The sequence below is a fragment of the Haemaphysalis longicornis genome, unplaced genomic scaffold (assembly GCF_048455015.1).
Source record: "Haemaphysalis longicornis isolate Haplotype H1 unplaced genomic scaffold, Haemaphysalis longicornis Haplotype H1 scaffold_1, whole genome shotgun sequence".
Lineage (NCBI taxonomy): Eukaryota > Metazoa > Arthropoda > Arachnida > Ixodida > Ixodidae > Haemaphysalis > Haemaphysalis longicornis.
In genome coordinates, this window is record NW_027526203.1 from 482,467,579 (window position 1) to 482,539,667 (window position 72,089).

A 72,089-nucleotide genomic window follows, 5' to 3' on the forward strand; every position below is an offset into this window, starting at 1 on the left:
CGACACGTTATTTTTTTTAACTAAATGAGGCTTATCGGATCTTGGTGAATGCCATACAATACAATATAGAAAAAGAGGTCCCGAAGTAAACACTGTACTGGGACCTCTTGTTAGTAAAAGCGAAAACATATAAAAAAGTACAGATAATGCAGTCGCACGTACAGTTGTAAATGGGAAAAATACGACAAACAAGGCTAATAAAATAACAGAGGTTTGTGTGACAAATATTTTCAAACAAAAAATGGGAAATTATACAGTGCAACAAACTTCTCAATTGATCATGAAGAACATTGGTGTAATAATAACTTTCTTAGGAAATCACAGAAAACAATAGAGCACAAGAATTAGCCGGATAAAAATGACCTCAGTAAGTATTTAAACGAGGAAAGAGGTAACAGTTCAACGGAGAGACTGTTCCAGTTCTTTATAGCAGCGAATTCTACTGATTATTTTCCATAGTTTGTGCGCAATCTCGGAAGCACATTGTTGTGTTGAAGTGAGAACCGTGTGTTGTTAGGATCGTTAAGTTGCTTTCTATTGATTATGTGCAAGTATTCCGGGTTTTTGGTGAAACGATAAGCAAGTATTCCTAGGTTATACAGTACGAGTTTGTAAACTGTGAGAAGGTTTAGGTTCCGTACTGGCTGCATGTTATCAGTCGTACCGCTTGGTTGTGAATGTGCTAAAGGGGAGTCAGGTGCAAATGATAAGTAAGGCCCCAAGACACGATACAGTAGTTGATGTGAGGGTGAACGAATGCATAGTAAAGGGAAATCAGCGTTGATGAGTTGAAATATTGTCGAGCTTTTAACAAAACTCTGATGCCATAGGCAGTCTTCTTTCTTAAATATTAAAAGTTAGCGGTAAATGTAAGGGAGCAGTCCAGTTGTACACCGAAAAGCAAGCATTGATCACTTGGAAATATTCGGTGGGAGTTACGAGTATAGTCAGATTATTGTGCCTGAGCTTACGGGAACTAAATATCATAAATTGCGTTTTAGAGGAATTAATTACTAGCTTATTCCTGTCGCACCGCACGCTAAGGTTCCTGAGGTTATTTTTTAGTTTCTCTGTTATCTCATTGATATTTTCGTGGGAGGTGTAAATGGTTGTGTCGCCCGCGTAAATTAGGCAGTTGGTTGAGGAATTTAGGCAGTTTGGGAGGTAATTCATATGAATTAAGAATAAGATTGGGCCAAGAACAGACCCGTGTGGTACGCCTATATTTACTACTTTTATATCCGACATTGCACCTGAAACGTTAACGGTTTGTTCTTGATCGAGCAAGTAATTCATGATGACGTCTAAAAGGGCACCAGTTATTCCATATCAAGTTCAATTGGGATAAAGAATGTCATGATTTATGGAATCAACTGACTTACTAAAATCTATGAAGAAGGATTCAACAACTGTACCTTCATCAATTGCCTTCTTAAATTGATCAGTCAGAGATACTAGGGCAAGATTAGTAAAGTAAGCGGGCCGAAAACCGAACTGTCGAGGCGATAGAATGTCAAACTTTCTGACGTTGTTTAAAACAGGTTTTTCAAATAATTTTTAAATCATTTTACTAAAAAATGTAAGTATATAAATTTGTCTATAGTTATTCAAGGAAGTCTTATCCAGGTTTTTGAAGACAGGAATTAATTTACTTTTTTTCTTCTTTACTTCTCACTTCAGCTCTTGCGGAAAAACACGAGTTTTAAAGATTAAATTCACAATGTAAAATAGTGTATCATATACAGACTAGTCCACTTATAACAATATCCAAGTGCCAAGGAAGTCTAATCGTTATAACCGATAATTGTTATAAGCGGGTTGTGAAATAAAAAGACGGAACAGAGCTCAAAACATTTTATTCGCATGCCAGCAAGTACGTGGTACTACAACTAATTTGTGGAAAAGAAGCCACAGTCGGTGACCTTTGTTTGCCGCGTGTGAAGCTAGCGCAAATCTTTTCCAAGAGCATCTACAGGTGCTTCATCTAGCTGAGGTAAATGTCCTTGGCGGAAACAAAGTCCCCGAGAGACTGTGTCACGCATTGAGCCTCCTTTGAAGACACTACCTGAGTAGGCTGTGCAACCACGTCATTAGAGTCGTCACTGTTGCACTTTTGGTGCACAATATCACCGGATTCAATCGTTATATCCGATATCGTGGCACTGAAGCATTGTAATAAGCGGTTTATTTTACCATACAAAGAATATAGAAGTTGACGGTGACATAGCTGTTCATCGTTATACCCGATATATTGTTATAAACGGTATCGTTATAAGTAGACTCGACTGTACAATATCAACAGTATCCTTGATGAAGCGCTGATGATTGTGATCAAGGCCGGCACTGGTTGTTGTAAGATTGATGATAGTAGAACAAACTTCAGTGGGGGAACTGGGGAAAAAAAGAATCATTGTGAAACCTGCCGTTGTGCAGAAATAAAGGATTAATTCATTATATTCGATGTTGCTGAAAAAAAAATGAGCTAAAGGCGTTGGCAATTTCTTTATGCTGAACGAATGACAGTTGTGTTTTATTTCTGAGATGAGATTCGTAGGAGCGTTATTATTCGGAAATTCGTTAGTGATACGCCACTGCTTTCCGCTGTTACTACCGCTATCAATTATTCGTCACTCATAATAATTCTTTTGGGCGGTTTTGAGCAATTGTGTCAAGATATTACAGTATTTTTTATACCGCCTGAAAAGCGGGGCGTTAAAAGGTTGCCGCTTTTTTTGTGCACATTTTTTTCATGTAAGGTTTTGAGCGATCCGGGAGTTAACCAGGGGTTATCAGGGAAGGAGTAGTTCTTGCGACATTTTACTGTGGATGTAGATGCCGTTATGCAGTTGTCTATAATCGCCGTAAATTCACTGTAGGATGACTGATCCTTTACGACTGATCGTTTGAATGGTTTTTTTTGCGCAGTTAAAACGAAAGGCTATTAGGTAGTGATGAGTAATGCTTGCTCGAATGATAAAGGTGGAGTGAGGACATTCATTAGAGCATGATTAATAAGTGTCCCTGAGTTGGTGCTCGAAGAATGCATCGGGGCGTGAATTAATGACTCATACCTTTAGCCATTAAAACAATTAGGGTAGTCATTAACGTGCGCGGCCGAGTACGGCAGCAGGTTTATGTTTGTGTCACCTAAGATTGCGACGTTTTTGTTTTCATGTGACAGTGAATACAAGAGATCATCAAAAGCGGAGCACAAGTTTGAGATAGGAGAGCTCGGGGAACGGTAGATGCAGCCAAAAATGGTTTTGTCGTTATCGTTGAAAAAAGCAAGACTTTAAACTTCAATCCATACAGATTCTCAATCCGGTACATTAAGATGAAGGTCAAGTCTACGTTTATATATTATACTACCTAGTGCAAAGATTGCTGATCCGTTATGGCTCGATTTTTCTCGGTGGCAGTATTCTACGGTATCAGACGGGAAGCCATACAGGTTCCTATCACTTCCTGATAATCATGTTTCCGACACAAATCACAGAAATTGTGGAGTTCGTTGACGAAAATAAAGCGTGAACTTCATTGTAATGTTTTCGAAGGCTACGGGCAATAACGTGGACAGCAGAGTATCACGATTGGTTACAGATAAATTGAAATTCTTTCAGTCCAATGTACGACATTTTTGGTGCTAGTTACGTATGCGGGTGCCGTATTAACGGAAGATAGAAAGGTCAGCCTCGTTGCGAATACGGTAAACTTTGCTATCTTCGGTTTTCCTGGCCTTAATTTGGCAATCTTCGGTCCAGAGAAACCGCAACTTGTTTTCTTTTTTTCAGGTTTAGAGCCTTCCCAAACAATCATTTGTTGGTAGGGTCGAGGTCGTCATTGACGTAGATCGTTTTTGGGTCAGTACCGTGGAAGTTGTGTTCATTTGTTTGTAGTCGTGCCTTCCGCGCCTTCGTGAAAAAAAATTCACTTTTTTTAGCGCGAGAGCAAAAGCAAACGATTAGGTTTTTGACGTTTCTCTTCGCTGGTACTCGGTGTACGATATCAAGATCAGCTTCGAAACCAGGACTTTCTATCTTTTCTGCAATTGTTTTGACTATTGCCACTACATCTCCCCCTTGCGTTTCCGGAACTCCCCTGATCTCGATTTTATTTTTCCTTGAGTGTCGTTCAAGTTGAGCATGTCTGCTCTCCAGCTCTTCGTTGCATGTGGTTAGGCTTTTATTGGTCGCCTTCAGCGCCTGCAGTTCAGCCTTCATTTGCAGTTCAGTCTTCATTAAAAGCCCCTTTAAGGTCGAGCGCTGGTGTTGCTCGCACGGAGTGTCGAGTGGCGGGGGAGATGATTTCTTCTTATAGCTGAATCAGCACGTCCTCGGTTCCGAGATGCTTTCGAAATCCAAACATGGTGGCTCGCATTTGCTGTGTTTCACCCACGTATTGCTGCATACGGTTGAGCCCCACCCACTCCATCACACGATGAGAAGAATATGGCCGCAAATTATCAACGTGCGGGATATGGCCCCAAATTATCAGCCTGCGGGAATTTACCTGGTTCTGAAAAAAATTCTTATATCTGCTGTTTTCCACTGCTGTGGGATCTTGCCTTTAGTCCAAAAGTCAATAAAATAATCCAGCAGGGTCTTGAGAGCCTCGTCGTCAAGGCTGGCTAATAATTTGTAGAAGATGTGGTGGGTGCTGGAGCGCTGTTTCACTTGCTTGCGATGATTACAGCACGGAGTTCGTACAGTTGAAACGGTTTGTCGAGGCTTTCATTCTGCTTTCCCGTGTGAGGTAGTGGGTGGTAGCTTTTTTTCGGTTTGGAGGAAACTTGGTTTTGAGTCCTTGATATGAATTGATTTTGCGGATGATATTGCAATTGGTCTCCCCCTTTCGAGACGGCCAGACCTCCGTGCTACATTTCACAATCCCTGTCAATAAACTCCATTATAAAATACGTAGTAATGCTAACTTCCTTTATAACAAAAAATGCTACTTGGCCGTCATATTCATTATACGGGGATCGGTTTCAAATTTAAAAGGCAACTTCTGTAATTTTGCGGTGTCCATAAAATCTAAGAAAAGTTTTTGTCTCATTTCTTATAGTTTGGGCACTCATTGTCTGTCTCAAAAAAGAAGAAGCATGTTCTACTTTGCCGTCTAAACTAATTGCCGGCATTTCAGATGCACCTTAGGCCAGGTGTGCTTCGCGCCCACCTCGCGCTTTCGCACTGTATATCACCCGGTCGTGGTGAGCGGAGGGTGAACTAGCGAACCCGTAGAACCAGCGAACCATCGCGGTAGAACTTTAAATTGTGAGCAATAAGGGCAGTGGATGCGGATGGTTTTTATCTCTCTAACCTCCCGTGCGTGTCGTGCACAACGGTATACTTCGAAAACGACCGACGGCAACACAGAAGCGGGTGTTCTAGAGATGGTGGCGCCATCTATCCGATGTCGAATTATGTAGGTGAAGAAAAGGGGCCTGGAATACTTTTTGAATCTTTTGAACTTCGGCAATAGTGAGGTTGCGCTCTCGAATATATTTCAGCCGAATGTATCCCTTTCGCTAACAGCAAAATACTCACAAAAGAGAGTTTTTTCTACTCTACTTCCACACCTACAAAGTTCTCAGCAGAAGAGTGTTCGTTTCTCGGTATTCAAATTGACCCATTCTTGAAATTCAATGTACATATTAATTCCCTCAAGAAAAAAACGGCATTTTGAATTAGAGTGCTAAAATAATCACCGCGATATTTTCGCGGTGAGTTACTACCGCGTAGTAACTCGTTACTACCGTTATGAGTTACTACCGCGGGAGACGTAGAACGTCTTCTTTCCCAGCGGCCGCCACGTAGAACGTGGTCGGAGGTCGGGGTAGTCGAGGGGCGGCGCTAGTTGACCGGCCTCAGAGCTCTTGTAAATATAAACCCCCGCTTTAAAGTCGAGAGAGAAGCCGCTGTGGGGATAGCGTAATGGCGAACGCACCGCACCGGTTATGCGGAGATGTGGGTTCGAGTCCCGCTCCCGGAAAAACGGCGGATTTTTTCTCGACTTATATTTTCGCTTATTTATCACTTAATCAAAGAAACGTGACAAGCACACGTCATTCGGCCCTATTAAATATTTCGAAAAAAGCCGAATAGCACTGGCAATGACGACTGCAACCTTGATATGTATATATATATATATATATATATATATATATATATATATATATATATATATATATATATATATATATATATATATATATATATACAAGACAAGAAAACTTTCACCAAGGTAAAAGCACGATTGTTGCCAACGTTTTAGCAAAGAGACTTGCTTTCGTCAGGGCAAGTACATGTATATATATATATATATATATATATATATATATATATATATATATATATATATATATGTGTGTGTGTGTGTGTGTGTGTGTGTGTGTGTGTGTATTTTTACACGCTGTATTTTCAATATGTGAATAAAGTGAAACTGAAACTGAAAGTTTGCCACGTCATTACTGCGCATATTTCGAGTCCTTACTATCTTTGCCGCAATCACTCGTCATCATAATCGCAGCAACGCGTCACGAAGCAGAGTTCCTTGTTATTCGCAAGGGACGTAAGTGGTGGCGCTGCACGGTGGCAAGAGAGAGAAAAACACTCTATGGATGATCGACGAGCAACCGAAAACGTTGGAGCCCGTACGTTGGCCGGCGCCGTTCGCCCGTAGCATTATACATTTTGATGCCCTCTTTCCCGCGTGGACAAGAAGTGCAACAGATTCCGGATGTGTTACGTTGTAAAGGCTCTCTTGCTTGATGCATCGCGTGCAAATATTTAAAAGTGCTGAACAAGAAAGAGGGCCTCAAACGCGAACAGAACACAGTGCGCACGGGATGTCTTTTTATGATTTAGTCACTAGTCTTTGTGCAATGTTTTTGAATCCTTGCACGTGTGTTCCAACTAGTCGAAACAACAAATACGCTGATACATGGCGGCCACTTTCACCTCACTCCCACCAGACAGAAGTTCCACGCTGCTGGTGTCCGTCGTCTTGATCGGGCATGAACCATAACAACGTTGCTATTCGCACTTTCCAGCAACGGGGGCGCCGCCGCGCGCTTTTTTCCGAAGCTGTTTGTAGATGATCTGCGACCCGGGGGAAGGCAGCCGGAGCGTTCGGAAACGTAGGGATTGAGAACGTAAAACCAAAAAGCAATCCAATGTGCTGTGTACCGTGCACCACAGTATAGAAATCGCTCAGTGCCGGGAAAAGCCAGCGCTCATACATTTCCTAGAGATGAAAAAGCCGGCAAGGTTTGGATAACTATGCTCCGCATTGGAAAAGGTGTCAGCAACACAATGGGGTTTGCAGTAGTCACTTCACGAAAGCTGGCTTCTTCTGGAGTCAGCTTTCGTGAAGTCACTACTGCAACCGTAAGTTTAGTTCGCTCTCTCGTTATTGATGGTGTGTTTTTCGTGCAAGTTGAGTGTGTCGTTTATTAATAGATGGTCTGCAGCCACTGAAACCGCGGGTAAGAGAGGCGCCGTGCCGCCACATAACATCCCTATGCGCACGCACGAGAAGAAAGTGAAGCCAATAACCAACAGCAAACGTCATTGTTTTTATTAACGTGCTGGGGGGGGGGGCGCCCCCTGCGCTCAAACAAGGTAGACATGTGTTCCATATGCTCCGTCTTCGACCTCTGGTAGTGCCGGAGTTCTTGGAGTTATTGCCTTGAGTGTGCACTCTTCAGCTTCGCGAAGTGGCCAGCTTCCCGTTCGTGCTCGTCTCCAGCAGATCTGACCGCGCGGCGAGGCATTACTGGCGACTTGAACTGTGCGCGCCAGCTAAGCCTCTTGCCCGGCAGTGAGGCGGCCGGCTGCGGTGGCACTCCCTCGCACGTTCTCGGACAACTCGTGCTCCCTCCTCCTGCCTGCATGCTCGCGCACAATGTCGGTGGCAACACCGTCTTCTTCAACACTCCCACAACTTCCAAGGTCAGCGCTTCATGCTCCCAGTAGTTCCCTGCTGGCCCCCGCTCAACTGGTCCTGGCTTCTCCACCGATAACACTCTCACAAGCTACAGCCTCCACCCCTGCAACCCAGTCCCCTGATGACCCGGAGGGTCAAGTTATGGATCACGACGGCAGCAACCAGGACAACGACGGCCCCTGGAAGATCTGGACTCGAGTCAAGCCCAATCGGAAGACTGCAATCACTCGCCTAGATCGGGTAAGTAGGCCCCGAGCACTCTTCTTGATGAGACCACTCACAAAAATCAATGTGCGCGCTATACCCAAAAACGCCCTCGCACATCTGTTAGGCACTGTTGCTCCTACTCCCGAAATGGCCGAACTCGCAACGCACCGCTACGACGTCGCGGGAAACTGCATACAGGTTTCCTTATACGACCAGGAGCACGCTAACCGCCTCCTTGCAACTACAAGTCTCTGCTTTCAGCACGACAACCGTGTGGTCACTATTCCTATCGAGGTCAAACACTCTCCCAACCGTGCGAATACTTCACGTGGAGTCATCACAGTGGAAGAACCTGCAGATTCAAATGATACAATTTTGAATTGGATTCGGTGTGAGCAAGCTGAGGTCTTGGTGGCGCAACGGATGGGTAAAACGAATCGAGCTGTTCTAACCTTTGCCTCTCCAACGATTCCGCACGTCGTCAAATACTATATGGCTATAGTTAAAGTATCTCTTTATGAGCCCAAGCGAATGGTTTGCTTCGCATGCCACAACATCGGGCACATGGGGAAGTACTGCCCGCATCAATCTGTGTGTCGTAAATGTGTGCGCGTACTTGCCGAAGTTGAACCTTGCGAGTGCACACTTTATTGCGTGGCATGTAAAAAGGATGGGAATCTGGCAGTGGACCCCACGTGTCCGGCCCGCACTGCCTTCTCCTCTCGCACCAATTCAAAAGTGCAAGACGGCGTGTCCTGGGCTGATCGTGTTCGTACTCATGCCAACCCAAGTACCAATGCCGTCGGCGCAGTGTCGTCACCTGCTGTAGCTACAGTTGACCCTCCACCTCCACGTCCTGAGACAAGCGACCCCATTCTGCAGACAGTATTGTCCGAACTTGCCAGCCTCCGAACCGAACTCCACCAGCTTCTTGAGGAAAACGCGCAGCTCAAGGCTGAACTTGCAGCATCCAAGCTGGGGTCTCATACCACGCCCACCCATGCAGCTTCTTCGACCTCAATCACGCCCCCAAAAAAGGCTGATTCCCCCTCTACTTCCATTATTGCACCTGCAAAGTCGGCCCTCCGCAATCCCCTTCACTCCACGCCCAAGCAACGAAAAAGTCGCAGTACTAGCGTCAAGCGTACCCCCACCTCGCAAAAAGCGGCCAACACGAACGATATTATGGAGATTATAAAATTTATTCGCGCTGACATCCAGCAAGAACGGCGCGCTCGAATGGCTGACATGGACAAGCTTCGGACCTTCACAGAAAAATATGCTGAACAAACTACGGCCATGATGAATTACCTCCAAACCCTACCCGGTCGACCAAATGAAGGCGATGAACCGCCTAGAAAGATAACCCTCTGTGCTACCCTTCGACAATGAAGCGGTTCCTTTGCGTTTTACAGTGGAACTGCCGTAGTTTCAATCAATCGTCTTCTATTCTGTCCAGTCGAGTATCACAAATTCTTCCTGTTATTATTCTCCTTCAAGAAACCAGATCCATGCCCAAACTTAGAGGATACACCAGTTATTCAGAGCCATCGATAACTCACCGTGGCAAGACCACACCACTCGCCCAGCCTCTAGTGGTCGAACAAGCAGCTGTTTTGGTACGATCGGTCCTAGGTTGCTGCAAGCTGTCCGTCCCAGGCCAATGCTCTAAGGATCACGAGGTGGTTATCGTGCAGGTTCGCCTACCTGACGGGAAACCAATAATTGCAGCATCCGTGTACTACCGTCCAGTCACCGGCTCGCAAAAATCCATCAACTATAATTGGCTACACCACCTCATTTCGCAGTACCCCCGCACTCCCATTATCATCGGCGGCGACTTTAATGCGAAAAGTACCACATGGGGATATGCCTCTACCGATAGCCGAGGCTCCTGCCTTGAGGCGGCCATTGACGACTGTGGCCTCTCCCTTCTCAATGACCCTACGTTACCCACGAGGGTGGGTCTTCATCCCAAGCAAAATAACAGTTCACCTGACCTCACCATTTCTACTACTGGGGTGATTCGTGAGTGGAGCACCTATACCACCACTTGGGGAAGCGATCATTACCCGATCCTCCTTACTCTTCGAGGAAAACGCTTTCGCGCTCGTCAATGCCTTTCGCACATCAACTGGACAGCCTTTCGAAGCAACGTTGATATCCCTGAAAATGCCACCCTGTCGCAATTCACTGCAGCTATACAGTGTGCGAAATTGCAGGCTACAGAGAAAATCATTTGCGACTCTTCGACATCTTCCCTGGACGCACACCTCACTACCTTTGGAAGCGCGTGCAATTTCTCACCACTCGTTACCTCACCAACGGAAAACGTCAGCAAGACCTGATCCGGATTCGTCGCCAATATCAAATCATCCAGGAATACCAACGATCCCTTTCCAACGATCATTCGCATAGCCTTTGTGAGAAGCTTGATAAAGAACGAGGGCTTTCCAAACTATGGAGCACATTTCGGAGCTTGTCGGGCAAGCGCAAGCAAAAACCCACGTTGTTTGCTTCGCTCACTCTCCGAGACACGCCAGAGGACGTTGAGCGTCGCCTTATTACGGCGTTTTTTCCCTCACGCCTATCTCAGTCCCCACCCCCCGTTGCCGACCATAATGGTTCCAGACGTGGATAGCGATCTCGACGCCCCATTCACCATGGGGGAGTTTAAAGCGGCTCTTCACCAGGGCAAACCACATTCTGCACCTGGTCATGATGGTGTGACATGGCAGCACCTGGGTAACTTGGATGAGTCGGCACACTTAATACTGCTTGATATAATTAATACTTACTGGGCCTCGGGCGACGTTCCCAGTGGCCTCAAACTGACGCAAGTTTATCCAATACCCAAGCCAAACAAAGACTCCTCTGTCCTGACCAACCTTCGGCCAATTTCACTCACGCCCACCATTTGCAAACTTATTGAGCGCCTAATCAATAACCGCCTTCAGTATTCTTTGGAATACGTACGTCCGTGGTTTCACCCATCTCAAACTGGATTCCGCCCTCACCTAAGTACGCACGACTGCCTTTGGCTGCTCCGACGTGTTCTCAATCGCACATCACGGGCTGGCAATCCGGATTACGTCCTCACTTTTGACGTGCGAAAAGCATTCGACAACGTTAGCCAATCGGCGATCTTCGAAGAGCTCGCTATGGCCTTCCCCAGCCAAAGGGCCCAAAACTGGATACGGAATTTTCTTGAAAATTGTCCAATTCGGCTCAACAGCACGCTTCCAGGATGGAACCCAAGAACATTTTATCTAGACAGGGGTGTTCCCCAGGGTTCTGTCCTTGGACCCGTTCTTCTTAATTTGGCCATGGCACGCGTAGCCCGCAACCTGGAACGGGACACTGCGGCTCGTTTTGCTATCTACGCTGACGATCTAACAGTGTGGGTTGAAGCCGCCGACTACAAATGCACTGAATACATGGCTACAGAATTGCAGGCGGCGCTAAACAGCTTCTCAACTCCCACCCACTCTCCCAACCCTCGGCCTTGAGCAGGCACCAGAGAAGACAGAATTTCTCCTAGTCCACGGTCAGCACCGACCGCCCGCCAACATGCATCATACAATCTACATCGGCGACACACCCATTGCCTCACACTGTGGCCATATCCGTCTACTAGGTGTTTTCCTCTCTAGCCACAACAGTGCTCGGCAATGGATAACGCAGCTGCGAAAAAATTTGAAACCGATGCTGCGCCTAATCTCTCGCCTTTCCAACAAATTTGGTGGCGCCAACCAAGTGGCGTGTCTCACACTCTCAAGGGCCGTACCCGTCGGTCGTCTGACTTATGGCGCCCCGGCTGATGACCTCTCTTCGGCTCACAAGAAGCACTTAGCGGTGCTTTACCGGGCCATGCTTCGTACGATCACCGGACTTCCGAGGCATACTCGCATTGACGCTCTTGAACGAGCTGCCCCTGTCCCTCCGATGGAAGAGCTCCTTGCGGAAGCCGAGCAACAACATCGGTTTCGGCGGACACTAACACAACAGGGGACTGCACTCTGTGCGTGGGACGAACGTGTACCTCCAGTACTTCCATCGGCCTCACCACCCCCTCCCCCTTGGGTAACCCCGCCGGTTACAGTTGCCCACCAACGAACCCGAATTCCGCGCTCCCGTCGTACTGCTCGTGAAAGGGCCCTTCAGCGCGTCCTCGCAGCGAAATTGCCGGACGAGGTCGATATTTTCACGGATGCTAGCCTCTCCCCTTCCCATATGGGTCTGGCCTGGCGCTGCCCAGCTCGACCGGACCTGGACGGCTCCCTCACACGTCACGCTTGTCACTCGTCCCCCCTGGAAGCGGAACTCCAGAGCATCCTTAGCGCACTGGATCATTTGGCCTTCACCATTGCAAACCCGCCACCTCCACGCATTCGCATTCTGACAGACTCTCACCAAGCCCTCCAAGAGCTGCGCAAACCCTTCACCGATCATCCAACAGTGCACCGAATCCAACATATGACCGCCATTCTGGCGCGTAATGGGATCACTACCCGTTTGGCATGAGTTCCGGGTCACACAGATCCGGATGGGGGCAACCAGGCTGCACATGATGTAGCACGGGAGCGCCTTGATAGTACACCTCCCCTGATTGACAACGCGTCGCCCTCCTCCCCCTGCCCTCGCCTTCAACTTGATCACGCACGCCAGGCACGGAAGTGCCGTCTTTCTTCCGTTACCCCTCCTGGCTACCTGGCTCTGCCTCCCCCGATGCCTCGCTCTGCGGAAGTATTCGTCAACAAAGCTAGGGCCAACGCAGCTCTCACACCCCGCATCACAAGAAAATGGATTTACCCAACGGGGTCTCCACCTCCTTACTGTCCCTACTGCCGAATGACCGTATTCGCCACCCTTGACCACCTAATCTGGCGCTGCTCCGCATTTTTGCTGTACCGGCCTATCCTCACCAATGCTATGCCTCCCGATGCCTCAGAAGATGATCCTCCATTTGAAGATCCGAATTTTATCAGAGCCCTTGGGCTGTTCGGCGTAAAGACTGGTCTTTCAAGATTAGTGTAGAATTGGGCCTACTCCGGTCGTGAAAATCCCCTAGTGGTAGATCTACACCTTAGCCTGACCTCCGCGGTCTGAAGGGAACCCCTGTGCTGTCTTCATGGACGCATCGTCTTTTTAACTGGGCTACTCCTCCCTTCCCCTCCTTCCCCTACCCCTATTTTGGCCGCATGGCCTTCCCTCGCCTAATAAAGGACTACAACAACAACAACAATTAACGTGCTGGTTTCTTTTAATAAATGTTACATTCCAGTTGCATTTTGTGCTTTGTTGTGTTGTTTGTGCTTCGTTCTCTTTTTAGCATTATGTGTGATTACTGTTTTGAACTTGAAGCTTTTTTTTTCTTTCTCAAACCCCCCACAGGAATGGGCAGTGTAGGTGTTCGTAATAAATAAACAAACTTGCTACTGCGGCATCGTCGTTTCCGACAGCGCGCTGAAAGCACAGCACAGCTGATGTAACAGGCCCTGCCGCAGAGGTGTGAGCGTTTGATATTTATTTTAAGTATTTTTATTATTACCTGTAATCTGTATAAACACCGTTGGATCTTTCCTTGTAAAAACAGCCCACAAAATTATAATTTACTCGCATTATTCAGACTTAACCCGACACAATTGCGCAGGTAGCAGTAACAAAACGCTGTGCTCGGTTGCGTCTACCGAGCTCTGCTTGGCGCCTAATAAATATTCGTAAAGTGTGCTTGAACAATTTTATGAGCATGAATGGAAGTGGAGAACCTGCAGTGCCAACAAACGTTCACGCAGTGTGGTTGGCTGGTGACGCCATTCGGTTGCAGGCACAGTCCATCGATGTTCAGCATGTCATCGTTGGCCTCCCTGATGCCGCAAAACACTGTGTGACTGGCGTTATAAACTGCTTCGCCTTCGACAAAGCACCTTCGTGTCTCATCGGCAAGGGAAAAGATGGTCTGAAGAGACACTAATGGCCCCGAATTGGCTTTTTCCTCCAGACGCGCGCGCTTACGCGACGTCCCGATCATCGTCCCGTCCTCCATTTTGTATACCCCGTCGCGCCACCTATATTCGCTGGAAAGTGCGAATATATTTTTTCCTCATGTTCATGTACTTACATAAAAAACAGAGTTGTGAGGGTGCAGGCATAAAATATTTCATTGGTAAGACTCTACGCTCAACCGGGTCTATTCTGTTTTCAAAACTATACACCGCTATAGTCGGTGACAGCTTAAACGCTGCAGCGGCTTTTTCAACATCAAAGGGATTTTGTGTTCATCCGCAACCAATGGCGTCTTGCCGTTTGCGTGACGCCCACGACGTACGTTCGAGAGAACTACTTCCAATATGGCCGCGCTCGCTTGCCGACCGCCGTTGCGTCGACCAGCGTCAACGAGGTTGCGAGAACAAAGAGCTGTGTATGCGATTTATCTTACGAATTGGCTGTAGTGCATCAAGAACCCGCTTATCGTGGTCTGTCCCGTGTGCATCTTGGCGAGTCGTGGGTTGTACGTGAGGAAATCGTGGTAGGCTGTTTTTTGCCCAACGTTGTCACGTATATAGTCACCGATCTCGATCTAAAAACGTCGAAGTGTCGCAACTGCATCTGTTGCTGGTGTGATTGCGAAAATTGTGCTGGTGTAACGCAACCTTTGTGAGGAAATAATATGATTGACTTTCTTCTACGGCCATCGTGGTGACAAGTTGCAAGCGTTCTCGTTTCTTGCTGTGAACGCAGGCTGCGCCCGATGTTCAGCGCTAGGCCTCACGTGGTGTCCGTCTGGCCCGACGCGGATGGTGCAAATGTGTGTGGCGTGTTTTTTTTTTCTTTTTTTGTTTTTGCCGCATACGGCCGATCGTACAGCTTTACGGGTTATTAGCAGGTTGTCAAATCTTACAACAACGTAAGGTATCGCTCCTTACTTGTCGAGGTTCGGACGGAGCAGCGATGTGGTGTGTTTGTTTTTTCTTGCGTAAACAGGCATGATTACACCGTTATAGCAGAGGCGCGCAAAGGATTAAACGTCGGTGCACAATAATCCGAGACTGGGTAGCTTTAAGAAAATCAGTATGAATTTACCTTCCAGCGAGAAATGGGTGCCTATGTGTATCCGCAGATATTTATTTTTATGCCAATGGGCACATGATCGCGAATAAAAAAAGTGTTAGGGAGTGCGGATATTGTCCAGGTAATCAATGTGTGGCGTTTTGTTTCTTGACTGTTATGAACTCTGCTTAGTCGTAATCATCAATAACATTTTTAAGAGGTATAAGAGGGGTGAATACAGTTCAAAAGTGTCGCGAACTGGGCCAGTTGGTACAGGTTCATAGTGGTGAAACAGCGCGCAAAAAACAAGGACAGAAGGAAGAAGACAGAAGAAGTCAGCGCTCGTGTTGTTGTCTTCTTCCTTCTGTCCTTGTTTTTTGCGCGCTGTTTCACCACTATGGGTAAATAAACATTGGAACTGTAACATGCTGGATTTTGATCCCCGTCATTGCAGAAAGTCGGAAGTGTGCGGTCCCACGACATGACCACGTATTTTTTATACATTGCGAGAAATATACATGCGCGCAGGCCTGCTAAGTTTGTGTTACGTATACGGGCCCATCGCTAAACAACGTGGTATCAGGGAAACTGACTATGCGTGGATAGAGGCCGTGTATTTTGTCTGCAGTCCGGAATTTCCCCGAAGTGTCGTCAGCTGCTAAACTTGTTCTGGAATAGCTGAATGTATTTCGAAGGAATGAACCAACAGGTTATCTTCCCTTTATCTTTCTGCAGAGTTTGTGTGATGGCCTTTATGAGTTACAAATATTTGTCTATTGCAGCTGTGTTGCATAGTTATGGCTGAAGCTTAAATGATTGCATTCTGGTGCTTGTGCAGTGAAGAATGTATGGAGTTGTACGTTTAAGTTTCAACAAAGGGGTTTGCCATGTGTATTGGCAGACACTGGTTTCCAGCGTCTCTGTCATGATAGACCGTTGTTATTTCAGAGTGGGGCACGTTTGGGCGTCTTCCCATGCATCGTACGTTTATTTAGACAACACCGCTTCTCGCTTTTGGATGTCTTTATTGTTACAGCAACTGCGACTAGGGTTGGAGAAGCTTCAAACAGTGACTGAAAGTGGTTCAGGTTGAAGAGCTGAAGCAATAATTGCAAACACTTGTGTAGCATGTAGAAATGGGTTTCGTACTTTTCAAGCAAGCACTGTTGCTTCTGGTTATACAGCTGCAAAAAGAATATAAAACAACGATGCGGCATATCAAAATGGTTCTACTTCAGGCCTTCAGAGTGTTCTGTCGCCGCTTTTCAAACACACACTGTTGCTTCTGGCTATAGACGCAGTAAAAATTGGAAACATTTGCTCAACAGGTCGCAATGGTTTTACGTCACTTCTTCAGGGTGCTATGAGACTCCTTCGCAAAGTTGAACTGTTGCTTTTTGGCTAGAAAGCTATGGTAAGAAGTCGAAGTACATGACAGTCGCTAACAAAGCTGGCCGCAAGAAGCTCGCCGTCCACCTTCCATCTATACGCATAGGCGCTCATCAGCTTGCTGAAGCAACAGAGCTCCGTATTCTGGACCTGCATATTCACCAGATTGGTACCGCTACAGCATGGCTGAAAGCAGTGAGGCAAACGCCGGCAAATACCATTCGCCTTATCCGCCGCATTGCTCCAAAAGCGGGTGGTGCAAGAACTGAGGTCGCTCGTAGGCTGGCGTGCGCTGTGCTCCAACCACGATTGGTTTATGAAGCCCAGTTTCAGCGTCTAAACGTACCCCAACATGCTAAGCTGGAAGCTATTAATAGAGAAGCCATGCGAGCCATCACCGGTCTCCCTCGCATCACCCCGATACCGGTCCTTCAGGAACAAGCTCAGCTCAACATAATTGACGAGCTCATAAATCAACGCCGAGCTGTGCGACTGTCAAAGTATGCATGTCTGCAGAACGGCCATGCACTGTACGACCACTTCAACCCGGGCAACTTGGCACCTCCGGAAAGTCAGGATGAGCTTCCACCCTGGGGTTATACCATTATAACCTCCAACAAAACAAGCCATCTGCAGAGAAGACGGACCAAGGAGGGTAAAGCGCAGCTCTCTCCCCTCCCAAATCACCCGGGACCAGACGATCAATGCCTCCTCTACACCGACGCTTCATGCACAGGAACGCATGGAGTCACTCTGTGGACCAGCACCACTCATCCCAGCATCGAAGGCCGTATTCCCTACGCCTCTGCCACATGCACCCCAATCCTGCTGGAATTGCAGGCTATACACGACGCCCTACTATGTGCAGCCGCTTCCAATGAAGACTTGAATACCATCAATCTTCGTACCGACTCTACGCAAGTGATCCACTATTTGAAACAGGTTGCGCAGACCCCCATCATCTGCCAACGCATCCACTAGCTCCACAGCAAAATGCCATCCAAAGTGGTTGTGTCATGGGTTCCCGGTCACAACTGTATAGCAGGAAATGAACGGGCTAACTTCCTGTCACACAACTGCCCGGCCCCATCATCCCCCGCCCAGCTCCCAAGTGACCCATGGGCCACAAGAATGGCTGCAAATGAGGATCTTCGACGCCGAACGCGTGCTCTCATACCTCCGTGTTCGGTTCTCCTCCCCCTCAATCTTTGTACTACGAAGGATCCGACTGGGCGTGGCTCTTACTCCTGCCCGCACGAGTGGATGGAAAGGGGACTACCGAGGACATGTGAAATGTCCAACCTGCTGTGAGGAAACGGTTCCGGCAGACCTTCACCACCTACTAAGGACATTCGAAGAAAATGTTTGATGGCAGCAGGCCTAAATTTGCAGCAAGACACGCATTACCATCGGTGGCTCCATGGTCCTGCCTACCGTTCCCTACTGGACTATACCGGGAGGCCGACCTAGTTTCCTGGATATAGATCGGACCCGCTTGGTGTCTACTAAGCCTTGAGGCTATTAAATAAACGAACAAACAACAACAACAGAAATGAAACCTCTCATAAAATACGTTGGATTGGGTTTTTGCCAGGCCTTCAGGCTGTGAAGTCGCTGCTCCTCATACACAAACGGCTGCTTGTGGCTTTAAAGCTGCATTAGGAATTGAAAACACTGGTGCAGCAAATCGAAATGGATTCAACGTCGGGCTTTCAGGGTGCCACTTTGTTGCTGCTGGCTGGAAATTGTGGTGAGAATATAAAATGTTGTGCAGCAGCCCATGACACCTTGACAAGAGGCAGTAAGAATTAAATATTTCTTCCCCCTGTTCCAGTTCGGTTCTTTGATTGGTTGCAGAAGTGGACTAAAGAACGAAAATGCTTGCATGGAGATGTCGGCGCGTTGAATAAGTCGCTTAGATCTCACCTTCGTGTATTATTGGGCCTGCTGAGTGGTTAGTTGTTGAAATAGGTGCAGTAAGAACTGAATGCACTTATATAGCCGTTCGTTGGAGTTTCGTATGAGGCGGTCAGTGTTCGACGTCACTGTTTGGTGTACATAGGGGAAGATTTTTGGCTTCGGGAGGATTATCAGAAATGAAAATGCTTCCACAAAAGCTTGACATGGCTTCAAAGGATCTACATGTTCAACCGAATATTTTCTTTGTGTAGGCTATTTCAAAAGCCTCATCAGCAATAAAAATATCTTCATGGTAGGCTGCTGCATATCAGCGTAAAGCCAATGAAAGTTTAATGTAGCACAACTTGGAAAGTAGAACTTCGGAAGGATGCATTTGTAGGTCACTATTCATTTTTTCGATAAAAGCTCGCAATACTCATTTTTTAGGCGGCTGCTAATGATTAAGGGTGTTTTTCTATCAATTTTCACGACCATTCGGGGTGATGCCAGCCTTATCATTTCACTGTAAACTGCGGGGCGCAGATTTTAAACTAAAGAAGCGGGGGCGGTTGTTTCGTTACATCGCCGGTAAACATCTCAGAAATCGTCGCCCCGATTTAAAGCATGACGCCGCAGTGCCAATCAAACCAATTGACGAAGCGCGTCTTGCCACTCGCGTGCCTCGTGAAGTACCTGCAACGTTTGATGTCCCGCAATTTTCCGCTTGCGCCGTGCGGTGACGCCGTCTTGTTTACGTGGAATAAAATAAGGCTTGTTTCTTCGCACTTGCAGCTGATTTTGCAAGACAGGACACCCCATGCGGCATCGCGATCTCCACCGTTAGCGTGCGTCGCGGCGATAAGTGTTTGCAGGGCGTCACAACGTTCGAAACGGTCGCACAGAACCCTACGTTGCCCTTAATAAGCGTCCTGGGCACGTTGGTACTCCATTGTTAAATAAAATGATTGCGCTAAAAAGGGGGACACGGACGGAGTGAGGACAGACCGAAGCCTGTATCAGCCGAAGGCGCTCTGCCTCTTTGAGCCCCTGACTTCGGGTAGCTATACGACGTATGAGATTGATAGTTTGATTGACCTGAGAAGTGAGGTGTGCTATGAACGTGGTGTAAGCACGGTTGCTCTGTATGTATAGGCCTAAGATCTCCAGGCGTTGCACCTGGAGAACGGGTTGTTCGTGAACTCGGATTCTAATGTCCGGAGGAGAAGTGTCTCTGCTGGTACGTTTAGCAGGAAGGATTAGTAGCTCCGTTTTTTCCGGTGACAATTCAAGTCTAATGCCACGAGCGTAGGCAGCGACGACATCTGCTCCCTGTTGAAGGGTATCCTGAATGTGCCCATCACTGCCCCCGGTCGTCCACAAGGTGATGTCGTCGGCATAAAGACTGTGATGAAGGGATGGTATGTTATTCAACTGCTGGGGGAGATTAATCATCGGTATATTGAATAGCAGTTGAATAAAATGATTGCGCTAAAAAGGGACACGGACGGAGTGAGGACAGACACACACGGCGCAAACTTCCAACTACTTTTTATTGCCACTGTGTCAAATTTATACACTTTGCAAATGACGATCGCGCATGCGCAAGCAAAAAGAGAGATTAAACGTTCCGTGATGCGGCGGCCAAGAAAACCAATTCCTTTTCGGTAAGAGCCAGCGAGGGCTTGCTAACACACTTATCACCGAGTCTTGCTATCGCAGCCTCAGTGATTTCTCGCAAAAGTTGCGTACGACCATGAGATAAAATTGCACACTTCTCAAAGATAGGCTTACAGCCGCATCTCAAACAATGTGCCGCCAAGAAACCACCAGTGCCAGATTTTATATTATTGCAGTGCTCGCGTAACCGATCATTCAGGCAACTTCTCTGGGGTGGGGCGATTGGGGTTTGTGAGTCTGCTCAGCTTCCCAAGCTTGTTGGGCGCCGAAAAAACCACCTTAATATTCGCCTTCTTCCCAATCTTCTTGAGGTTGTGGGAAATCTGGTGCATATAGGGCACAACACCAACTTTCGGGTGATTGCCGGATGCGACATCTTCACCTGTATGTTGAGCACTGGGTCTCGCCTCTCTCAAAATTCTTTCCGCTACCGACACCAGCACAGGCTTAGGATATCCTGCTGAAAACAGACGATCGCTTTGTTGCTCAAAGCTTGCGCCCATTGAGTGGTAGCAAGACTTTCTTAGACCCGCCGCGGTGGCTCAGTGGCTAAGGCGTTGCGCTGCTGAGCACGAGGTCGCGGGTTCGATTCCCGGCCGCGGCGACCGCTTTTCTGGTGGAGGCGAAAAGCAAAAACGCTCGTGTGTACGAGATTTCGGCGCACGTTAAAGATTCCCAGGCGGTCCAAATTAATCCGGAGCCCTCCACTGCGGCGCGCCACATCGCCTTAGTTGCGTCGGCGCGTTAAACCCTACAATCAATGAAGACTTTCTTAGGGCATTCCTAAAGCACAGACTGACGACGGTGCACTTTACGAGCTTAGAATGGGCTGACGTATATGGCAAAAGCGGCGTATTGGCTCGCGGCTCATAGGACCAGCATGTATGGCTATTACTGAAGGTGAGGCGAAGATCAAGAAACCGGATTGACCCTTCCACCGGCAACTCGTGGGTAACATGAAGCGGAGTTAAGCACTGTTGAAACGTTGATAGGGCTTTGGTCGCCTCCAAAGCAAACGGGTAGGAAGGGCAGTCAATAAAAATTAAAAAATCATTGACATATCTAAAAGCTTTACACACAGAGCTACCCTGCGTCTGGTTTAAACTGTCGTGGTTTCAATAGGCTAAAAACAGGTCACTAAGAATGGGAGCTATGCAAGAACCGATACAAACACCAGTGTTTTGCAAGAAGCATTCACCGTCCCATGTAATGAAAGGGGACTTCAGGTAAAACTGTAAAAGCTCTAAAAAGTGACTGCTGGACATACCGACCTCGTTCTGAAAGGACACAGCACCGAACTTGTCAATATTTTGCTCTATACAGGAGAGTACGCTGTCATGGGGTAGGGAATAATACAAATCCTTAATGTCAATTGAAAACGCTTGGAGACGCCGGTCCAGGTCATATTTCAAAAAGTCAATTACGGAGTCCGAGTTTCTAACAAGAAAGGGATCCCTAACAGATAAAAGGCCGAGTTTGGCCTGTAAAGACAAGGCCAAGGGCTTTTGCCAAACATCATTTTCTGATACAATCACGCGGAACGGGATATCGGGTTTGTGCGTTTTTTGCACTAAAAAAACTTGAAGGTGATCCCGCCTACTCATTCCGATGTCTTTGACCAGTTTTTTTTAGGATAAGCTTATTGCACAATTGCTTCGCTTTCGCTTTCACTTTAGCTAGGGACACACCTTTATGGCAGCTGAAAACAGCACTGATTGCTTCGTGAGCTTTGGAGTTAAAATCTCCTACAGGGAACGCAGCAAAACCCCCTTCCTTATCGGCAGGAAGAACACAAAGCGAATTGTCCTCGAGAACGGAGGCCACCCCTTTGACGGAGGCCACCCCTCTGTCCTCACTCCGTCCGTGTCCCCCTTTTTAGCGCAATCATTTTATTTAACTACGTTGCCCGTTGATATCGCGGCCAATAACTGAAAGGCACCGATGAATTTTCGCCGTTGGTTTTCTTTTCAACACGGGCTTACACAGTCCGTGCACTGTATCGCAGCCATTGCGGCGACGAACAGCCCCTTTCTTCCACCCTGCGTTTACGATGCATTTGATTCGGGGGTGATGATGGCTGTGGAATATATTTCACCGCCTAAATTTCTTAACAATGAGTGCACCCGCTAAGATAAGAAATAATCGCACTACGACGAGCCCGGTCAAATATAGAGACGGCCATTATCTTTCCCCAAGCAAATGACGCGCAGCGAGCGTACGCGCAGCGAGCGGATTTTGTGCTATTCAGACCCAAAAATGGTATGCGCGTTGTTTATACGTTTATTTTTGTTGTCACCACGTTGGGATCCACCACGGGAGAAAAGCCACGCATACGCATCCGAGAGCCGATGAAAGCAGAAAGGGCGCGTGGTGCAAGTGGCGATCGTGGAACACTACACATACTCGAATGCGGCTGACTGACCGATTGTGCACCATGCGGTTTAGCGTGCCGACGCTACACAGGCAACGAGGCGTGCCGTAGTGGAGGGCTCCGGATTAGTTCTGACCACCTGGGTATCTTTAAAATGCGCTGAATCTCGAACACACGGGCGTTGTTTGCTGTTCACCTCCATCAGAAAAGCGGCCGCCGCGGCCGGGAATCGAACCCGCGTCCTTGGGTTCAGCAGCACAACGCCTTAGCCACTGAGCCACCATGGCGGGTGAATGAACCAAAACCTGACGGGAGAAACTAATCAGCGTATAAGTTACCTGGCACGTTTTTAAAGGAGCCATGAAGAGAAAATGCAAGTTGGTTTTATTCGAAAGATTTCGTGTTTTATAGTGCCCCCAGCGCTTGTCCGGATACAAACGGTGCTTTATTCACTGAGAAATTAAACAATTTAGGTTAAAATTTTGATTTTCCCGCTCAATCGTGCGTTTTCGTGGTCTCAAATGACATCACAGGAACCGACCGCTCTGCAGCCTAGAGTACCGACATTCACGCATCCGCCGTACAGGGTAGAGACACGTATACGCTGGCGCCGCCATTTTCGGTTGCTCGCTCGCCGCCGAAGCAAGTCATTGTGTCAAAACCGCGCTAAAATTATCGCCGCAACGCGGTTTACTGAAGAAGTTTGAATCATTGTGTCTGTTTCGCGTTGCTAGGTCTCGTGGGAAACGAAAATAATAACGCGTTGAGCCCGTTGGCCCAATTGCGGCGGCACGGGACCGTTCAAAGGTTGTCTCCACCCTGTACAGCGGTGTTGGTTTGTTCCCGCGTTTCTTTACGTTCCGTAACCTAGATGGCGCCACCATACCGTGGCAAGCGTTTGGTTTGTTTTTGCCCGCATTTAAACCTGGCTTGTTTTTGTTCTGGGAGAAAATATTCGTTCCCTGAAACAGTGCTCGCTCGACAAATGGGGTCACGTAAGACACCGTTGCTTGCGTCAATCGGCCAGTGTCGTCTGAGACAACCCCAAGCCCCGTAGTGCTGTGCAGCTAAACCAAGCATGCTGTGCGCAGTAGGAACAGCAGAACGCATCAGTACTTCTATGTGTACATGTGCTTTCGTAACGTCCACTGTTTGTCCCATCATTCTTTTTGCTTTGTAAAGAATGTGCCCTAAATTTAAGCGCAAATCGCTCGTTCGTCTAGTTTGTAAGCTCTACCTAATTTGCGTCTGCTTCTGCCAGCCTCCGCCAATCGCAGAGCTTAGCTCATGTGACATCATAGGTTCTGTTGCGGAAAATGAGCTGGTGGGTCGCATGAACATTCCCGTTTTTCCTAATTATGTAGCTTCTTTGAGCGAAGTTTACGTTAAAAGTGGTGTCAGTATGATTCTAACGAGACAATCTTTTGAATGAACCAAACTTGTGCTTTCTCTTCATGGCTCCTTTAAGTAAAAAATGGTTTAAAAAACATGGCTTTTTGCAGCAGTATCAACTAAAAATAATAGCAGTTATATACTCCCAAAAGCTAAAGCTTTTTTAGCAGGTTTGCATTTTTTTGGGCCGCATGCCCTGTTCAATAAAATTATTTTTCTTTTAGTTCCCCACGCATACCTTTTATAAACGAGTTCTTCCCAGCTTAAAAAGAAATTAGTATTGTTACACAAACTGTCAGGACTGCTTCACTGTACGGGCCAATCCTCCCCGCCAGCTGCACGGCCGATGAAGAAGGGAACGGAGCGCTTCTTTTGGGCGGTATCTCTGCTCATCAGTAAGGACAACCTGAACACCATCTCTGGCGTAATCCAACACTGTCGCAGGTTTGAAGCGCTCAAGATGCGTCGGATAACGCCAAACTTTGGTCGACTACCCAACGTCACAACGGTCGCCAGCGTGGACGTCAACTCGTCTGTCGACCTTGCGTCGACCATACGGCAAATAGTCCGTGAAGAGCTGCTCCGACACAGTGACGTTGCCCGTCCCTGGACCCCATCTCACAACAGCGACTTACGGAACGAGGCACCTGCGAATTCCTACTTTTCTACAACGCACGTGGAATCGTTACGACTATCTGTCAACGTGGCCGACTTCATTGACGACCGTCGAGGTGACATGTATACTAGCCCGACACGAGATCGCTACTATCAATCACGAGGCCGTTTTCATCGTCCACAGGACGCCTACCACCCGGACGAGTATCGGCGTGCAAGCCCTTCCAGTCGCCAATTCCCATCCGGGCGGTTCGACTCTCCTCGCGAGCCACCTGTTTGTTACCGATGTGGGGTCGCCGGTCATATCTCGCGGTTTTGCCGGCGTCGCAGCCCTGGACCAAGCGCAGGCCCGCGGTTTACCTGGCCTAGGGGTAGTAATTATAACCCTAACCGTTGGTCGCCATCATTTCCACCCACTGGCACCAACCAGCATCTTAATGGTCCCCGCAACGGCTCTCCCGAATCAGACAGGAGTTTGACGCCACCGCCCCTACGCCAACGCCAATCTCCGTCGCCTCGGCGGCGCCCCTTGTCACCGCCGCCGGGAAACTAGCCGGCGCGGCCGATGGGGGTGAGGTCACCGGACAGTCTCTAGGAAACATACATCTGCCCGTCTTTATGGTCAAGAACAAAGTGGAAGTGTTTATTGATGGTGTACAGACGATGGCTTTAGTTGACACTGGAGCAACAGTTTCCGTTATGAGTAGGGTTTTTAAGGAGCGTATTGGGCCTAAAGTGATGTTCAGCTGGGACCGTGCTGCCATATTTCGAGGTGTTGGGGGCGAGTCATTATGCCCCATCGGTATTTGTGCGGTTGACGTTTTCCTATCCGGCAAACACTTCCAGGCTGAATTTGCAGTGCTTCCGAGGTCCACACATGATGTTATTCTCGGTATCGACTTCCTCCGTGAATGTGGCGCTATGGTGGACTGTGCGACGGGCGAGCTCTCCATAAACAGCATGTTCCATTCAGTACTCGCGGAGGAGCCTTCTCTCTGCGAAGAACGTGTTCTGGTTGGATCCGAAGACACGCTTCTGCCCGCCCGCTCAGCGTCTCTTGTTCCCGTATTGGCCCGCGGTGCTGGTGAGCCTACCTTTTGCGCTATAGCTGAGCCCATTGCATCAAACTGCATCAAGAAAGATGTTTTGTTACCGCATTGTTTGATTGCTGTAAACGGTAGGCGCAGTCTTCTATGGGCCGTTAACTGCTCAGGGGCTGGTACTGTTTTGCCGCGGGGAATGAAACTAGCGGCGTTTGAAATAGATGTGAGAGTATCCCAGGCAGCAGTGACCGAAGAAAATTGTGATTGTGGTGGGAGCTCGGCTACCCTCGACGGACCATTCCTGCAAATGATAAGCAAGGGTCTTTCTTCTACCGAGAGGGAGGCACTAGCTCGTGTCCTCTGCAGATATGCATCGGTGTTTGACTTCTCGCAAAGAGACGCCAAGATCGACATTCCGTCGTGCCGCTCGCGACACGCCATCGATACCGGAACCTCCCGGCCAGTGCGACAGAAGCCTTACCGGGTTTCTCCGAGCGAGAGAAGGATTATTGCCGACCAGGTCAACGAAATGCTGCAAAAGGGTGTTGTGCAGGAATCAGCTAGTCCGTGGGCAGCACCTGTGATTCTCGTAAAGAAGAAGGATGGCTCTTGGCGATTTTGTGTTGATTACAGGCGCCTGAACGCAATCACAAAGAAGGACGTCTACCCACTACCACGAATGACGACGTCATCGACTGCCTGCACTCTGCTTCGTATTTTTCGTCAGTCGACCTAAGATCTGGTTACTGGCAAATTCCGATGGATCCAGCCCACAAAGAGAAAACGGCTTTTGTTACCCCCGACGGACTCTTCGAATTCAACGTCATGCCGTTCGGCCTCTGTAATGCTCCTGCTACGTTTGAGAGGTTCATGGACACAATTCTGCGAGGCTTGAAGTGGGAGATTTGCTTGTGCTACCTCGACGATGTGGTAATTTTCGGCCGTACTTTTGAAGAGCATAACACACGCCTTGACACTGTCCTGAACTGCCTAGGAAAGGCCGGTCTTGTGTTGAATTCGAAAAAGTGCCACTTCGGTGAGCGTCAAGCACTAGTTTTGGGCCACCTAGTTGATAAACATGGCGTTAGACTTGACCCGGAGAAGATCGCAGCCGTCAGCCATTTCAAGCCGCCCCAGTCGTGCGTGACCTTCGAAGTTTCTTGGGGCTATGCTCCTATTTCCGCCGGTTCGTGCCTAAATTTGCAGAGTTGGCTGCTCCTCTGTCCTATCTTTTGCACAAGAATGTGCCTTTCAACTGGACGCCAGAGTGCGAGGACTCATTTCCCCAACTTAAGTTTTTGCTCACTTCTGGCCCAATACTTCGCCACTTCGACCCATCGGCTTCGACCGAAGTGCGTACGGATGCCAGCAGCATCGGCCTCGGAGCAGTACTCGTGCAGAGGCATCACGGGGCCCAACATGTCATCGCTTATGCCAGCCGCACACTCAGCAAGTCAGAAAGAAACTATACTGTGACCGAGCAGGAATGTTTGGCGGTTATCTTCGCTGTGCAGAAGTTTCGCCCTTACATTTACGGACGTCCTTTTACGACTGTCACGGATCATCATTCTCTGTGTTGGTTGGTTGGACTACGTGATCCATCCGGGCGACTCGCCCGCTGGTCTCTCAGACTCCAAGAATACGACTTCGTTATATCCTACAAAAGCGGCCGCCGTCACACCGACGCTGATTGCCTTTCCCGGCTACCACTTTCAACGACTGCGTGCGACGCGGACAATTTCGACGACTACCTCACGCCAGTATCTGAGGAATTTCCCAACGTTGAAACCTTTCGACGAGAGCAACAGAACGATCCCAAGCTGGCCCCATTCTTCGCCGGTGCTCGTGCATCCACCCCTTCTAATCGCTTTTCTCTTCGGGACGGCCTGCTTTACAAGGCAAACTACGGAGCATCTGGTGCGCGGTTTCTTTTGGTTGTACCAGACAGTCTGCGCTCTTGCGTACTGCGCGCTATGCACGATGATTTGATGTCTGGACACCTTGGTTACGCTAGGACATTACACCGCGCCCAAGAGCGCTTTTACTGGCCCAACATGCGGCGCACGACTGAAAAATACGTCGCCACCTGTACAGAATGACAGCGTCACAAGCGTCTTGCCGCCATACCTGCCGGTCTGCTTCATCCTGTGCAACCACCCACTGCTCCTTGCGAGCAGGTTGGGGTTGACCTTGTAGGCCCACTTCCACGAACGCCTGGCGGCAACCGCTGGATTATCGTCTGTGTTGACCATCTGACGCGTTATGCGGAAACCGCAGCTGTTCCAACTGCTTCAGCAACCTCTGTGTCTGTATTCCTGCTGCATGCCCTTATTCTTCGACACGGCGCCCCTCGTGTGCTTATCAGTGATCGTGGCCGCCAATTTATTGCGGATGTTGTGGAGGAATTACTTCGGCTTTGTACTTCGCAGTTCCGGCATGCTACCCCGTACCATCCACAGACGAATGGATTGGTTGAACGCACGAATCGCACACTCATCAACATGATCTCGATGTACATCTCCTCCGACCATAGAAACTGGGATGAAATACTACCATTCATCACCTACGCTTACAACACCGCCCAGAACGAACCCACCGGCTACAGTCCCTTCTACCTCGTCTACGCCCGCTCAGCTAGGACGCCTATCGACACCATTCTACCATTTTCCTTGCACAACAAGGCATCCATTGCCAAAACCCTTTGCCTGGCTGAAGAATCCCGCCAGTTAGCCCGCCTACGTACACTGTCCTCGCAGCGCCGTTCTAAGGACCGATACGACGCTCGCCACCGCAGTATTGCATTTTGTAAAGGTGATCTGGTGTTGCTATGGACACCTTTAAGGAAACGCGGTTTGTGTACCAAGTTTTTGTCCCGTTACACTGGCCCATTTGTTGTTGTGGATCGTGTCAGCGATGTCACCTACGTCATTTCACGTTTCACTGCGACCGGCCGCCGGGCAAGCAAGACTCAGCTTGTACATGTTGCACGCCTTAAAACATACAACCCGCGCGCTGCTGAATGACTCTCCCAGGGGGTTTCGTCTGCGGAGGGGAAATGTTACACAAAATGTCAGGACTGCTTCACTGTACGGGCTAATCCTCCCCGCCAGCTGCACGGCCGATGAAGAAGAGAACGGAGCGCATCTTTTGGGCGGAATCGATGTTTGCTGCACGCTCTCTGGTGAACCACCGCCATTACTGTGAATAAACCCAACTTCGCCTCTTACTCGCCTGCTTATCCCCGTAATAATATGGAGATGTTTCCCTCCTTTGTACTGATTATATACAGCGAAAACAATTGGCTATCATTACGGAGCTACATTCTGAATCGTAATGAATCCAAGGCGACCGCATCACGCCTGTGGGCGAAGTACCCCTTTGATGTCGGAAACACCGATGCAGAGTTAAGCTGTCACTGACTATAGTGATGACCGTTTCTCCGCTGTACATGGTGTATTCTGCGGATACGTTTTCAAATATTCCGGTTCCCAATGAAACACCTAGTGAGCTCTCATGCCCTGCACCTGCCCCACTTATGAACTCACTCCGCTACTTGGGATGGCTTGTGAACATGCGGAAGCTGTGTGGTGTAGTGCCACAGATCAAGCGCTAGCAGCCTTCCCGACAAAACAAACAACGTAAGCGGTATTTGCCGAATCTCTCCAGTTTAATTTTGTCTGCCGAATTTTATTCTCTTTAGTGTTAATGTAACGCGTTGTATCTCTTAGGGGCAGTGGTCTGTTGAAAAATGTGGGTGATCACTCTTTCATAGGAATAGGTTAAACACGAAAGTTAAATGTGCCTTCACAGGAGCAGTTGAAGGTTTATTGCGCATCGATATGAACTTCCACATCGCTATTTATATTTCGTCGGTATGGCACCGTTAGACACAACCGCATTAGACACTGGATTACACGGTCCGGAGCATTGCGTAAATCCGTTTGAAATCCCAGGCGCTCGCCAACCCTGCGAACGAAACCGAATGGGTTGTAAGCGAATCGTTTGGTCAAGTCACGGTCTGCTACAGCGAAAGAAGCATGATTTCCGGGTCGGAAGCAGTCTTATGGGTCTGCTTGGCGAGTGACATCTTGCTAGTTTGTCGGTTCGGAAAACGTGAGACCACTTCGGCCGTGCTCCCTGGCGTGTATGGCAGACGCTTGCGTTGCTACGAGCTCAGCTTGTGGAACGCGACAAGCAGAGTTCTTAATTGGATTCTGAATGCGTGAATGCGTTCCGCCTCCCGCTGGCGTGTCTCTTGTCGCACCAAAGCAGCCAGGAGAATGATATTCGCCAGTCGGCGTCGTTGCCTTCCTGCCTTAATGCAACAATTTTCCGATACGGGGCCACGGTGGAGGAATCCACGGTGGAGGAATAAGTTATTCCTCCACTGTGCACGGGGCCACCATCCCGAGCAGCGTAGGCGGAGGACGGATAAACACAGCAGCTTACGCTGCTATGCACTGCCCTATCGAGGCGCCAACTATCGGCGCTCATTAGGGTCATGACGCACTACTTCGCTTTACCTCTCCTAGACGGCAGCATCTGAATGGAGAAAGTTAGAGGGAAAGATATAAGGCTCGTTCGTGCAGCTGTCCGGGCTTGACTTCGTGGCCCAGGTGGCAGAGCGTTTCCCACGTCCCGTTGTGGCCAGAGTGGTCGTGGGCTCGAATCCTGGCGCCGCCACGTCAATTGAGCTTTTTCTGGTGATGTCATTTCCGTGACGGATATGACGTCGGTAAGGATTGTGTACCCCGTAATAAAACATTTTCGTGTTAATATAGCGCCTTCGTTGCCTGCTGGCGTCAGTCGGTCTACCAACGCGCATATTGCCACGACTGTAAGGTTGATTCCGTTCTCAGTGGAATCCTGTTAGGGATTTTGATAATGCATCAAAGAAGAAGAAGAAGGTTTCGGGCCGCTTGGGGGCCAACGGAGGAAGACAAAAAAGAAGTCGAAGCTTACTTGGACTGGCTTGCTGTCGGGCACAAGTTCGCCTTTTAGAATAAACTCTCTCTTTCCACCTGGTACAACCCTCAACGTGTGAGTTCACCGTTACATAAGTGGTGGAGGTGCGGGGTACATGATACCCCAATCGTCAAGGCCTGTTCCCGTCGAAGTGTCGCCTGTTCACGAGCGGACCAGCCGTCGCCTACTCGGACTGCCGGCGGAGTGCGGCCTCCTACCTGATCGGGAAACCAAGATGACAGGACGCAACGCCGGCGCTGTAAACGTGAACTTGACTGACGCCCCTCTCCAGTACGTGGTGCAACAGCCGCGTACACCAAAAGTCTTCTACGGCGAGCCTTACGAGGACGTGGAGGACTGGTTGGACCACTTCGAACGAGTCGCCACGTTCAACGGCTGGGGCAATGACTGTAAACGCCGGCAGGTGTACTACTCTCTTGAGGAAGGTGCGCGAACGTGGTTCGAGAACCATGAACCTACATTTTCGTCGTGGGAGGAGTGTCGTCAGCGCTTACTAGCGACGTTCGCTAGCAGCGACCGCAAGGAAAAGGCTGAAGCTGCCCTTGAAGCGAGAAATCAGCGCCAGAACGAGAGCGTCACCATGTACGCCGAGGATATGACCCGTCTTTTCAGGCGCGCAGATCCTGCTATGACAGAAGACAGGAAGGTCCGGCACCTCATGCGCGGCGTAAAGCACGACATCTTCGCCGGGCTGATACGGAGTCCCCCGAGAACGGTTGCGGAATTTGTCAGTGAGGCTGCAACAATTGAAAGGGCACTTCACCAAAGGTCCCGTCAGTACCACCGCGAGCAAGCCGTCTTGTCCTGTGTAACCGAACAGGCGAGCCCTGGTCTCCGCGAGCTCGTAAGGCAAATTGTCAGCGAGGAGCTCCAGAAACTGCAGCAGGAACCTGTGTCACCGGCTTCGGTGTCCATTGCGGAGATCGTGAGGGAGGAGGTAAGGCAAGCTGTACGGGCACCGGAACGAATTGACGTGTCGTGGCAGGGTGAACCACGAGCCTCGTATGCCGCAGCCGCGCAGCAAGCCGCTTACTGCACCCCTCCAACAGTCGCCACCATCGCACCGCAGTCTACCCCGGGGGTAATACGGCGTAGCGCTCCCTACCTGACGCAAACAAGCCGTCGGAAGAGTGACGTGTGGCGCACCTCTGACCACAGGCCCCTCTGCTTCCACTGCGGGGAGGAAGGGCACGTCTACCGTACCTGCCATTATCGCCGAGCTGGTCTGCGGGGATTCGCGCCCGATGCGCCACTCCCGCGAAACGGACAGCGACCGCCGGAGATCGCGGACTACATCGCCGAACGCCGGAGCATGTATCCACCGGACTACATCGCCGAACGCCGGAACACGTTTGCGCCAGACTACATCGCCGAACGCCGGAACACGTTTCCGCCGGACTACATCGCCGAACGCCGGAACACGCTTCCGCCCCAACGCGTTCAATCCCGGTCGCCGTCCCCTGCCCGACGTAGGTCCTCTAGTCCACGCTTCTCCTCTGGTACTGCCGACCGACTTTCCGGAAGCCCTGAACGCCGGGGAAACTGAAACCGGCGACCTCCGGAGGTGAGGCCGCTGACGTCAATGACCGCCAAGATCCTCCATTGCAAGAACGACGACGAGACGACGAACAGCCGAAACCTAAATGTAATCCGAAACCTATTACCTGCGATGTACTCGTGGATATCGACGGCCATGCGACGACAGCTTTGGCTGATACCGGTGCGGACTATTCGGTCATAAGCGAAACTCTGGTGTCTGCGCTAAAGAAAGTGGTCACCCCCTGGACTGGCCTGCAAGTTCGTACAGCTGGGAACCACCTAATAAGCCCTGTCGGTAGGTGCACGGCGCGGATAAAAATACGCGGCTTCACATACGTTACCAGCTTCATTGTGCTCCCGGAGTGCTCGCGAGATTTAATTCTCGGCATGGATTTTCTGCGAACAAACGGGGCTGTTATTGATCTGCTGAACTCCAGAATCACCTTTTCGACAAAAAGAGCCATAGCGAGCCACATTGAAGACAAGCCGTTACGCGTTGTTGACGACGATGTCACTCTACCCGCCCGTGCTAGCTTGTTTGTTAATGTTAAAAGCGACGCATTCGAGGACTGTGAAGGCATCGCTGAAGCCAACATTCGCTTGCTTCTGGAGAAAGGCATATGTGTTGCAAGGGGATTCGTCAGCCTGCAGAATGGATGCACGCCAGTCCTGGTCACTAATTTTTCCAATGAGCGTCGAGATCTTACGAAGGGTACTACTATAGCGTTCATCGAGGAAGTCGCCGATGTCACGCCCGTAGGCACGTCGAACACAGCATCAATTGGTACACTCACAGCTGACCTGGGCATACCTGTGAAAATTAACCAAGACCTTTCGACAGCTCAAGTGGAAGCCTTAGAACATCTGGTACAGGATTTCTCCGACTGCTTCGCCACGTCCTCCAAGGTGCGCCAGACTCCCATCACCAAGCATCGCATCGTCACCGATGAAACCGTAAGACCTATGCGCCAGCAGCCCTACAGGGTGTCGCCCAAAGAGAGGGAGGCCATCAAGACCCAGGTCGAAGAGATGCTCCACGACGATGTTATTCAACCGTCTAAGAGTGCATGGGCCTCACCTGTAGTGCTTGTGAGGAAAAAGGACAACACGCTTCGCTTCTGCGTCGACTACCGCAAATTGAACAGTGTCACTAAACGCGATGTTTACCCACTTCCGCGAATTGACGATACGTTGGACCGTTTACGCGACGCTAAATTCTTCTCGTCCCTAGATATAAAATCTGGCTATTGGCAGATCGAGGTTGATGAGAGAGACCGTGAGAAAAAAGCTTTTGTAACTCCCGACGGCCTCTACGAATTTAAAGTCCTCCCATTCGGCCTGTGTTCTGCCCCGGCAACGTTCCAACGAATGATGGATACCGTGCTCGCAGGACTGAAGTGGCAAACATGTCTCGTTTACCTAGACGACGTGGTAGTGTTTTCTAGCTCGTTTGAGGAACATTTGACACGGTTAAAAAGCGTTCTGGAAGCGATCCGGTCTGCACAATTAACTATCAAGCCTGAAAAATGCCACCTTGGATTCCAGGAGCTAAAATTCCTTGGACACGTTGTGAGTGCTCAAGGAGTGCAGCCGGATCCTGAAAAAACTGCTGTGAGCTCCTTCCCTATACCAACTGACAAGAAGGCTGTCCGGCGCTTCTTGGGCCTTTGCGCTTATTATAGGCGCTTTGTGGAAGGGTTCGCTGGGATTGCGGAACCACTCACTCGCCTTACGAAAAGTGACGTACCCTTTGTCTGGACTGAGGAACAGCAAGCAGCGTTCGATGAACTGCGTAGACGCCTGCAAACCGCCCCAGTCTTGTCGCACTTCAACGAGACTAGCGACACGGAAATCCTCACAGACGCCAGTAACGTTGGAATTGGTGCTATCCTGGTACAGTGGCAGCAGGGTACAGAGAAGGTTATAGCCTACGCCAGCCGCACGCTATCCAAAGCTGAAAGCAACTATTCAGCTACAGAAAAAGAATGCCTGGCGGTGATATGGGCTATAACTAAATTCCGACCGTACCTTTACGGCAGGCCCTTCAAAGCCGTTAGCGACCACCATGCCTTGTGCTGGCTTGCTAACCTGAAGGACCCGTCCGGTAGACTCGCTCGATGGAGCTTGCGGCTACAGGAATACGACGTGACGGTTGTATACAAGTCGGGAAACAAGCATACGGATGCCGATTGTTTGTTCCGAGCACCGATTCCAACCGACGCACATGAAATGGAAGAGCATTTCCCGTTCGTAGGGGTCGTCCATGCAGCCGACATGGCCTATTACCAGCAGCAGGACGCGGATCTCAAGCTGCTCATCGAACACCTTCGTGGTGAAAACACCGCAGTACCACGATTATTTCTGCGATCTTTGCCTTCATATCTCCTGCGGGACAACGTGCTGTACAAAAGAAGCTACGACACCAATGAGAAATTTCTTCTGGTTGTGCCATCTGCTCTTCGAGGAGCAATTTTGCAAGCCTACCATGACGAGCCTTCCGCCGGACATTTGGGGGTTAGTCGCACATTCGCACGGATCCATGCAAGGTACTACTGGCCAAACCTGCTTCGGTCGGTACGCCAGTATGTGAGGACTTGCCGTGATTGCCAGCGCCGGAAGAAACCTCCCGTTAGGCCGGCAGGACTCCTTCACCCACTTGATCCTCCCGATGCACCGTTCCGGCAGGTTGGGATGGATTTACTTGGGCCTTTCCCATTATCGGCGTCGGGGAACAAGTGGATTATTGTTGCCACTGATTACCTGACGCGTTATGCCGAGACCAAGGCCCTTCCCAACGGCACTGCCTCGGAAGTCGCGAAATTCTTTCTTGAAGGCATTGTTCTGCGTCATGGAGCACCTACGATTGTTATCACCGACAGGGGCACTGCTTTTACAGCAACCTTCCATCAGAATATCTTAACGTTAACACACAGCACTCATCGAAAATGCACCAGCTACCACCCCCAAACCAATGGCCTCACAGAACGACTTAACAGAACATTAGCGGACATGCTCTCCATGTACGTCGATCTGGAGCACAAGAACTGGGACGAAATTCTACCGTATGTCACATTCGCCTACAATACCGCCGTACAAGAAACCACTCGCAGTACACCATTTGAACTTGTTTACGGGCGCTCTGTGATGACAACCCTAGACGCAATGTTGCCGGTTGCACATGACGACACAATCAGCCCCGATGTGGAAGTATTTACGCAACGGGCCGAAGAAGCACGCCAGCTCGCACGTCTACGCATTCGAAGGCAACAAGTAGTCGACTCTGAAAGATACAATAAGGGCCGCCGTCACGTCGAGTATCGACCCGGTGACCTCGTGTGGGTCTGGACACCGATCCGCCGCCGAGGACTTTCAGAGAAGCTGCTTCGCAGATACTTCGGGCCGTATCGTGTTATTCGCCGTCTGTCAGACGATAATTACGATGTTTTACCCGAAGGCACCATAGCACGTTCTTCCCGCCGAAGAACTGCCCCGGAAGTTGTGCATGTGGCGCGCATTAAGCCGTATTACACCTGCACGTGTGACCCCCAAGAATAACGCAGCACTACATGCCCGACTAGTACGCCGCCGACATCACTGACTGCTTCTCCTGTGTTTTGGTGTTGTCAACTCGCAATGGCATCGGGTCGATGCCAGCTTGGAGGGGGGGTGGCAATGCCACGACTGTAAGGTTGATTCTGTTCTCAGTGGAATCCTGTTAGGGATTTTGATAATGCATCAAAGAAGAAGAAGAAGGTTTCGGGCCGCTTGGGGGCCAAGGGAGGAAGACAAAAAAGAAGTCGAAGCTTACTTGGACTGGCTTGCTGTCGGGCACAAGTTCGCCTTTTAGAATAAACTCTCTCTTTCCACCTGGTAAAACCCTCAACGTGTGAGTTCACCGTTACAATATATATAGTTCTCGGCGGTTCGGGAAGTGAAACTTCTACGGACAGCCATCTTGGATGTAGTACCTGTATATAGATCCTCTTGGGGACGTGACACACTGCATGAGCTATTGCCGTTCTTAACGTGCACCCGAGTACAGAAACTTTTAAATTTCCGGAGCCATGCCCGCTATCTCAAGATTTAAGCCTAGGGATGACGTTGTTCCGCTTCACAGGTCAGGTGGCCCTTACGATCCCAATAATTATACGCTCATCGTATTAAGTCCTGCGCCATATAAAATAACTGAACAAGTAATTTACTGTAAAATGGTCGCTTTCCCGAAAAAATTCATTTTTTGCCAGCTTTCTTGTGGATTTTGACAAAAATTGTTTGTGCGATAGATGGCTGCCCTGTTTTACTTATGATTTGTGTACTAATGATTGTGGATTTATTAACTACCTACGTGTTGACGGTTCGTAATCATTTCATTTATCATTCCATGTGTTACGTGGTGGCAGGACACAGGGGAGAGGAGAGAGAATAAATATTTTTATTTATCGAGCAGAGGCTGATGTGTGGGCCTCGCCCCTTGAAAGGCGTCCCTAGTCCGGGATGCCTTGACTACCATGGCAGAAGTTGGATGATCTATTTACACTATGTAGAAGCGGCAATGAGAGAGCGTGCTTAGGCTGCTGCTGCTGTTATTGTTGTTGTTGTTGTTGTTGTTGTTGTTGTTGTTGTTGTTGTTGTTGTTGTTGTTGTGGTGGTGGTGGTGGTGGTGGTAGTTGTTGTTGTTGTTGTTGTTGTTGTTGTTGTTCCTTAAAATAATTGGCGCATACCCAATCAGGGGATCGGCCAAATATCAGTCGTTAACCCGAAAGCGATAACTGCCTAGGTAGATTACTCGAGGAAAATTAGAAAAATTTGGATGCTTTTTTCTTCTTGTGTTTGAGGAATCGAGTTTGGAAATTAGTCAAAAATAAAATAAAATAAAAAAGGGAAATAAATAAATAAATAAAGAAGAAGAAGAAGAAGAAGAAGAAGAAGAAGAAGAAGAAGAAGAAGAAGAAGAAGAAGAAGAAGAAGAAGAAGAAGAAGAAGAAGAAGAAGAAGAAGAAGAAGAAGAAGAAGAAGAAGAAGAAGAAGAAGAAGAAGAAGAAGAAGAAGAAGAAGAAGAAGAAGAAGAAGAAGAAGAAGAAGAAGAAGAAGAAGAAGAAGAAGAAGAAGAAGAAGAAGAAGAAGAAGAAGAAGAAGAAGAAGAAGATGAAGGCTTTTGGAGGGCTTTGGTGAGGTGCCAGAATAAGAATCGAATTACGTTGTGAATCTTTTGGAATTTTCTATGAATCGCAGAAGAGCAGAACAAACATCCCGGCGGCAATATCCCGTTTCTGAAACCCCAAATAGAGCCGGCACTGATAATGCCAATCCCAGGCTATGAAATGGCACCTCAAGGAGCTGACGTCTGCGGCTTCAAAATCGTCGACAGGACAAAAGAAAATGGTCGACAGACTCTTCTTCATTACAGTAACTGCACATAGCAGACTGCGCCAGACGAGACCTGTGGAGGTATCTATTCAACTGGGGCACACGACATTGAAGGCTCGTTACAATCACCTCCAGGTCGCGTGAAGGGCACCAATTCGGTTTCCAGGAGAATTCTAGATGACAAAAATCCATCAACGACAATAAGACTGAATCGTGCTGCCCTTGCAGCTTCAATAATCTACGGAACCTTGCGGCGGCTAGTAAGGGCCTTGTCTCAATGACATCGACAACAGGCCCGGAGAGTGCTACCCTTGCCAGTGAATCAGCACACCAGCCGCTCCTTCGTCGTCGTCGTTGTCTTCATCGTTGTCGTGGATCCATGACCCCATGGGGCATTGTCCCCCATGTCCAGTTACACATGTTATAAATTACTACTCCTGAAACTGGGTGATCTAAATCGTCACCCGAACATAATAAAAACGTACCGATTTCTTTTTTATCTAACCGCGAGCGATTTGTAAGTGCAAATGATGCATAATCCTCCTGCTACTCGAGAAACTTGCCGTGTTCCGCAGTGTTCTGTCCCGAGAGCATTACTTGTTGTGCAGTATATTAATTAATTTGCTTATAACGTTTCTGCTACACTCTGAGGTACACTATGAGTAGTACACAGTGCAGCACAACAATGTGTGGAAGCGGCGGCACTACAGCAACTGAAACATGCGTCTATGGCTTATCTTGCAGATTGTGCCACTCGGGCTCAATGTTCAAGCATCGACCGACCAACTACCCGCCTCGCCTAACTCGACACACCGGCAGCACCCTGTGACGTCATCGAAGCCGACCTACACAACTGGAAAACTCTAGGGACATCACCCCACAGCCCTTCTGTTTCACCAGCCCTTCAGTGGGAGCGGCGGCACTACAGCAGCAATGTCGCTGAAGCTTGCGCGGCTTATCTGGCAGATTGGTTATTATGCGCCTGTATCTCATTATCATTCTGGGAAACCCTTCTTGATTGTGCTGCCGCTCCCAGTGAATGGTTTTGATTGATTGTGGGGTTTAACGCGCCGAAGCAACGCAGGCGATGAGGCGCGCCGTAGTGGAGGGCTCCGGATTAATTTTGACCACCTGGGGATCTTTATCGTGCGCCGAAATCTCGTACACACGGGCGTTTTTGCTTTTCGCCTCCATCAGAAAAGCGGCCGCCGCGGCCGGGAATCGAACCCGCGACCTCGTGCTCAGCAGCGCAACGCCTTAGCCACTGAGCCACCGCGGCGGGTCCAGTGAATGGTTTTGACATTCTGCTCAAGTTTTGGTGAGAATTGGTGTTATGCTTTCCGGGTACGTTGAATTCAATCCCGGACCAACTCTTGAGGAAATGCTTCAGTCAATTTTAATGACACAAACTCAAATAGAAGCCAGGTTAACCCAGATTTTAAAAAAAACTGGAACCCTTGTATGAATATGCCGCTAAGATAAATAACCTTGACATTGCTGTTGAACGCCTCCAGCGTTCGACTGAACAGCAGCAAGAAAGGTTAAACGAACTGGAAGACAGGGTTCCAAGAAATAATCTTCTTGTTTTTGGTGTCGCTGAAACTGATAACGATAAGACATTGAAGAGAAAGTGTTGAAAAACATATTCTCAGCGTGCGTTGGTGTTACATTGTCCTCAGTAGAAAGAATTCACCGCATTGACCAGAAGAAAATCAGACAGACTAGTAATTGTAAGATTTTACGACTGCAATGAAAAGATAGTCATATTTCAAAGCTCTAAAAAAGTGAAAGGCAGGAATATCAGTGTATCCGACGATTGCTCAATAGAAACGTTAGAAAAAAGAAACTCCCTCTGGCGTTCTGCTCATGACGATAAGCGTAGTGGTGCGAATGTGAAGCTTGCTCGTGATAAAATTTAGATCGACGAAATTGCTTACGCATGCCCTGATTAATAAAAAAAGGTCGTAAAAGGGTAGTAACGGCCGTATTGACTAACTCCTTAAGAACCTTACTACCCCGCGGAACGGTATACGTAGGCTCTGCCACTAGCAACAGCATGGTTAGGAAATTAACTGAGTTTAGAAAGTAGTACACACTAGATTAAGCTCGTGCTTATGACTAGGTTATGCATGGCCAGTTAGTAAATGCGTGTAGCTCAGAAGGGTATTATCGCTAGGACTTTACTAGTGAAGGGAGTGATGCTTACTGCCTGCTTCAGTTGGTAACCCTGACAAGTGCTGCATAATGCAGCACTAGTTCATGATCCTGACTTCGTGTCTGTATCAGAAGCTTGGTTGGCACAAGATATTTCAGACATGTTTTTCCAATTTCATTTCATGTACTGCGTAATGACAGACTAACGCGAGGTGGGGGCGTTGCTTTATTGATTAAAAAAACGTTGGCGTAGGAATTATTATCGCCCTTTAAAGACTGTGAGAACGTGTGGTGGAAATTATTGATGGGAGATACCACGTTACTTATAGGCGTTCTCTATAGGCCCCAGGCACTTCAGTTGATTTTTTTTAGAAATGGGATTACTATTTCTTAACAATGACAAACAAAATAAGCAGAGTAATATTCACAACCGGTTTTAATTTGTCAGGTGTTGACTGGCATTCACGTGTGGCAAGACCGCTGAACAAACCTCTTGCAGAGTATATGCTTGACATAATGATCACGTACGATCTAGTTCAGGTATTTGACAAGCCCATTCGAGTTCAAGGACAAACCGAGGCATTGTTAAACTATTTATATTTTTCACATGAAGTGTTTGATTACGAAATACGTATCGAGGATAGAATCTCTGATCATAAACTGGTTGCAGCAGCTCTCAAACCACATAACAAATTTGAACTGCTGGAATTGGACCGAATTTGTGCACGACATTACTAGTAACATGGACATTAGTAATCAGGTTAACGCACTATTCATTGACTTTTTGAAAGCATTCGACACTGTCCTTCACTCTAAATTACTATGTAAATTAAACACCATATTAAACAACCCAGAATTAGTTACTTGGATTTCTAATTTTCTTTCTGGGCGCTTGCAATACGTTTGTAATGACTCGACTGACTCTGATATTGTTAGTGTTAGTTCAGGCGTTCCACAAGGTTCTGTACTTGGCCCGTTACTGTTTCTACTGTATATTAACGATTTGCCTAATAACGTCACCTCTAAAATTCGTCTGTATGCGGATGATTGTGTTTTGTATGAACCCATTGACTCTCCTGAAGCTCATCATCGTCTAAACGATTCATTTACTAAATTTTGTGAATGGTGTGCAACCTGGCAAATGAGTATCAATTTTAACAAATCCGTGCTATGTCTTTCACGAATAGTAAGTCCCCTTTCTGCTTCACGTACTCGTTTAACGGATCCACCTCAAAAAAAGTAACAGAATGCAAATATCTTGGTGTTGTTCTCTCCAGCAATATATCTTGGTCTCAGCATATTACCTTTACCTGCACAAAATCTTCAAAAAAATTGGGTTATTTAAGATGAACACTGTCCCAATACCCCCCAAAAATCGTGCAAATCCACCCTGTGAATGTGATTGGAAAGCAAAGCTGTAAATGGCACCCACAACGATGACCCATGCGACGTCCTTTAAATTCACTCTCGTCGCTCTACAAATAGAGAAACGAGAGAGAAGAGAAATCCACTTAACCACACCCTTTATTACTTCAAAGAGATATTCTTGGTAAGGTTAAATCAATGATGATGCATGAACGGTGGTTTATTGAGTTGTATTGGTGTAGCACATGAGTGGAAACTTTTTTTATAAAATTAAAGGAAGCTCAAACCCGGTCTTAGACGATCTCACTTCTCCGTCTCTGCCGCCGCGGACGGAGGTGACGAGACTGGCGGCCGAGGCGGTGGAGGAGGGCGAGAAGAAAGAAGAAGAAGAAGAAGAAGAAGAAGAAGAAGAAGAAGAAGAAGAAGAAGAATATGATGATGATGATGGAGGAGGAGGATGATGATGATGATGATGATGATGATGAGGAGGAGGAGGAGGAGGAGGAGGAGGAGGAGGAGGAGGAGGAGGAGGTGGAGCAATTACTTTTCAGATTTATGAACGGCCCATATTGCGGCTCAGGGGAGTGGTTCCTTCACTGGAGCCCACAGTCCGCGCCGCCTGTGCTCTGCCAACCAACTGTAGCTGGCAAAGCAAAGAGGAGCTTGACAGCAGCATCTCCAATTGCTCTGGTTGGGTAGTTGATGAAGAGAGCGGATGGTGCTGAGGGCTAAAGTTGCATACCCCGATTATGTGGCGGAGTGTTCCTACTTCTTAGCAATATTTACAGTCGGCATCGTGGCGATCCGGGTGCATTAAGTGAAGACGCGTGAAACGATGATCGCGTACTACTGCCCTCGATGTTGGGAGGCGTCAGTGTAGATAACTGCATGATCCCCACCGAGGGTGGTGTTGAGCGCTTGAGCCCGTGCTTGTCGGCGACCCTCGTCGTATGAGGGGTTCATATTTCTAAGAAAAGGGAGCATCTTTAGTTCCTGTCACCAAGAGTCCGGGAGTACAGTGCGCAACACCCTTGTCTATAACACTGAGTTCAACTTGAACTGGTTACCTCTCAAAACTGCGGACTTAAGTTTGTCACAGAAAACGTTGAGATCAAAATATATGGTCAAGACTTCAGAATTGCACAATAGTTTTCTTCAAATGTTTTTCGGCCCAGGCAAGATAAGGCCATAAGTACGAAACCTGTGTTATAGACAAGGGTGTTGCCCTCTGTACATCGAGCGGAGTGGCATTCTGTGCTGCCCAGCCAATCTGGTGAAGGATGCGGCGACCCGCCGCAGTTCTGCTCATTCTGAGCTTCTGAATAGAAAGATGGCCCTCTATCAGCTCTTCCACCATGCTGTGGAGCCGCGTGCTAAGCAGCTCTGTGGATGCACTCAGGGGAAGACCAATGGCCTGCTCAACCGCCTTTATAATCATTATATAAAGCATCTTTATGTCCTCCTTGCCGAAAAGAAGACCGGGGGTTGACGTAAGTGATTCTCGAGAGGACAAAACCCTGAATAAATCGAAAGGTATCGGATTCCTTGAGGCCTCGCTTCTTGGTAGCAACTCCCCTGATCATGCGTATGATTTGATTGATGCTGTGTTTGAGGCGCTGCAACGATACGTCACTCTTGGTGTTGGCCTGGAGATGGAGGCCCAGGATCTTGATGCTGGGCCTTGGAGGGATGGCCTGGCCACCAAGAAGTGTTTGAATGTGTTCCGTGATGTGTCGTTTGGCGTGAGGGCGGACGACAAGCAGCTGTGATTTTAAATGCAGAGCATTTCTTAGCCTCGCCTCTTCCTGCGTCGGACGGCGTCCACAGCTCCGCGTCCGCAGCAGGTGCGCCTCTCCTCCTTCCCTCCTCTCTCTCAACAGCAGCTGGCGCGCGCATGCGTCGTAGTCAGCCCGTTCGCTCCGTCGCGGTCTCGGCGTAACAGGTGCGTGATAGCAGCGCGGTGGGGCGTGGAAGGGCGCGCGCTGCTTGCGCATGCGCGCTCTCCCCCCCCCCCCCCCCCCCCCCCCCCCCCCGTACTGCTCTCCCTCTACTGCGCGTGCTGCAAATATAAAGCGGCTAGCGGTCGCTCGTGCTTCAGTCACTGCGTTGCTCCTTCCTTCCTTGGTTGACGCTCGCTCCACCCTAACGCGACTTTACTCTCCTCTCTCTACCCCAAACCAACACCAACGCAACTATGACCCAACTACCCACCCTAACGCGACTTTACGCGGCGTTAACGACCCCCAATGCTCTGCATTTACTCGTGTTCCCCTCGCGGGAAGGCGCGGGAATTTTTTTTTACGTGAACACTGGAGGTCACAGGCTTTAGCACATTGGCGTACTGAAAGTGAGGTGTCATGCGTTGGTGTGAGCTTCATTTAATTTTTGTAACTCCTAGCACACGCGCAAGGCACGCAAATGGCCGCTAGACGTGCCGTGGATGGAGCGCACAGCGGCGCGTGAGGTCGCGTGACGCTATCGCATGGCATTCAGCGAAAATGCAGGGGGCAAACCCGTAGATGTGCTTGGTGAGGCCACCCCCTGTCTTCCCCGTCTAGGCGTTTGCTCGTAGCTAAATCGGTAAGACGATGGGCTCTCGGTTTGTTACGCATTTAGTTACAGGTTCGACTCCTGGCGGTGCCAGTAAATTCTTTTATTTGTTTGCGGGAGTTTTCTGTTGACACCAACGGTCGCGAAAGAACCCTTGGGGGGTAGAGGTAAAAAGCTTTGCTTTAAAAGCACTAAATTACTAATGTATAAAACACTCATTCGTCCTGTACTTGTCTACGCATGCCCCGTGTGGACGTACCCACACAAACAGGGTGAAATCGGTAGAATCGAGGCCATTCAGAAAAACCTATCAGATTTATTTGTAATCGCTATGACCGCTACTTTTCGCCTTTCCTTGCCCTGCCTTCTCTTGAGCTTACCACACTACGCACGCGCCGACTAAATGATTCTATGAAATTGTTTTACTGTTTTATTAACTCAGTCTATCGCATGTCTGACAATATCTACATCTCATTTGCCTCGCCGTCCATAACTAGAAGTAATCACCACCTTAATATCAAGCCTTACCATTGTCGAACTAACGTATTCAAATTTAGTTTTTTTCCTTTCACTGCCGAACCCTGGAATAGATTGTCCGGTGATACTCGCTCCCTTCCACTGGAAAAATTTTTACTTGCCCTTGCTGATTTGCGTTAACTGTTCTTTTGTTGTATTGCTCTATTGATCTGTTTAATAGCTATTTTTTGTTCTGTGAATGCTCCCTCCTGCCATTGCCACAAATTGGGGGCTGCAGTATGTATAAATAAATAAAATAAATAAATAAAAAATCACCTCGTCCCAATATAATCCCTAACGAATTTTTAATGTGCTACTGGGATTGAGTTTCTTGTTTTTTAGTTGAAATTTTTCATTTATCTCTATGTACTTCCGTTGCCCCGAATGATTGTTTATTTGCGAGAGTTGCGCGAATTTTCAAAGCGGCATGGGGACCGCCTTAATGTTTGCAATTACCGCGCAATTTCTATCACTTGATTGACAATCCAGCGCACGAAAACACGGCACAAAAAGAACGAGAGTTAGACAGGACAGCGCTGGATTTCGCGCGCTGGATTGTCAATCATGAACTTTCACCAACTCGCCCAAATCACAGTCCTCTTGTTCTATCACTTGTACGGCTTGCAAAGTTCTGGAACATATCATTTCAAAACATTTATTTCAATATATAGGAAATAATATCTTTCTTTTGCAATAAACCACACGGTTTTAGAAAAGGTCTTTCAACCATAACTGAACTCTTTGAAACCGTTCATTCATTTGCTACAGCGATAAATTCAAAAGAACTAGTCGATGCGATAGCAATCGATTTCTCTGGGGCCTTTGACGGAGTAAAAAAGCTGAAACTTGGTGTTGATTCAAAAATTGTCAGATGGGTTGAAGCTTACTTGCACAATATGTTGCAGTTTGTTAAAATAAGTGGCGCACGTTCATCTCCTTTAATCGTATCGTCAGGTGTGCCACAGGGCTGTGTATTAGGACCTTTACTCTTTCTAATTTATATAAATGATACTGCAACGCTTGTTTCTACTTCTGTTGATGTAAGGATATATGCAGATGATTGTCTCTTGTTTTGTCAGTGGGAAGTGGTTCTGATCAAATGCTCCTCAATGATGCTCTCCGATAACTGGTGTGACAAAAAAGACATGAAAATTGATTTCCGTAAAAGTGGTTGCATGACAATTTCAAATAAAACTCCCCGCTAAACTATAAATACACAATAAGCAGTAGAGAAAATAGGGGTTCAACTGAGTTTACATATTTAAGTGTTACTCTATCTAACAGCTTAAAGTGGGACAAGCACATTGGCGACATTACAGGACTGGCGAAGCGAAAGCTGGGTTTTCTAAGACGGAAACTAAAAAATGCAACACCCTCTGTTAAATTGTTGGCCTATAAGTCGATTCTTAGACTAACTCTGGAGTACGCAGCTTTCATCTGGGATTTATATACTAAAACTGAAATGAACAAACTTGAACGAGTCCAAAGATTGGCAGCGAGGTTTATTTATTCAAGTTACAAAAGAACACAATCTGCATCACTGTTGCTTGCTTCAACCTTCAACCATTGTCTACACGTAGAAAAATAGCTCGTTTGAAATTTCTTTACGACCTTCACCATAAAATCTACAAACTGGATCCTGGAATATACCTGCGCCTCCCAGGACGAGTGTCGGCTCGTACCAAGCACTCATTTGTTGTTCAGGCATGTGCACTGCGGGTGGATGTCCTTCAGTTTTCGTTTCTTGTGCTATGGATTATTGATCGAAACGTGCTTCCTACCGAGGTGTTTACAGGATGCAGGCCCTCACAACACTTGCTATTGTTTATCTCCCACCCCTGCTAGCAGCATTGTAATAAATACATAAATAAATAAGCTATGTCTGCATCGTAGCCAGCTAAGCGAGGTTGCGTGGGAAGCTCAGCACGGACTATCAAGGCAGACGGAAACAGTATGGAAGCAAGCAGCAAGCTTACCGAAGGAGGGAGGGCGCCAGCGAGACGAAAGGCAATTTTATGCCAGCGAACCGACCGCAATCTTGCACCTTACTGCTTGGAAGGGGAAATAAATCCCGATATACCCTAACTTCTTACACAAACCGGAAACCGAAACGGATTGTTTTTTTACGGTTTCGCTCCTTAACGAAATAATCGATACCGTTCCTTTTCGTCTTCCTTCCGGGCAGAAATATCTTTTCTTTTGTATTTTTCGGTTACGGTTTTCGCTGCGTTCCGACACCCAAATTTAACGTGATACATCTAAAGTAAACAACGAGGCCTTGATACGAACTAAAAGGAGACGGGAAGGCTGATGAAAGAAACGCAGAGATGAGGGTATAACGCAGGACAGCTGCATTCATTTCCGGGAAAATTTTAATTTACTTCAGCCTGCGGCTGATAAGAGCGCTAAACTTACAAGGGTCAATGTGCATGCTAAGATCCATCAGAACATAGTAACAGGTGGCAGATTCCATCTCGCCGATGCGAAGGGTATGCCAAAGACAATCATTAAAACGCTCAATTAGTCAATCAACCAATCATGCGGCGTGACAGGCCGACGGGACCCTTTGCTATACGCCTCGAGCGCTGCCTGTAGGGGCGCCACTGAAATCCCCCTAGCGGCCCGTTTCGAAAGCAGTCGCGGGAGTTTCGGGCCCGCTCACCACTGTCGCCGTTGCTTTTGCGGCACATTCGCGACTGCTATTTTCCGTTCGTATGCGCTGGAAATGCATATTTATGTGGAGCAGTCACTTTTTTCGCGAATGTTCTGTATTTACGAGAGTGTAAATGCTTCTGACACGATGTTAGTGTGGTACATTCGGTCCGCATAAGCACCAGGCGTATACCACAGGCCGGCCTCGCGAAACCCGCATATGAATGGATCTGATTGTAATTCCACGGCCCTGAAATCTACTAACAGTACATCCGTAAGCCGCATTCATTCATATACTCATGCTACGTAAATCGGTTTCGTGTGCTTACGTAATCTAGCGGAGCACAGCTCGCCAGTTACGCTTCATATCTCAGGTATTGATCACTACCCTTTACAAGCTAATGTGGCATAAATGTCGCGGACATTGTACGAAATAACTACGATGGATAACGCAAATTTTTTTGCGGGAATCAGCACACGACAAAGAATTTACTGCTGGGTCGTCTTGTCGCGAGGTGAGCAATCGCAAACATGCATCATCTGCTACATATATCCTCCGCTTATACGTATATCCGCGTCCGCGACTAAGCGTTTCCTCGAAACATCTTCATATGACATTGGCAGCCTACATAATCCAATCCATAATCCACACTCTTCCAATGGCACCTTTTATCGCTTGTGACTACGTATGTACTTATTGTATACTTCGAAAAATGCGCCCGCCGAGTGATCAACTGGTTGTTAAAGTCGATAAACTAAATAAAAGCGAACGCGTAGCTTTTGTGTGTGTGTGTGTGTGTGTGTGTGTGTGTGTGTGCGTGCGTGCGTGCGCGTGTGCGTGCGTGCGTGCGTGTGTGTGTGTGTGCGTGCGTGCGTGCGTGCGTGTCTGTGTGTGTGTGTGTGTGTGTGTGTGCGTGCGTGCGTGCGTGTGCGTGCGTGTGTGTGCGTGCGTGTGCGTGCGTGCGTGCGTGTGCGTGCGTGCGTGTGCGTGCGTGCGCGTGTGCGCGCGCGTGTGCGCGCGTGTGTGTGTGTGTGTGTGTGTGTGTGTGTGCGCGTGTGTGCGTGCGTGCGTGCGTGCGTGCGTGCGTGCGCGTGCGTGCGCGTGTGCGCACGCGTGTGTGTGTGTGCGTGTGCTTGTGCGTGTGTGTGTGTGTGTGTGTGTGAGAGAGAGAGAGAGAGAGAAAGTTGTGCGGTGATATGCCGCAGCTATTACGTGTGTATGTGCGTTTGCCCCGTTTCAGCTTATAAAATTGGTGTTTCCCAATCAACACCTTATGTGCGTGAACTGGGTGATGCGCTGAGGCAGCGCTTCAAAATTTTGTTTTTAAATTCTCGTGCGAGGTCATGCGAAGCTTGCTCCACCAGTGCACAGTTGATTACTACCCATTTTCTCGTGAAGGACTACGTACGTGCGCTGTCAGTTTGCTTACAGCTGTTGAAGGAAGAGACAAAATCGCTACACTAGAGTTTGCTTTGCGAGGTAAATGTCGTAATAGCCCCTGTTAGCAACCGGAAAGAATGCGAATATGTTGAAATAATATGCTAAAAGTAAGCGCTCACTTATGACTTACACTATTTAGATCTTCGATTCATTTTCGAAGATCTTCGATCAACTTTCGATTCATTTGGCGCAGTCAATGACATCATTCAGAAATGCATACCCGAGATAAAATGTGAGCTGGCACCAGCTACACTTGGTTAAATTCCCAGCTCAGCTCAGCTGTTCTCTGCTGGTACTACAGTGTTCGCTGGGAACTGCAACGAAGTTAGCCATAAACGAGCTCGTACGAGCTCCTATTTACTCATGGGTACAGATTACATTTCAAATGCATCATATTCACTTCACCGATGCGTGGAACGTCTGCGAAACAAGTAAAATTTCATAGCAGCAAATTCCTCCCTTAGATAGTATTGATCGTACGCTGCTCATAATTTTCTTGATTTCTGAAGCAATCAATAACCTAAATGTTAACGTAACACAAGTGCAATGTAGGGCATGTTCAGTTACAATCTCCAAAATTGAAAGAATCACTGGTTTTCTTTTAGTTGAAATCAGCCTAGTGGTCATTAACATAGAGACTTCGCTGCACACAGAAAAACATTTCTAAGGGAACGCAGCAATGTGTACTTTGCATCAGTGTTGCGGAGTTACCAGTCCGGAATTGGAATGAATCCGGAATCATTCTACATTTTTGCGGCCCCGGAATGGAATGGGAATGGAATGGCGACAATACTTGAAGGAATGGAATGGGAATGGAATTACATTTATTTTTCCCAAAATAAATCACGCTTTTCCTTCTACGCGCTGTTTTTTGTCAAAATATGCAAAATACGCAAAAGATCCCACCAGCCCAAGTTCAAACATTAGTAAGCCGGAGCCTTGAATATAACAATAACTCGGTACTGTTAAAATCGATTGGCTGATTACAAGCGCGGTATATTTATAAGCAGCGATTCTACTACAATTATATACTTAAATACAGCGCTGCTACGAAGTTCGTCGCGATTCTCCGCCTAATAAACGCTGCTCTAAGCCGTTGGTATCCGCCGTGGGGGACTACCGCGGTGGCATCCCCCCCTATCTCTCCCACCAACTTCGCCTTGTGATTTTTTAACTTGGCCGCGCCTTCGCCCCGGCTGCGAGCTGTCTCCCCACGCTTCACTTTTGTTTTTTGCGTCCGGAACAGTCAGTGATCGCATCCCACCTCGCTGTCATCGGGACGCTGGCGCGGTGCTTGTGTTCACTGCGAAATTTCGCATATGAGCTTGAGCTTACGCCCCATCTCCCTTCGCGCTCCCCCCTCCTCCCCAGGACGTTTTGCAATACTGGCCCTCCTATCTAGACACTCGGACGCCTTTGCCCGAAGCAGCGTCTACGAATGCCTAAAATATTGGTTTGAGAATCCACCCGAAACAGGAGAGCCCATGTGATAGGAACTGCGGTCACACCTGCGCCTGCAAGCTGCACGCTGCAAGCTTTGTTCCTAAACGATTCCGACCTAACGGAAAGCGAACGCTAGCCACTTTCCCTTGCTTTCCCAACTTGCAAGGGCAGTTTCCGTTGTAAATGTGATGTCAGCTGACGTGGAACGCGTGTTTTCCACGGCATCTCTTTTAATGACAGACAGCGAAGGGAAACCGGCTCTCAAACAGCTCTTTTAAGCAGCTCGTTCGTCTAGTGCAACACACAGGCAGAAGGCAACTGTATTAGTTTACTTTTTTTCTTTTTTTTAGAACTGATCGTTGAAGCGGCCGTCATTTACACTTCGTGTTTTCAGAACTGAGCGGCGAAGCGCCCATTTGGCTCACAACATTTTGTTACGTAATTTTCATGAATAAAACCAAAATAAACTTTTTTTTTCGACCTTTCACGGCAGCTTGAGACCTTTATTGCAGCATATAAAATTCACGAGGAGACCTAATTGCGCTGCTGAGCATGAGGTAGCGGCTCCATTCCCGGCCGCGGCGGCCGCTTTCCTGATGGAGGCGAAAAGCAAAAACGCCCGTGTGTACGAGATTTCAGCCTAAGGTGGTCAAAATTAATCCGGAGCCCTCCACTACGGCGCGCCTGATTGCCTGCATTGCGTCGGCACGTTAAACCCGACAATATATCAACGAGGACACCTACGCACTTTTTTTCTGGCGTAGGGATTTCCCAACACTAGACTGACCGGCTGCCGAACGTGTCCTTCTATTATTATCGTTATCATTTTTCTTTACACCTTTTCTTTCGGTTGATCGCCTAGACCAGAGGACACTTGGGGGAACCTTCATTGCTACTCCACTGCATGCAACTCGTCAAATTAGTTATACAGGCCTCAGTTATACAATTAGTTACGCAGGCCTTGTACTCAGTTTTTCTGAGTCCAAGGACGCAACGCATTCTCTAAGTTCTTCTTCAGTTAGCTAGAGCCAAAGGTTGCGTGGTGCTAAAGTGTGAACAATCTCCCAATTTCTAAAAGAAAAAAAAAAGCAAGACGCAGATTAGTATACGAACCAATGCACTATCCCAGTATACACTAACGAGAGAAAAAAGAATTCTCCCTGCGCATTGGTTCTCATCGAGACACCCATACAAAGGTCGCGCATACTCTAAGCACAGCTTGAACTTTCGCTCGTGCGCAGTGGATGATACCTGACGCGCTTTTCGGCAAGGGCGACATTGCATACCTGCGCACACGCAAACAGGAAGTTCTGAACCTATTCGTGCTTTCAAGGCGCGCTTGACATGCGTGAGTGCTGACGACCTGTGCGGCCCGTGATCCGTATTTGGTGCGAAGGCAGGACAAGGTGCTCGGGCGGTAATTCTTCCAACTGATACCACCAGATCCGGAGGTTCTGTTCCTCGTTAACAAAATTATAGTTCTAACCATGCTCATGACCGCTCGATACGCGTGTTAACTGCTTAAGGAATATAGAGTCTTATTCAACCATACTTTTATCAGCACAAAATTAGAACATGTCGTCACGTTAGCATTAACACATCCACACTTAAACAATACTAAAACATCACAACTCGTAAAGACGTGCTGACCATGCAAATACTATAATAACTACCTGGAGAACTGCCCCTGTGGGAATTAGTAGGGTGATTGCACTGAACGAGATATGCCACAAAGCCACTGTCCCTCGACCTTGGTTACGTGTTTTCCGTATTTTAGCAGTTCTTAACGCGTGTAATAACATCAGCTTAATGATGGGTTCATTGGTAACTTGATAATCACCCGATAAAACGTTCAGGAATTAGAGGAATGGAATTGAACTGCCCGGCAATTCCCGGAGTGGGAATGGGCGATGTACCGGCATTCCGAGGAATTGAAAGGAATGGAATTTAGGCAACTGGTAATTCCCCGGTATGGAATTGGAACGGAATGGGACGCCCATTTTGCAACACTGCTTTGCATTCATGTGGATATGTACTGCACTTAAATTCTGACCTGTTCCATAAAGTAATTGAAACAAATGATGTGCATTTTAGAAGTGTCGCTTTTAGCAATGTATAATGTGTGTACCATACCTGAAATCATCACAATGACAGGGGGTTAGATACCCTTAATACTAGTGACACATTTGGAAAAAGGGTTCCTTTAACTCCGTCTTAAATAGCGTTGTGTGTTACTATGATGGGAGAGAAGTGGATGGGAGGCTGGTACGAGGCATTTATTTAATGATTGAATTGCCATGTTATGGGGAATATGAACAAAAGGGAGTTGACAAAATAATGTGTAACATTTAAAGTGCTACAGGGCTCTTGGCATTAAAAGGAACTACAAGCAGACCTGAAACGTTTCAGTAGAAAAAAGTGGGGAGGGGTACGCACAGAAAGTGTGGGTGTTATGCAGGCTTTGACAAAAGAAACAAGTTGGCAAATGAGAACAGCATTTGATGCGAAGTAAAACGAAGCCAATTTCTCAGTATTCTTGGATCACCTCTTGTGCCAACCGTGATGTACCTGGGATGCCGGGTACATCACGGTTGCATCTTTCAAGTGCATTGTCGCAGTTTCTGCATTTTCATTCGGTATGTGGCTTGACAAAGAGGGGTTAACATTTGCGCATGTTCCGTGAAAGTTTACCAGCATGCCTCCTAGAACACCAGTGCTCTTTTGTAAAGAAAGCTGAGCTAATTGGTCGGATTGCATCTTGAACAGCGCTAAGAAGCACCTGTATTGTCCCTCTTCCTGTGCCTCGTCTTCTTAGCACTGTTCAAAATGCAGTGGTTTTTCCTTATGACGTGACAGCTTCTCTTGGGAAAGATTGATTGATTGATTGATTGATTGATTGATTGATTGATTGATTGATTGATTGATTGATTGATTGATTGATTGATTGATTGATTGATTGATTGATTGATTGATTGATTGATTGATTGTAGGGTTTAACGCGCCGACGCAACGCAGGCGATGAGGCGCGCCGTAGTGGAGGGCTCCGGATTAATTTTGACCACCTGGGGATCTTTAACGTGCGCCGAAATCTCGTACACACGGGCGTTTTTGCTTTTCGCCTCCATCAGAAAAGCGGCCGCCGCGGCCGGGAATCGAACCCGCGACCTCGTGCTCAGCAGCGCAACGCCTTAGCCACTGAGCCACCGCGGCGGGTCTCTTGGGAAAGGCCACAGCCTTTGGCTTGAGCAGCTTTTGTTGGGGCCTTGGCAAGGTATAGGTGTGGGCGAGTTGGTAAACCATACTGAACGTTCAATGCGTTGACTAGACGAAGACGACAGAAAGAAGACAAGACAATACGCATTGTCTCGTCTTCTTTCTGTCGTCTTCGTCTAGTCTGCGCATTGAACTTTCAGTTTGTTGGGGAACTTCTGAGCGGCAGTCCACTGTGCAAAGGCCTCCTCAAGCCTCTTGTTAGCATAGCCCAGAGCTAACGGGCGTGTGCAGTAGTAGAGAAAACAAATTTTTCTGTGAGGCTACGGTTCCAGCTGATAAGCTTTGAAATATGCATAGTGTAGTTGTGACTTCGTGAGGTTCTGGTTGTGGTTCAGTGTGGCCCAGTCTCATTTCTTCTGCATCAGTGTCGGGCGCGCATGTCACAGATACAAAAGGCCCATTGAGGTAACTTACGGGACGATGTAGAAATGAAGTGCCACCGAGCCTTAAGACAGCGCAGAAATGTTTACAAGGAATTTTCACTACACTGAAGTCCATGAAGGTGCATTCTTGCGGCAACATCTCCACTGTGTGCCAGCCAGGTGGTTGTTAGCACACTTGGTACCTGCAACATCCACATCACCCTCCCCGTACTCCAGTGAAGTGTTCATTCTCTGCATCATCAACTGGCTCGTAATACAAGTAGGCTGGGGTATTGCCACTATATGCCCTCTAAGGGGATTGTGATTGCATCACACGCCTGCTGTAATCTTGTGGCCTGTCAAATAGAAATTTAATTCAATAAAACGTGTTTCTGGGCTAGTTGATACATACTTAATGGGAGGCTTAGAGTAAATACAACAAAGACGGTGGCAGACGCAGTGGTGTAACTAAGGGGGGGGCAAGGGGGTACAAGTGCCCCAGGCGCCACTTGGGAGGGGGCGCCGAGCTAGGTGCTCCCAACATGTGCCCGAGGGAAACAAGCGGCACCGGGTTACCGTATGTCACCGCAGAGGGGCGGCAATGCCGCAAAAGTCGCTGTTGAAGAGAACGCCAGTATGGGCTTGTTCGCACGACATTGCAGCAAAAGAAGAGGGCTGAGGGAGACAAGGACGACAAGAAAGGGTCACACATGGGGCACAATGTCGGGGACACCCACGGGGGGCTAGCGCTCCGCGCAGCTCCCGGCATAGCGCCCCGTATATGACCCCCTCTGTCCGTCCTTGTCTTCCTGGGCCCTCTTCTTTTGCTGCAATGTGGCTGTTCAAGCAAATTCTTTCCTTTCTGCTTTCTGCTTTCCTTGTCACGATGCGGCGCCATCGATGTGTAAATACTTTGGTACGGAGTCCATGAGACAACCCCAGATGATACCCAGTGTGTGTGCGTGCTGCATGCATGTGCTTTCTGTTTTTTTGTATCCCAGAATCAGACGGTGGGGTGGGTGCCATTTTTAAAATTTGCACCCTTACAATTAGATTAATCCTTTGCACGTATTCTTAAAGCGCGAGGTGAACCACATGCAGTACATTTTAGGGATCCTCTTTTATATTCACAGCAAACCATTATGGTCGTGTCCATCAAAACCTATACCCGTCGCGAATGCTCAGTGGAAGGCGTTGCGCTCCTGAGCTTGCGCGATTGCGTTCTATTTCCTGCCGCAGCACCGAGCTTTTTAATGCATCATTAGCATTAATAAAAAAATGTGGGAATAGTATGCAGATATGAAGTTTGCAATAAATCATTTGAGAAATACATTACATGGTCCTATTTTATGTGAAGCGACACAAGAACCTGTGACCGACAAGGCCCATTTCTTCATTCACTTTCCCAAAACGGCCAGATGGCCTTTTTTCAACATAGATGATGACGATAATAATAGTGATAATAATAATAATAATAATAATCAATCAATCAATCATTTATTTAACGTGCCCAGGAACAACCGAGAGGTCTTAATGCTGGCGCATAAAAAAAGAAACAAAAAAACTAAGAATAACACAATAGAACAAGATGACTGTTCAGAAGAAAACTATCAGAGACACAATGCGCACAGAAATATTAGGACGGCAGGAAAAAAGTAGATTAACACAGTATGAGAAACAGCTAATGATGATGACGAAAAGTCAGATAATATACATACATACATACATACATACATACATACATACATACATACATACATACATACATACATACATACATACATACATACATACATACATACATACATACATACATACATACATACATACATACATACATACATACATACATACAACAATGCGCCAGATAAACTAAAAGAGAAGGATAGAACAAATTGCACATGTGATGTTATCTTATAACGGTAGAAACCTTAAGGGAAACCATAACTGTGACCCATCAAAAACATCGAGGTCAAGAAAATAAAAATTATAAAGACTTTGTATCCTGTTGAGGGTTGAGTGCTGAGAGAGGCGGGTAGTTACAAGAAACGGCCTGCTCTCTCTTGTTTGCTTCCGCGGAATCCGAAAATTAACACTATTGAGCAGTATAGGACAGGATATAGTACCGTGAACGAGCTTGAAAAGAAAGAAGAGATCGGCGCGATTTCACCGGCAGTGAAGTGAAGGCCGCGACAATAGTTCAACGGTGTTAGAACACGAGCCAGAGTCATTTTTAGTGAAGCGGTGGTTGTAAACGCTTAGAAATTTTTTCTGGACACGCTCAACTACGTTACTTAAGGAATTAGAGATGCCATTCCAGATCGCAGATGCATACTCAAGTTGAGGAAGACAAATTGCGGTGTACAATTTGCGGAGTGGCAGAGGAGAATTGAATTCTCTCGATATTCTACAAACACAGCCGAGAGAACGAAGACCCCGCATAGCAACACGCCTAGTATGAGCTGAAAAATGCAAGGAGCTATCAAAGAGAACGCCGAGATCATTGATCTCACAAACCCTACATAAAGACACAGAATTGACAGAGTATAAAAAAGATACGCTAGACGATTTGCGAGTGAAACTCATGACTTTTGTCTTTGAAATATTGAGAGAAAGGTTATTGTTTTTACACCATTCTGAAAAAGAACACAAATCAGACTGCAACAAGCGACAGTCGTTAAATGAATGAATTTCCCTAAATATCTTTATATCATCTGCATACAAAAGGAAAGAAGAATTGCGAATGGCAGAAGAAACGTTGTTAACATACATTAAAAAGAGGAGTGGGCCTAATACCGAACCCTGAGGTACAACACTGGTCACTTTGTAAAAGGAGGACGTTTGGCCATTGACGGCAACATAACATGATCTGTCACGAAGGTAGCTATGCAATAGATTCACAACAGCGGTGTCAAGATCAAAATGAGCAAGTTTAACCATAAGCATTGAGTGACTGACTACATCGAACGCTTTGCTGAGGTCACAGTGAATGGTGTCGACCTGTCCTCTCTGGAATACAGGTGTAGATATTTGCGTCATGAAACTGGCAAGATTAGTGACGGTTGAGCGGCCAGGGACAAATCCATGTTGATTATTATTCAATGAGTTTTTCACATTAAAAGACAGTATGTGGTGAAGGGCCAGCTCAAAAATCTTTGACATGGCACAGAGAAGAGAAATCGGTCGATAATTCGAGACATCAGTTTTAGAGCCAGACTTAAATACTGGAAAAACACGAGCAATTTTCCACATGCTAGGAAATGTGGAAGTAATCAGACAGTTATTAAATATGCTAGTCAGTACTGGGACCAATATACTGCTATAAGCTTTTAGTATGGCGGAGGGGATACCATCTGGACCACATGATAAGGATGGTTTCAAGCGCTTAATTCATTCGCTGATGAGATTTTCATCTAGAGACAGAGCATTGGGTGTGTTGATTTCCAAATGTTGTTCGATAGTAGTGCTAGAGTCAGAGGCTTTATAAACGGAAGAGAACTGCGTGGCAAAACAGTCAGCGACGGCTTGTAGTTCTGTTCCATTGGAGTCCAGTAGTATTAAAGGCTCTTCACTTTTGTTAGACCGTTTGCGTACACACTTCCAGAACTCAGCCGGCCTGTCAGAGGCGCTTTTTTCTAAGTGTGCAATATATGAACTGTGATCCCGTTTATATAGGCGTTTACAGAGAGTTCGAAAGCATCGGAAATCTTCCTTGCGCTCGAGAGATGGAGTGCTTTTAAGCTTTCTGTGTGCGCGATCTTTATGCTTTAGAGCACTTATAAGTTCAGACGAGAACCAGGGGGGATATTTATGGAGTTTAGGAGTATGTTGTGGAATATATTTGCGCATACTGCTTAAGATAAGTTCCGTAAGCTGATCTACTTGGTCATCAACATTGGTTTTTTCAGTTACCATAGACCAGTCAATGGAGGATAAGTCACGGTGTAAGCCAACGTAGTCACCTTTTTTGAAAGCAAATCTGGGAGATTTGTTGATGTTATTTTGAAAGCTCTGTTTTTCCCCTGACAGAGAGAGTGTTAGTTTAAGTGGTGGGTGAAATTTATCGGGACGAACAAGAAAAACGTCAGAGAGTGACACTTCAATAGGCTGATTGTTCGAAATACACAGATCTAATATGTTACCGCAAGGATTGGCAATAGTATTATGTTGTTGAAGGGAATTAAAAGCAAGAAAATCTAATAGCAGGCCGCACTTATTCTCTATGTATTGATGGTAATGAGAAAATTTAAGTGTTCTCCAGTCGATACCAGGGGTATTAAAATCACCAATAACAACAATCCTGTGCTTCCTATGTGAAACTATGACATTTTCAATGGAAGAGATGATGTCATTAAAAGAGATTGGGGTAATGCTAGGCTGCACATAGAAGGACCCAATCAACAATTTTTCGCAGCGATCAAGGCTAATTTCGACCCATATTGATTCAGGAACAGTTTCAATGTCACTTCGGCTAACAGATCTCAGAGAATTATCTACAGCCATAAGTACGCCACCACCTTTTTGTTTTGTTGCACTGAAGTCACGATCACTGCGGAAGGTGTTGTAACTTGATGGAAAATAGTCTGATGAGGAAATCTCATTGCACAGCCAAGTTTCGGTAATCACAATGACAGGAAACGAAGACGAAATAACATAAGCGAAGAATTCAGTTGGCTTAGTTCGTAGACCACGAGCGTTTTGGTAAAAGATGTCCAAATTACACACCTTCACTGTCAATTACAGACTCTGAAGGATGGAGCATATCATCATGTATAAACCCACGGAATGGCTTGAAAATGCAGCCACGCGGCCACATTGAGGGGTCGTTCAGACGCTTCATGTTTTCTTCGTCAACCATGACGTAGAATGAGGAGTACGACAAATATTTTTGTTTTCAGCCGCCGGCAGGAAAGGGGACAAATATTTTGAGATTCGATGTGCTTCTTGAGGTCAGCAGCGGCAGTGTCAGGGCTCAACTTTGAAACAAATAGTGCCCTTTGACGCTGCGGCCGCTCAACCACCGACAACGCACACGACTCCATGGCTCCAAGGAATGCAGGCCTGTTTCCCTTCTTTGTATTCTTTTCACCCTTTGTGGCAATCCGCCTCTTTCACAACCCCACTGCGCATGCGCAATCCCCTAGCGGCCAAGTCCCTAAGCAGTCCAGTAGGGGCAGCAGACGACATTCCCCACAGCTCCCGCACAAGCGGGAAGGGGTCGTGGTTGTATTTACATCGTTTGATTTTTTGCGTGCGCTCGTTGTGCGCGGAACAATGCCCACAACTTGTGCTGCGTTCCGCTGTAACTCGGAGTGCCGAAAAGGGAACGGTGCCGGCTTCTATCGCTTCCCGCCGGCCGCACGCGATCGGCTACGGCGGCTTGCGTCGCTCGCGTCGGCTCGGGTGATGGGAACTGTAGGCTTAGCATCCTGGCGGATATTTGATCGCTGCTATCTGTGCAACTGCGAATGACAATCCGCAACACAACTTTTCACTACACTATCATACCCTTTCTCGCATGTGGAACTCTATTTAAGTTATAACTGCCGTTTGAGCGATCGGTGACCAAGACATCTGCGTAGCCTGTTTCGATGCTTCCGCGCAGGTATCGCCATCTCTCGGCTGCTCGGCGCACCGCGCGCCGCGGCGAGCGGTCAGCGTAGGCTTGCATCGCGGCAGATATATCTGATCGCCGCTTTTAAAATAAGCCCTGACAACAATCCCTAGCACAATTTTTCACCACACTAACACCTACTTTCTCGCATGTGGAACTTTTTAGCGATCAGATTGATTCAGAAGAGCAGCGACAAGCGCGGTTGCTACCGTGGTCTGCGCCGGTTCGAGCCGCTGAGTGTGCCGAGCTGGCAGGCGCGGCCGGCGTGTGCGCGGACTGTTTCCGAAGGCAGAAAACGCTTCACGATTGCTTGCTTTATCCATTTCTTGCGAACAAACGCGCAGAATCTACAAATTCAGCTCAGCGATCGTCGTAGTTGACCATGGTGCAAAAACTGTGGGCGGAGCGACGCCGACGACGCATCTCATGCGCGCATCGGGCCGTCTCAAATTCACGCCTACGACTAGTGGCGACAGTCGTAACGATCAGTCGCATGCGAATCGCGTGTACCAATCGTACATGTGTCCAGCGCTTAAAGGCATTTTGCGAACTGCCGGCCTTTGTTGAACTGGCGATCGCACTTCATGCCAGACGACTCCAAGTACTGCTCGAGCTGCCACTCGGACGGCACACGGATCTGTCCGAGATTTCTCTGCCAGCCCTCATTCAGTGATAAGAAGCCGCCTGGTATTATGTGATGACCAGGGGCTGTCGTCTTAAGGCGTTAAAACACCAACACAGAAGAAAAACTTCGGCTGCTCCTCGCCGTAATGTGGGATTGCCGTGCATACAACGAGAACGCAGCCGGAGGAAACGCCGGCAAACCCTACGGCTTCAACTTCCGCTAGGCACGCTAGGTGGCAGCACACCGCAATGAAAGAGGCGGATTGTTGTCAAAGGTGGTCGGGCAGGATCGTCAACGCGTTGCTCCGAAGGGGATTGACGAGCTGGCGGCGTAGGGCAAACAGGACTGGTCTCGGTGTCTCTAGGCGTGTCGGAGGGCGAGGGGTTGTCGGAGGTTGAGGGGATCACCGAAGCTTCAAATGGAACAACCATCGGGGACTTCGCAGGCGCGGGGGTCACACGGCGGGCCAGCTCCTCACGTAAAAAACGAACCTCGGAGCGGAGGGAGGCGACGATTCGAGCCTATAATAAAATTAATAATAATAATAATAATAATAATAATAATAATAATAATAATAATAATAATAATAATAATAATAATAATAATAATAATAATAATCAATCAATCAATCAATCAATCAATCAATCAACCTTTATTTTCGGTGCCCAGGAACAACCCTAGGGTCTTGGTACTGGTACACCATATACAAATCGTACATAAAAACAAACTAAAATCAAGACAACACAACACACAAAACTGTATGCATGAAAGAAACAATAAAGTAAAGACAGTTACAGTAATCTCAGAAAGCAAAACAGCAAAAAAAAAAAGAAAAGAAAAGAAAAGAAACAGGAGACCTAGCGTTGCAAGCCATGACACTCGGACAGCGAAATGTTCAAGGCACGTGAAAAACAGGAAATACTCACTGAACATGACAGCGATAAGTTATACGCATAACACGAAGGTTTTATAACAAAATGTTCGGAAGTTTCAACTTTGAAAGAAGTTCAGCATTACAAGCACTGGCACTCAAACCTACAGAAATTCAAGCAACGCAAAACCAGGAAATGTGAAAAACAAACAAACAAGAACATGATTTGCCTAAAATAAATACAGCACATAAATTTGCAATGACTAAAGGCACTTAAGCTACAACAGTTTTCAAGTCGTTTGAGAACAAAGAAAAAGAGCTCTGAAATATATCAAGACGATCAGAATATTCATTATATGCACATTGTATTCTGCAGATGGACGAGCGTCTTCTACTTAAAGCATCTGTTCTAAAAGTTCGAAATGTTCGGAAAAGTTTGTTCGGCAAGTTGACATTGATAAGTGTAACCAAGTCGTCACACAAAATATCCCCATGAAGAAGTTTATAAAGAAAGATAATATCAGCTCGCATTCGTCGACACCGAAGGGAAGGAAGACTTTTCAGAAAAGGCACACTGCCGTTAGCGTCTTCTAACACATGACGGAAGCGGTGCTTAAAGATAAAGAGGAACTTATTTTGAACTCTTTCGATACGGTCACTATTGAACTTGCAAGTTCCATTCCAAACAACAGAGCCGTATTCGAGAAGAGGTAGGCAGAGAGCCGAATACAACTTTAAAAAAGGAAGAGGACCTTTAAACTCTCTAGAATACCTGCAAACAGCACCCAGACATCGAAGAGAGCGACGGGTAATTTGTGTAACGTGGGAAGAGAAAGTCAGAGAAGAATCAAATAGTACTCCCAAGTCTCGAATTTCAGTCACCCTCGGCAATGCAGTGCTTGCAATTTTATAAGAGTATTGCAGCTGTTGAGTTTTTCTACTATAGGAGACAACTTTCGTTTTTGAGGGGTTCAAAATTAGGTCGTTTTTGGTGCACCAACGATGGAATGACGCAATATCAGCCTGAAGATAATTACAGTCATGAATATTGCGCACTTCTCTAAAGATTTTCATATCATCAGCATAATAATAATAATAATAATAATAATAATAATAATAATCAATCAATCAATCAATCAATCATTTATTTGCGTGCCCAGGAACAGCCGGGGGGGCCTTAGTGCTGGCGCACGGAAACAGAAACACACGAAGCAAAATGTACACATCTCTCAAATACAAAATAAAATACAAAATACAAAGGGGAAAAAAACGGAAGTATAGCTAATAATAATAATAATTATAATAATAATAATAATAATAATAATCTTTATTGCCATTCTCATAAGGAAATACATCATGTTCGGGCCCGTCAAAGCCAAAAGAGGCTTGAGGGACTGGGCCCGGCAATCGGCGAATCAAACAATGGCCGAAGGAAATGAACACAATAAAAACAAACAACATAAGTCACTCAAATAAAAGTGCCACAATTGATGGCTATCAGCACTGTGTCCCATGCTTTAAAACAAAGGGAGAAAGATTAACGAAGAGATTTTAACAAATTTTGCAGTTGCCGCTTGGAGGTTACAGAAAAGAAATCTTCAGACAGTTGATTAAAAGAAACAGACACATACACATTTCTTGTTGCTTTACCATATCTAGTGGAGCAATAGGGTACAAAAAAACGAAGTTCCTTTCTTAACATTCTTGGAACCACGGCTTCATGCTTGAAATCGGAGCTCCAGAAATGCTTAAGAACAACAGTTTCGAAAAACAAAGAATGAAATGAAGGAAGCTGAACAGCGGTGAACATGTTATCAGATATGGGTACGGAAGAGTTGTAGGCAATACTTTTTAACATGTTTTTTAGCAGCCTATCAATTCGGTCTTTCCAGTTCGATGAACAATGCGCATACACTGTGATGCCATATCTGAGAACGCTATACGCCAGTGCATGCATAACCATTTTCTTCACTGGAAACGGCACAAGGGATTTCATATTGAACAATGTGCATGCAGCGGCGCGCAGCCTACCACAAACAAAAGCTAAGTGGCTATTCCATGATAAGTCGCTATCAAAATAAACGCCTAAATATTTTACCGAGTTTGCGTAATCTAAAGGCGCACATTGACACTCGCAGCAATTCTGTTCATGCAAGAAAATCGGCACGTTTAAGGTTACCTTTTTCAAAGGGTTGCGGAAACATAATAGTTCAGTTTTTTTCACGTTAACGATCACGTTAACGATCACGTTAATAATAATAATAATAATAATAATAATAATAATAATAATAATAATAATAATAATAGTAATCTTTATTAATCACCAAAGAAAAGCTAAAAGAAAAGGTAATAAAAACAATAATAATAAATATACAATAATATTATTAACCATTATCATGAGGGCGCGGAAATATGTTTGCCATGGGCGCCATCCTATCTCGTTACGCCCCTGGGCAGACGAGACAGGCACTGTCTCGTCTGCCACCGTCCTCGTTTTATTTGCGCTAAGCCTCCCATTTAGTAGAAATTTCCTTACACAAGCAGATATCAAAGTAGTCAATGATTTCTGTTGCTCCCGGTTGGTGTTCTGATATTTATTTTTCAAAACTTTGTTTTGGGCATCTGTACCAGTATTTTTGGTAATGAGCACATTGACGTCAAGTCTGTATGCTCTTACCTAGATTTTTTACGGCCAGCCATTAGCACTCTATGTACAACTTCAGCTTGCTGTTCGTGCAATGTTACGGGCATTGAAGGTCACGTGCATTCCATTTCTTCGAAAGATAAATTTGTGATATTTCTCTGACCAATAAGTACAGCATCATATGAATGCACATACCAGCCCGTCCTTTTAAGCCTTTGGTGCGAAGCTTGGCCGCCGTGGAAGTCGCATAGCACAACTGTGCTTCCAGGAAAGCTCTCGTTCAAAGCATTTCTTTCAGCTTGACTGTAATTCACCATAGAATATTCAGGACATAAGTCAGTATTGTATTCCTGGAACACTTTAAGGGCTTTAGGTATGCAGGTTCTCGTCTCGAACTGTGACAAAAGCACCCTAAGGTCAAATATCCAAGTGGCGTCTTCTCAACGAACAAAAGAAGTGGCAATGCGTAACTTGCTTTATTAGTGGCATTGAGGCATGAAACTGGCCTTTTTCTGCATTCCCCATGAAAAGTATTCTGGATTTTGCCCAAGGTGACCGCCACAAAAACATCTCGGAACACAAGACATCATGATTCAACTTCACGAGCTGGTGGTCAAACAGGCCACGAGAACCGGACCAAGGGCCATCCTAGCCTTAGATCTCAAGAGAGCGTTTGATAACGTAACCCACGCCAGCGTGTTACGGAACCTTAACACAACGAGATGCGGAGGCAGGACGTTCCAGTATATCAGAAACTTTCTAACGGGCAGAGCGGCAACATTGGCGATAGGAGGAACCAAGTCAGACCCCATAACACACCCCAGGGATCGGTGATCTCACCTCTGCTGTTCAATCTCGCTCTCCTGCCTTTGCCACGAACAGATTGAAGGCATCGACCATGCATTTTACACTGACGATATTACGGTATGGACGAACAGAGCAGGGTTGGAGGGGTGGATGGAAGAAACATTGCAGCAAGCAGCGAAGATGGTGCATGAGTACGCTAAGTCATGCGGCCTGAGCTGCGCTCCCCAAAAATTCGAGCTCTTAGTAGTCCAACCGGGTGCTAACAAGAAGACCAGGAGTCAAATCACTCTTCAAATAGACGGAATTGAGATAAAGCCCACCCAACAATGCCGTATGCTGGGGCTCATACTGAGGACCGACGGTAAAGCGTACGCAGCCCTTGCCAAGATCAGAACCGCCACGGAACAGGTACTGGGTATGCTGAGACGGGTAGCCAACAGGAATCGAGGCATAAAAGAATACACACGCAATCCGCCTTGTCCAGGCTTTCGTCATCTCGCGAATCATCTATTCAGCACCGTACCTGCAACTAACGAAGACACAGAGAGAAGTACTAGACATACTTATAAGAAAGGCAACGAAGCAAGCCCTGGGACTCCCCATGTACACGTCCACCAAACGGCTGCATGAAATGGGAGTCCACAACACCGTGGACGAGCTTGTGGAAGCCCACCTGTCCAACCAGAGGATGCGACTCAGCTGCACCAAACACGGCAGAAGGGTCCTCCAGAAGATAGGATGGAAGATCGAGCTGATGCCAACACCGGACCTCATACCAGAACACTGGCGAGCAAAAATCCCGTCGAAGCCCCTTCCACGTAATATGACGCCGGGAGAGGACGAGGGAAGAAGAAAGGCGCGAACAGCAGCTCTGGAGAGGAGATTCGGCGACAACCCTCACGTCTTGTACACGGACGCATCCCTACTACAGGGAAGCGACAGAGCAGCAGTGGCCGTAACGTCTCGAAACAGGCTAATTACCACGGCATCCACGAAGACACGAGACCCAACCACAGCGGAAGAAGTGGCCATGGCACTAGCGCTGCTTCAACCCGGCGTCGAGGTCGTGATTACTGACAGCAAGAAGGCCTACAGCAGCTACCGGAAGGGCACGATCTCCTCCTTGGCAGCAAACATTATGAACAAGAGCGAGCCACCAGAAAGGGTAGTCGATGTCGTATGGACACCCGCTCACTCCTCATTAATCGGCAACACAATTGCCGACTAATACGCCCGAGAGATGGCACGCCGGGCACAAGAGGAGGCGAGTGGAGGAGAAGACGACCCGACTCCCGCCACTAGCTTTAAAGAGATAACAGAAATGTACAGGGAGGACAGGCGCGCACTGCCGGCACCCCATCGTACACTAACACGGAAAGAGCAGACAGTATTAAGAAGAATTCAAGCGGGGTCAGTGGCCCACCCAACATTGCTACACACCATGTTCCCACAACAATATGAAGACACATGCCCCTTCTGTCGCCAAGAAAAAGGCACTTTGCGACACGTAATTGCAGAGTGTACGTCACTCAAAGCCCCCATCCCACAAATCCCATCCCCAACCAACACCCCCTACCCCCTTCCCCCAAAGAGCGATGGGAGATCCTACGGTCCAGCCCCACCGCAACGACCCACGCGGCCCTAGTGGCCCGGGGCCTAGAGGTGCTGGCCGTTATAAGACCACCCCGTCAGAGGCCGCCTCAACGGTGACTTCAATGGCTCAAATAAAGTTGTATCTATCTATCTACATGAGCTCAAAGTATTTCATATATTCTCCTTTTTGCCATTTTCTCCAACTACACTTAATTTGTTTTGTCCATTTATTTCATTAATAGCAGGAAGAAATACAGGGAACCGTGCCTCATAGACAAGGACGCAGTTTAGTCGGGGAGAACTTGGGAAATTAAGGGCGCACAACATACTCCATGGTGTGATGTGTTCTCAAGCCGTCCGCTTCCGAATTCTTAAATGCTTATGCGCTGCACCTGATAAGTGTCTGTGGTCAGAATGCGCTTTTGTGGGATTTTATGTCTGTTATATAAATAAATAATCAGTGCGGTGGCGTTCGGTAAACTGCCCCAGACTTGTGATTTTTTTACAACTAAATTGGTATATGTCTGCACTTTCCAGTCTTCTCTTGAACGACTCCTGAAGGTCTTGATTGAAAGCTAGAAAACCTGTCCAGGTTTTGTCATCTTTCATCAAATCTTTTATCTTTCATGATGGTCTCCTGTGGATCGTCATTCACATCGGGATCCATGATTTTTAGGAGTGTGAGTAGTTGAGCCGAAGAAAATAAACAAAACAAAAATATAAACGTGTGTGGTATTTTCTCATTTCAGATAGCCGTGAACTGTCGCTGCTCGGCATGTGTGGCCAAATTATCTTGAATTTCAGGCTGCGAGCTGGTCAGCCCGTACTCGCATTGCTTCGCGAATGCGGAAGTAAGGGTGGATGGGCTTTCCCAGTAACGTTAGACATTCCTACACGAGGTGGTATGTGGTACAGAGAGCTTCACAAGAGTGGCAGTTGTAAGGCTATTGGCTGGGATGGATGTGGCATAGAATGGGGGTGCCGTGAAAGCGGGAGCGTGAAGTTTGTACACGGGTGAGTTAGAAGATATAGTGGAGGCGGCTGCGAATGTCCGTGTGGTAAAGAGCTAGGGAACGGGTTGCACGAAAGAGAGTGTGACCGAGTCGTACACTCTCGACGGGAACGCCCGGAATGCCGCGGGCAGCAGCGTGAGCCGCATCTTTCCCTGGCAGGCGAGCCCATGGGAGCCGCTCCGGAACGATCGCCGGGTGGCGCTGCACTCTCCCCTCCGGTAAGGTCGGCCGGTAAGGTCTCCCCTCCAGTAAGCGGCGACCGCCCCGGCGTACTCCCCCGGAGGGGGAGTACGCCGGGGCGGCTGTCGCTTCGGCACGTGCTTTTTTCGCTGCGCGTGTGCTGCATTTGTCGCGCTAGGAAGAGGGCTGGAGGAGGAATAACATTTATTTTTTAAGGGAAAGGGGAGGGGGAAAGGAGAGTGGGTGGTGGCCTCAGTCCAGGCCGCTTTCAGGCTCCCCAGCAGCCCTCGCCCGGGAGATCAGGTACTCCTGATCCTCGAGCTGGAAGCTGGTCAGCCTGTGCTCCCACTGCTCCAATGTAGGTGATGGAATTGGGTTGGGATGTTTGGCGCACTCCCATACGAGGTGATAGGTGGTGTTTGGTGTATTGCATGTTGTGCAGTTGTAGGGAAAAGCAGTTGGTGAAATATGATGCAAAATTGCCATGTTGTAGTAAGTCTGTGTTTGGATTCTGCACCAGATTCGAGAGTCTTGTGTATTGAGTGATGGGTGAGGAGGAGGGTAAAGGAGGCGCTCCCGGCGATAATGATATAAGATGTCCGTGTATGTTTTTGGGACTGACTGGCTGGGCGAGGCGATTGGAGGTGTGTCGTCGGCCTCCCTTGGGAATGCCCGGTGTAATATGTCGCGGGCAGCGGCGTGAGCCGCCTCATTCCCCGGGAGGGAGGCATGACCAGGCGTCCAAACAATGTGAATGGTCGGGAGAGTTTTGGCGTGTTTTAGTAGTGTGAGCGCATGCAGAGATATTGGTCCTGATAGGTAATGCCGGCACGCCTGTTGAGAGTCAGTAATGACTGTAATAATTTGCTTTTTGCTGGAGGTGGCCGCTAGGGCGATGGCTGTCTCTTCTTCGACATCGGTTTCGGTTGTTCGGACTGTTGCAGCTGAGATTGATGTCCCTTCGAAACCCACGACCACTGCAACGTGGGCCTGGCGGTGGGGATTTCTTGCGACGTCTGTATAATATACATCGGGGTTGTCGGTGAATTTATTGCTTAAGTATTTATTCTCGCCTGTCTTCTCCCTTTGTTGTATTCCGGGTGCATGTGTCTTGGAATGGGGGCTACTTTGATGTTGGTTCGTATGTTTAATGGGATCCGGGTAGGCGCGTTAAGATGGTGCAGGGATGGGGTAGCCCAGTTTGTCCAGAACCACCCGGCCCGTTGGAGTTAGAGCTAGTCGATTTAGTTGGCTTGCTCGTTGCGCTTCCAGAATTTCGCTCAAGGTGTTATGGAGTCCAAGCTTGAGTAGGTTGTCTGTAGGTGTAAAAGCTGGAAGTCCCAGGGCCAGCTTATATGATTTCCGAATTAGGGCATCTATTTTAGAGTGTTCCTTGGGGCGTAGTTGGACGTATGGGGTGCCGTAGGCGATGCGGCTGGTCAGAAGTGCCTGGACGATGCAGCAGGTGTCCTGTTCTTTAAGACCGCTCTGCTGGGTGCAGATCCGTCGGATTAAGTGCATCAACTGCATCACCGTGGTGTTAAGTTGTGGTAGTAAGTCGGTACCGGAGCCGTCTGCATGAAATGGCACTCCCAAAATGCGAAGTGATGTGACTTGAGGTACCGGGCTGGACGCGATGCTGACAGATGGGTCGGTTGTTGGGTTGGGTGGTCTACCTCGTGAGCGTGCCCGAAGGACCAGTAAAGCTGACTTGGTAGGGGCGCACGCAAGGCCCCGTCTTTCCAAGTACTCCGTCACGCAGTGTATGGCCTGTTGAAGCCTGTCCTGCTGTTCTCCAGCTGATCCCGTGTTCGTCCAGATTGTAAGATCATCGGCGTAAAAGGCGTAATGTAGTTCGGGGATCTCTGAAAGCTGGGAAGGCAGTTGAAGCAGGGCAATATTAAATAGTAAGGGAGAAATAACGGAGCCTTGAGGCGTGCCTTTCGACGGTGTTGAGAATGTGCCCGTTTGTATTGGACCCAGTCGAATTTTAGCGGTACGGCCTGACAGGAACGCTCGTACAAAGTTGAACGTCGCTTCTCCGCAGTTGGTGTCTCGGAGTCCTTGGAGGATCGCTTCGTGGGTGACGTTGTCGAAGGCGCCTTGAACGTCTAAAGCCAGGATGGTACTGGGGGTGGTTTTGCTGAGGTTGTCTATAATTTGTTCTTTCAGCTGCAGCAATACGTCCTGGGTAGACAGATGGGCGCGGAATCCGAACATTGTGTGAGGGTAGAGGTTATTATCGTCAAGATGTTCTGTCAGTCTACGGTTCAGCCAATGTTTGTTGAAAAGTGCCAGGATGGACTCCTGCGTGTCTTCGTTCAGGTTTCGTAGAAGTTTATTGGTAATTCTGTCCTTGCCTGGCGTGGTGTTACGGGTCAGACGCGCAAGTGCCCCCTGTAGCTCTTGCATTGTAAAAGGGGCGTCCATGCATGCGTTCGGTTCGCCTTGGTACGGAGGGTGATTTTGTTGCCGCTGTTCTGTGCCGAATAGTTTGTTTTAAGTGCGAATGCACTTTATAAGCGACCCCAAACCATCCACCGCCGGCGGCGGCGGCGGCGGCGGCGTCCGCAGTGCTCCTCTATATTTAAAAAAACAGCATCCGGCGCCAGGTTTCGATCCGAGGACTTTGCGGCCGCAGCGCGACGCTCTACCGACCAAGCCACGGACGCGACGGTGATATCAGTGTTAGTGACGCGCCTTATGTCTTTAACGCATTCAAACTACGTCGTCAGCGGCGTGCGTTGGCGACTCAGCGGCGTTATAGCGGCTTGATAACTGCGTGGTGTACACGTGATACTACAAACCCGATGGAAGAGATGGAAGAGAAGGCGGCGAGGCGGTGGGCTGCGGGGGCCGAGCGCAAGCGCCGCAAGCGGGCCGACAACCGTGCATTCGCACTTTCACATTCTCCCCCTCGGGGAAATGCGGGGGAATTTTTTGTATAGTTCGCAATAATTGGTCCGGTGGGTTTGGGTGGTTATGCACCAGGCGTTGGGTCTGCTGTTGCGTCGTGGTCTTGGATGGTTTTGAGCCCAGTAGATGTCGTAGTATTTTCCACGTTCTTTTAGTGCTCAACGTGCCACTTAATTCACTACAAAATGTTCTCCAATTTTGCTTTTGCAGTGTTAGGGCATACTCTGCTGCCTCTTTGGTAATTCGAGCTATTTTTAGTTTTAGTTTTCGGTTGGTTTTTCTGGTTTTCCAGCGTTTGATTAGTCCTCTGCGTGCAGCCCATAGATGGTCGAGGTGAGTGTCAATAACCGGTGTTTGAGTAGCCAAAGTCACAGTTTTGGTGTGGCGTTGTATCACTTCCTCTATCTTTGCTTTCCAAAGTTCAAGATTTTCTTCTACAGGTGGTAAATCAGTCAAATCTTGCCGAAACCCGCCGCGGTGGCTCAGTGGCTAAGGCGTTGCGCTGCTGAGCACGAGGTCGCGGGTTCGTTTCCCGGCCGCGGCGGCCGCTTTTCTGATGGAGGCGAAAAGCAAAAACGCCCGTGTGTACGAGATTTCGGCGCACGATAAAGATCCCCAGGTGGTCAAAATTAATCCGGAGCCCTCCACTACGGCGCGCCTCATCGCCTGCGTTGCGTCGGCGCGTTAAACCCCACAATCAATCAATCAAATCAAATCTTGCCGAACCGCGGGCCAGTCTGTGAGCTTGGCTTGTCCTAGGCCGCGGCGTAGGGTGCCGTGAGCCAGTGTCAGGGTGACGATATAGTGGTCGCTCCCAAGATTGTCCGGTAGCCGTTGCCAATCAAACTGGGTGACATGTTGTACAAATGTAAGATCTGGAATGGTGTCCCTTGACACACTTGTTCCCAGTCTCGTAGAATAGGTAAGGTCGTTGCAAAGCACACGCTGGAAATTTTGTGTTGCTTGCAGCAACGCCGTTCCCTTCTTAGTTGGTTGTGGGTAGCCACAGGAGTGATGAGGTGCGTTGAAATCCCCAAGGAACACTACGGGGTTTGGGCCTGCCTTCTTGATTGCCTCCGCCAGAAGTGGGTTGATCTCCGTAAGGGGTTGGTTCGGTGGGCTGTATATGTTAAGGATGAATAGACTCCGCTGGCCAGGCTTCACCGGAATGATTTCTATGAAGGTATGAGCGATGGGTGAGGCGATTAAATGCTCTTGGGCCGTCAAATCTTTATTAACTAACACCGCCGTTCTGTGACTGCGATCACTCGAGTACGTTTCATACCCACGCAAGGTAGGTTGTGGCGTATCCGTTTCCTGAAGAACGAGAATTTCTGGAGGCGATGCCTGGATGTAGTTTTCTAATTGGGCTTTTTTACTTCGGAATGACAGGCAGTTCCATTGGTAGATTTTGATTTCATTTAATTTCCCCGCCATTCATCAGGAGTAAATTATGATGACGGTGGAGAGTCGCTAGCGTACTGCATCATCGGAGACTGCTGGGAGCCATCTTGGCGTGGCTTTTTGTGGGCTTTTTCAATGGTGGTCTCCAACAGGGTAATCCGAGATTCTAGCGACGGGAGTAATATTTCTTGAGGTGACCGGTTTTCTAATGCTGACAGCCGCGACGCGATTTGGTTGATGAGACCGAGCATATTTTCAGTAGTTTCAGAGATTAGCTTGTTGAGGACCTGGGTGGACTCTGTTATGAGGCTCACAACTTTTGCCAGCACCTTTTCTTCCATGAATGTCTGGGCTGGCTCTGGGACGGGTTGTGGGCTAGGTTGGCGCTGTATGGAGGTTTCCAACGCCTCTATGCTCTTTAGTCGGCGTTTTGTTGTTTAATCTCCTTGAGTAGTTGTGTGAGTTCGGATGCCGGTTGTGTGTGTGGTGGTTGTGTGTCGGGCGTTATGACTGGGAGAGGGGGAAACTCTGGAGCAGCGGGAGCATTAGAAACTATTGGCGGTGAGCGCGACCACGGGCGGCGCTGCGGAGCGCGCCTCCGTGACGTCGGCTTAGGGATTCTCGCATTTGTCGTCTGCTTCACTCGGGCTCGCTCTCTATGCTGTTTCTTTGCGCGCGGTTGAGATTTTGTGCTTGTCCACAGCAGATCTCGCGAATGCGCAAATTTTTTTTCGTAACAAAAGACTTAAAATAGCGTAAACTAGCTCAAGGCGTGATTTTAAGTATAGCTTTTGATACCGCTCCGGAAAAAAACATTGCCGGCGTCGCCCATGCATTGCTGCGAAGCTGGTCCTGTGCGGAGCGCGAAGAGTCGGACCTAGGCGTCAGCCTGTGTGTTCAGCAGTCTTTCGAAGAAAGGTAACAGCCGCAGGCTGACAACCGACAACAGCGAAAATGGAAGACCAAAACAAATTCCAGGCCATCGGGGCTGTCGGCTTTGGCAGACGGCATTACGATTCCAGCTAATCGTATGTAAGGTAAAACAGATTTGGCAACCGTGCTTAACACTCGAAACTATTGTATCAAGTCACTTTACGTTGTCACGGCATGAAAGTGTGCCGACATGCACTATGGGGCACAAATAATGTAGGTTGATTTCCAAATAACCTGCTGTGTGCTTCTAA